This window comes from Oxyura jamaicensis, chromosome 3, assembly GCF_011077185.1.
Source record: "Oxyura jamaicensis isolate SHBP4307 breed ruddy duck chromosome 3, BPBGC_Ojam_1.0, whole genome shotgun sequence".
Lineage (NCBI taxonomy): Eukaryota > Metazoa > Chordata > Aves > Anseriformes > Anatidae > Oxyura > Oxyura jamaicensis.
This window is the reverse complement of record NC_048895.1, coordinates 79,646,344-79,718,432: the sequence shown is the minus strand read 5'-3', so window position 1 is coordinate 79,718,432 and position 72,089 is coordinate 79,646,344. Positions and strand designations below refer to the sequence as shown.

Here is a 72,089-nt window from a genome sequence, read left to right as displayed (position 1 = left end):
TTACAGTGTTTTTCTCAGTATTTCTCCTTTTTATTTTGAATTTTATTGAATTCAAACAAGGATGAATGTACAGACAAGTCCAAACCAAAAGGATGTTATTATTTTTTGTAGCTACTCTTTCTGAATGACTGGAGATTTTTGTCAAAATTTGTAGTTTCATTGTTCTGAAATGACAAATGAATGGGCTGATAAGGTGTAAAAGCTTAGGGAGGACACTTGTAGAAATCGCTCAACTCATTACACAGCTGTATTCCTTGCTATGTTTAGTATTGTTAGAGCAGAAAAAATGAAGGCAATAGGCTTGTAGTCTGTTTCTCTGCTGTTGACTGGTAGGTATGTGTTCTTTCTCTATAGGCAAGTTAGGAAGTTTCTTGGTCTTGCCTTTTCTTTCCTTCTCTGTCCTTTCTACTCCCTTGACCTTTTCCTCTGCTGATGCCAAGTAGATCTGACAATGATCTTGATAACATAAATTTTTATAAGATGTTCAATTTAACTTTAGAATCAAATCTTTTAACTTACATTTTAAATAAAAGATTTTCACTCTTACATTTTGGTTCTCTGGACAGCTGAAATTCATTGCTCCATAAAGCTGTACAATTGCGGCCACCATAAGGTGCTTCTTACTCCTCTCTTCATGCTACAGATTTTATGATTTTGCAATCCACTCTTTGTACTGCAGCAGTAGAAAACACCTTTTATTACCTTGATTTTGTGAAGACATCTTTACAATCAATCCTTTCTCAATCATTTTTTTTTTTTCTCCCCCCAAAAAGTTTCAGTGGTTTGTCTGTTTGATAGTCTTATCATTAGATTGCCTGGAGTCCCAGATGGTTTCATAGTTTAGTTCCCAGGTTCAGTTTTGTCCTACATGCTCATTCTGCTCCATGGAACATCCCCATCCCTTCTGTGCCTCTCCATTCAAAGAAAACCCAAGAAGGTAAACATAAAGTTTCCTGGAGTGGATGATCATAAGATAGGGACTGCTGGGTACATCGTGAGGTACTTTTACCTCCAAAGTAGCAACAGTCTTGTTGGGTCTAAAACAGATTTGCATTTTGTTGAAGGAGTTGAAATGTTCCCCCAAAAAGACCGGAGAAGAAATGGGGGAAGTAGCAGTGAGTTCCAGCATTGCAACAGATCAGTTGGGCTGCCTCAGGGGAGGTCTTTTTCATTCATCACAGGCAGATAATGATGTGAAGACACTATTCCTAGTATATTATAGTGTCTCTTTGTTAAAGCAATAATTTATAACATTTCTCCAATTACATCCACAATTCCTCATTACTGTTGTGAAGACTGACTTTCAGTGTCCTCCAACAGACTTTCTCCTTGTGAGCATATGCTTTTTATCCCTCTTCATTTTAGTTACATACAAGGAAAAAGGCCAAACATTTGCAGGTCTCTGTCTTTGTCAGACACATGTGCACAAGAGGACAGTAAGGCTATGTCCTCTGAAACAAGTAATGAAAAAGAAAAAAAAAATCTTCTGTTTTCTGGATAATTGATTTTCATGCATTTAAATGTACAGTCTGTAAAGGACTGATTTACCATGTTATAGAATATTAACCATTTTCCGTCAACCTTATCCTCCAGTTATGATTATATTTTGCATGTAGAATTGAGTATTCAGCTGGGTGCAAAGCTATGGAAGCAAATTTTCCTATTTCTAATTGCACTGTTTGGTTCAGTTGCTCTTGTAATAGCATTTTGATTCAGCTGAACATGCAGTTTATCCTGCATGTTTAACATAAACGCCCTGAAAATTTACCTCATATATATATATATGAGTATTTATTGAATTTTACAATGATCAGATTCTTGACTCTAAAATGTCAGCAGGGATGAAAGAAATAATTACATAATTTAGGTTTGCTAGCATCCTTGTAATTATTTTATTTCATAAGAAACCCAAGGCAACAAACAGTTCAAGGGAAAAGAGCATTGCAGTAATAGAGAACAAGAAGTCACTGATCAAAGTTTAGAACCACATTTCAAATGTGGTAGGAAATAAAACATTTTAGATCACTTTTTCCTATTCCTTTGAACGCTATAAAGTCAAAGACACCTGACACTCAGAAAAATTCAAAGGGCACTAATGCATGCAACTGTTTTCTGTATAGGGTCTAGGAGCAGCCATTTCTTATCATACACAGTTTTCACTTTGTACAAAACCCAATAATTCTAGCAGAAAAATAGTACTATTAAATAGTACTATTTCACTGTTATGACCCTCAGCTTCTGGATAAGCCTTGACAGTTACCGTAAAACTACCTGCAAGGAAGTATATTATTAACTCCTGGTGCATGTATGAATTTTCTTATAATTGCTGAGGGATGCTGCTTTCTGTGCTTGCCTCACAAAAAGGGCAAGGGGGAGTTGTAGCTACAGGCAACATCTGGGAACAATAGCATGCTGCTATGAGGGAGCCCCTGCTTCTGGCTCCCCACTCTCCTCATTGGGGTGATGCGGCTGCCACAGCGCCTTGGAGAGATGGGGCTTTACAGCTGCTTGCTGCAGACAGGGCGGCACGGGCATTCCTGTGAATCTGGCCAACACCCTTTTTATAGGGTGAAATCCTATCCTTGTGAAATCAATGGGATATTTGCCATTGACACTGACGGGGCCAGGGTTTACTCCCAGAAGTTCTTCATTGTAATCTGAGATGGGCAGGCAGGCATCACTGGGAATGTGGAAAAAAATCCCTCAACTTGCACCAGTTTGCTCCTGCTGGGCCCTGTTTTCCATTGTTTTGACTATGGGGTTTTATTTTTTACTGTGCCTGAAGCTTGGTAACTTGGAAATTAGGATTTACTCTTCATTCCCTCCAGGCACCAGCTGAAATTGCTGATGAAGCCTTTAACTCCGGCTGCTCTCCAATACTGACTGTAACCCCCACTTCCACTCATGTTTTTCCTTCCCCAGACTCGGCTCTTTGTTGGCAGGGTGATGCACAAACTAGCCAGGGGGTTTCCCCTGTCTTTCCTCAGCATGGTGCTCTGCTCCCCTTGGGCAAGGGGGAGGCTGCGTGGTCTGCAGGCTTTGCAGGAACCAGAATGGGGTTTTGAAGAGCGGAGCACGGCACATCTGTTGTTTCTCAGATTAGAATTGAGCCTCTAATAGTTGAATAGTTGTCTGACAATTTGAAAGTTGGATTTATAAATCTGCCCTTGTAAGAGGCTGAGTTATAAACGTGCCATGCAATTTATAGAGCCTGCCAGAGAATCTTAACGGCAAACTCTTGATTTATGCATCATCCTTTTAAACAGTGATTTTTAGTTTGTTTTTTATTAAAGTATTTCAGTACGTGGTAAGTCAGGGAAAAAAAAATCCATATCCTAAACGGGATTAGCAAATCTTAAATCAGATCTGTAAGTCCTACAACAGATTTACAAATCATACCAATAAATCCAAAATAAAACCTCATTTTTTTTTCTTTTTATTTTATTTTTTTTTTCTTTTTCTCCTTTGGCTTTCAAATCCTGATTTTGCAGCTGGTTGGTAAGGAAGTGATTTATAAAGCAAGAATTTAAAGCTCAACTGTCAGCATGATCAACTCTGAGAGATTTGGCTCTCACATCTTATCTGAGTGCTTTGATTTACAAGCTGTAGTCAGGCTTTCTCTATCGCGGATTTTCTCCTGAAACTTGGATTTGTTTATTATGAGATCTACAAAAGGTTAAACTCTCTGTATGCCACAGTTCGACTGGCCTGGCAGTGTTATGGAAAAGGTGATACCTAATCAGACTGCAGCTGGCAAAAGTGCCCTGCATAACATTTGGTTGTCAGAGAAAACAAACAGCAGCTGAGCAATAAATTCTTGAAATGTTAATAAGCTGAGATCCCTGGCTCTTTCTTCTTGCCTGTGTCTGTAAGGCACAATGCACACCTTCAAAAACTACAGGAATGAAGGTGTAGGTCCTCATGTTGCAGTGTGCTTGTTTAAGTTCCACTGGAGGTAAGATTAAACATAGGTTACAGGTCTTACTGCATGTGGATGGACTTAAGCACATGCTTAAGCTTGTAGTTGAGTACATTGCTGAACATGACCGTATTTGATATCTGTTTCTTTTTCAGATTTAAGGTCAGTTTTTCTTTCTAGCTTATGTCAATAGCTGGCTTTGAAATTTATGAAAATAAAAATGTCAGGCAATTAAAACTACATAATTACTGAATGCATTCTGGAAACTGAAATCAATGTAATATGCTATCTCCTTTCCAGGGAAAAAAAGAAAAACAAAACACAAAAAACACCAACAATTGAAAGCAGCTTCAATGACAAGAGGATATTTAATTTAGAGAATATTTATGTGAATTTGTTTCTGCTTGACAGATTAGCTACCACTAATCAGATAAGTAATTTAAAAATCACTTTCTATACTCCAGTGTTCACTTTAAGTACCCATTTTTTTTTTCTTTATTGATAATCCAGCTTTTCTTTATCTCATGTAACATGTTTTCCTTCTACCTACTCTTCACCTCCCCTTTATTGATTTAATACCAAGAATATTTTCACATTAGAGAATCTGGCAAATAGCGGTCTGCATCTCCACTGCTGTTAGGATTTGCTTGCTGACATGTGCATGCAAACCTTGTAGTTTAGTAAATGGGTGTTTCACTCAAATTCTCTGAGAGGTCAATTTTGTTATCATTTGAGCTCTTTGAAAACCTCTGGGCATCTGAAGCCAGCAGACACAGTAGCAGCAGAGTTATAACTTAAAGTCTAGACCCATGTTAATACTCTTGTCATTTAATTAAGTTGATCGGTATTTGCCTAAACTCAAAAGCAAAATCTTGGTTGTACCCTAGAGGTTCAAAATACAATGGTTTAAGATCATATATTAGGCGGTGGAAAATAAGTGAGTCCATAAAAAAATTGGAAGCTAGTTTAATACTATAAAAGGAGATTATTTTAAATTTCTGTATTATCTTCCTAATATGGCCATTTTGCCTAGTTTTGAAGCGGTTATTGCCTCTTGTTAGAATTTAATTAGGACGAGCTATTTTACATACAAATATGTTTGTATCAAGAAAGCATGTACCTGCCAAATGATCCTAACTGCAGCTGTCAGAAAGGTGTTTAACTAGGGCTGAATGTTGCTGGGTTATTGCTTGTTTAGTCTAGCATTCTCTTCAAGGCACAAAGCAGGCAAGGGGACAGCCAGCCAGTGCTGCTCTGTACTCTGACCTAGTTACTCCTAGAGCTGTTTTAGGACTTTCATATGTTCAAGACATAGCTGACATGTTAAAGCAGGGCCTGTGAAAAAAAACAGCAAGTCCTATGTTATTTTCTGGTGAATTTGCCAAAACTTCTTACAAAGTGGGCAGGATGGGTCTGGTGCAGCCGATCACACTACTTTTAGTTTGATAAATGTTGTGATTTGTCAGACAGCCACCTGGATTCGAGGAGATGAGAACCGACGTGCTGGTGCCTACTGATTACACAGTGATTATCTAAATCCTTGCTTGTTGTTGGAAGCTGTTTACCGAGCACAGCAGCCCATCAAGTAGAGACTTCCCAATCTGAACAAATAAATTGAGTAATCCTAATAGCAAACAAAGTGTTACAGAAATAATGAAAAACTCCAAGGGGGGTGGGGACGGGAGTGTGAAAGAAAACTTTGTTAGTACATATCATCCTCACTACTGCTTGTTGTTAAATTTTCAGGGGCCAGGCACAATTGTAACTTCATGGCAGGGCAGCAGGTTATACTGATAACAGGATATTACATAAAGATAAACATAATTACAATCATGGGTCTGTTTTATTTTTTATTTTTTTAAACACTATTTATGATAGTAGCACATTTTTAATAATGCATGGGGTTGTTCCAGAATAAATAAGTATCTATTACTGCTCAGGAAAACTCTTTTATTTTACTCATGCTTGGTTTTACCCAGGCATATCAAAACTACCTCAAGGAGAACTACATGATTGGAAGAGCCATTTGATCTTTGATGAAAAGGAAAACAAGATTTCAAAAATATGCATTGTGGCTTCTGTGGTTCTAACAAATCAAAAGAAATTTCATATAGAAAATGACATAAATATATTTACTATTCTACTTTGGAGTAATGGACACTGAAATCTACTCAAACAAAGCTTATACATCTACAAAATTGAGACGTAGAATATATATATAAATATTATTATTGCAATTGGCATACATGCATACATCAAGGACTTTTTATGTTTTAGTTTTTATTTTATTTTCAACTACAGATCATTTTTTTTTCTTGAAAATCCTCTTGGGTAAACCAGTTATTGCAGACATTAAAGACTTTGTAGGAGCAAGGGTGTAGTAAAGAAACTGAAGTGAAAGGTCTCTTCTACATTGTCCTTCATTTTGCTGGAGGAGGACTAGAGCATCATAGGGACCTTATGTGAAGTGCCATCCTATGGCATCCAGGAATAACATTTTAGGCCATATTAAAGAGCTCAGGGGATGGATATTTCATAGCCTGAATTTAAAGTGTTACTTGAATGGCCCAGAGCCTGATTTCCCAGTTGTATGTTGGGATTGATCCTGATTTGTTCTGAAGTAAATGGGTACAGATTGAAGACCATGATATAAATAATAGGGCTCATCAAAATGTGTTTCTACTTTTCTTGAAAAATTCTGTTTTCCTTTCAAAACATGTTAATACTTATTTAAGGTTACTTCAATGTGATTCACAATGTCTCAGTTTATCTAACTAAATCAAGAGGTTTCAACCTGGGAGAAATTGATGTTAAAAAGTGTAGTTTTGCATTTATTTATTTTTACTATTTATGTATTTTTACTATAGTTTATGCTAGCGCTATAGTAGATTTCTCATCAGCTGAAGCTCAAATAATTCATACCTTGTTCTTCTCAATGTCCTCAATGCTGCCTGTACTGAAGCACGGTTCACTTCATGGACAAATTGCAAAAAAAAATTGCACAAAAATTGCAAAAAATTGCACAAAAATTGCAAAAAAATTGCAAAATGCAAAAAATTTCATGGCACAAAATGGAAACTATTAGTGGAAAGCAGTTCAGAGGAAGCCTTGGGAAAATGGGGGTGTTTGGCTTTTTAAAATACAGTTCTAATGAAGTGCTGTGACAGCTTACAAGGATCAGATTGAAGCTTTTTGCAGGGAAAACATCTCAGCAGTCCTAGAAGCAAGTGTTTTACTTCAGTTCAACATTTAGCCTTTAACTAAACATTTTTGTTTTCTGATTTGCTTTTATGTGATTGATATCTTTGTTTGTTTGTTTATTTTTAATTTTTATTTTCCCCTCCAAAGACATCAAAATTGGAAATAAGAAAAATTGGAAATAACTCTTATTCCCACAAGTACCACCATTTTTGATGGAGAAAAATAAAAGTTTTGGTCTGTTCTTTCCACCAGCCTAATACACAATTTTGCAGCTGTGTTAATGCACAAGCATATACAGATATGAAGAGCCCTAGTTCACTGATATGCTCAAGGAGGCTCCAAGCATTAAAGACAAGCTGTTGCATTTTACTCTGCTATAAAACACTGACAAACATTTCTCAGCACAATAAAAAGAGAGATGAGTAAATGTGGTTTGTATTTAACATTTGAGGTTTCCAGCTTGTTCTGGACAGGAAATAGAGAACAATAAGCTGTTGCTGTCTGTTCTCACTGTTTCCCAAACCTACCTCCACACTCTCACGGAGAAAGAAGTGAAGGAAAAAAGAAAGCTCATCCTTTTGAGTAACTAGAAGACGAAAAGGCTTCATAGTGAGACAAGAGAATAGTAACCTTCTATAACATCTTCTCTGTGTAAGGAGAACAAAGACTGTTTTCCTGGCCTTTTGCCTTGTCTCCCCCCTTTTCTCCCTGGGTGGTGGAAATCATCCAGCTCACAACAGTCCCTGGTTGTGGGGAGAAACCACTCTGACTTCTTTCTGTGTTAAGTCTCTTGGGATTTAGTCTCAGATTCGATAGGGATTTTCTGTTCCTCAGAAAAAATGCATGGTATTGGAGTGAGTTTGCAAATGTGCTGGCTTACAGAGTTTGAAATGATTGTTAACCTTTCATGGGAAGTCCTGAAGGAGAAATGAAGGTAACTTTACAAACCCATACAGATCTTAACAGCTCCTTCCATGAGTCCTCATATCAGAGCAGATTTAAAGAACAGAGAGACTCCTGATGGGATAAACTTTTTAAAAAAATGTTTTTGAATTCCAGGTCAGGCTTTGCTTTTTAACAATGAAAGAGATGTAGGAGCAGGTATTGACTTCACAATGATGCAGATTAGGTTTGTGTACTCATGCAGACACAAATGAGAATTCAAAGCCAGGCACCATCTCACAGAGGGAAGAAATGGAAAATTAAACCTCTCATTATTGCATTGGAAATTATAGGATTATATCTATCACCCATAGCATATGATAAATGTTAGAGCCAGCTTTGCTGAGTGGATTTGCAGGACTCTTTCGAAAACTAGAAATTTAGAAGTACTAGTTAAAGAAAGAAATAATAATTGCAAGTTGTTCTTTATCTTTGTGATTATATAACTAAATTATTCTCCTGCTAAAAAGGCTTTATCTCTTCACATTCATCTACTATTTAAGTTAGATTTCACAGTAGACTAAAAGAGCAACTTAATGAAGACCATATCTTTAAACATCCACATCCATTTGATCAGTAGACCAAATCACTGCTTCCCTTAGGTGTATGTGATCTGACCCTCTTCTCACTGGCTTCACTTGCAGGAGGGATTTATAGTGTTTAATTTTCTATTCTTAATACTCATCTGTGCTGTCAGCTTATTTAATAAACATTTAATATTAATCTAATTCAACAAGATGATGTTTAATATGCTGAAAGTTTTTTTTCTACTGCTATCATAAATTTGCATGAAAAAAACAGATGAATTGGAAAAAAAAAAAGTGGCATTTAGAATTTAGTAGTGATCTGTCAAACACTTTTTTGACATCTTGATGCAACAGAAAAAAGAAACTTAAATATTTTTTTCACTGACACTTAAAAATATCTTGGAGTTAATGTATGTATCTGAGGAAGAGAAGAATTTGACCTAAATGGTTACTTTTACCATTTTGGTTTATTATCCATTACAAATGTGAGTGCTTCCAAATATGATGGTCTATGGAGTACAGCCACATCCAGGCGAGGCGGGTGCATTCAGGTTTCTCAGGCATTCATGATCAGTGAATGGAATGAATTGTTAAACCGTGCTAAATAAGAACAAAAGCCCTAGTGAAGTATTCCCTTACTTAGAAGCAGCTTTCTCTTTCAATCTCCTTATTCAGTTACATCATGAGATAATATGCAGGAGACAGTGAGCCAGAATTGCTTTAATCGAATAAAGAAACTGAAAAGGACTTCTATCCCTTCTATCCTATTTTATTGAGACTAATATTGTTATTGTCTGCAGTGTCCATATCAGACAATCTGGATTGATTTAATCATTTCAGGCAAGGTTACAGAGAGTATACTCGGTACGCGTCCATCAGTATATCTTTATGAAGATCAGTGCCCTCATACTGATTTACATCAGTCCAGGGCTTACCAAGTAACTTCAGACCCCAGGAGTTTCAGGTAGTTTCTGGATGACCTCTGACTGTTTCACTATTCAAGAAGCACGAAAGGGAGAATCATTACTTTAAAAGATGTGCTATATACTATTTCCCATGTGAAAGCTGGCTGCATTTTACCAGGTGAGAGGTGGCAAGAGACTGTCATTGCCCTTGCCCTCTGTGATGGTGGTGGCGACTATGCAGCCAGCACAAGACTGGACCTGTTTCTGTGCTCAGGGAACAGAGAGGGCTGCCAAGTGCTGATGACTGCCAAGGGTAAATGATTACTAGGAATGCAATGAGGTAAGGAAAAGCTTCTTGGTTTTCCCCCTCCTCTAGTACACCCATATGTGGTCAACCACGAGCTGGACTGAATACAATGTTTGAATCAAGCCAGATGCAATAAGCCTTAAATCAGCCGATGACAAGGTGAGAGGGAAAGAAGAACATGGTTACTCAGGTTTGGCAGCATTGGCTTGATAGCTCCACTAAAAGTACTGCATTTTTTAAAAACATGAATGGACTGATTTGTCATTGCTGTAATTAGGCCTTTGGTGATCATAATTAGAGGTTCGTCAGCTAACACAGAATGGCGTTTGAAAACATGTTCTTAGGGTCTGAATGCCAAAATGTGAGGTCTTGATTTGTGTTTCTGTGTTAACAGGCTCTGTGAGGGGATTTACGTCCACAAAATGTTTTCTTGGTAAGCCACATGCTTAGTCACAGAGCTAATGAGGGTGACACAAACAACAATATTTCACTCTTGCTGCTTAGTCTACCTTTCTTCAAAAGATTTCTGTTGTCAAAGCAGGGGAGAAATGATACCACATGCTTATTGAGCCTCTGTGGCATATCAACAACAAAGATGAGATTGAATCTGAATGTTATCTGAACAGAACATCATCAGAAGAGATGGCCATGGGCCTTCACAATTGTCCATCTAAGTGTCTGTCTGACAGTTGTAAATGGCAAATATATTCCCTGAAACACACACCAGTTCTGGGACAATTTGTGAAGGGGAACAGGTCATGAATGATTAACTATCACTAATAGTAGCCTGTAATTATTATCTTGTTAGGCCATGCTCCTTTAAAGAGACCCCCTGGGAGAAGCAACTAAGTCAAGGGCACATCTTTCACAGATCTCCCCCTATAGAGCTCTCTGTGGGATTACCCTTGTGTTTAGCCTTGCTGTTGAAATAATCAATTACGTTCATCTTCTAATTAATGAACTAGTATCCGTTTCATAGAACATGCTCATGCCATAATTATCGCAATTGTGTTACCAGTGGAGCACTCAGGGAATGAACGTGTGTGGAGTGCTACTGAGGTTGAATTGCAGTCTGTGGGGAGGCAAGGGTAATGTTTCCTGTGCTATTGAGTGGACTTTTTTTTTTTTTTGATGAGAAGATACAAAAGAATCTGATCAAAATGCCAATAGTGAGAAAACTTTTTTTTTTTTTTTTTTTTTTTTCTTGATTTGACTGTGTTTTAATCATACACATCCATATTAACCATAACCATCTCTTTTATAATCAGAATTTACTTGGGTTTTAATTCAAACATTTATTGTATCTCAAATCCATTCTATGAGGTAGGAAAAGTCTCTAACTCAGTGAAAGTATAGAAAGAAAAACCCCTTCATTTTACTTCTTACTATTTGTTATAATACACTGTTAAACACTTTTTTTTTTTTTTTTTTTTGGTGTATAAGGTTTCAGAATTCCATGGTATCTTGAAAATCTTTAATAAAAAGTATATTAAGTGTCTGAATAGAGGCTTAATGGGGAAAGAACTAGATGGGCAGTTTGCTCACTTGGAAAGTGATACTTCCATTCAAAACGAGTTTGCCTTATAATATTTCATACCTTATATCAATTAAATTCTATATTGAAAATAGGAGGAAAAAATATATATGCAAGATCCTCTTAAAGCCAAGAAGAAATGCCACAGTGAATTACTGGGGTAGTTCTTTAACTAATATAAGTTGGCCTGAATCCACAGAATTAAGAAAGAACCTAGCTCTTTAAGTTCAGACTTCCAGTGAATCTAAGTGTGACTTATAAATACATACATGTGCATATAAAATTTCTTGTACGTTATTCAAGGATTAGTTATAAAAATGGCTTTTCTACAATCCTTCTGGAATCTGAGAATATTATACATATTTATGTCAGTGAATTGGGACATACAGCAATGGAAGGTAGTTGGGAAGATCATATAAAGTGCTCTTTGTATGCAAAAACAATTGACTAGACTCTGAGTACACTTCTATCAAAACTGAAACACACACACACACATACACACACACACAAAAAGCAATGGATTAGTTTGGATTTGTTTTTGTTTTGTTTTGTGACTTTTTCCCCATTCAGTTTCCTTGTTGTCTTTTGAGCACATTAGACATGGTTTAAAATTTGCATTTCATTTGTATATACATCTGGCATTTATCTGCACAGAACCTACACTTCATATGGATCATCTCATGGAGGGGTGCTGTTTTACACCTAATAAAATAATCTTCTATTATGTAGATGTAACAGAAAATGTCTGATTTATATAATTAAAGTTTTAGACAAAACAAGAAAAAATTTCCATTAATAATTTATACATATGATAATCAAAGCAAGTTATCATATTCACTACCCCAGAACAGAGACAGGATGTAATAATTTTCTAGAAATTAAAGTAACTATTCTCACTTTGGCTTCCTCATGCATTTGTGTGCCATGTTTCAGCCTGAAGCAACTTTTAATGGTTGTGTTATAAAACTCTCAAAGTGGCTGTAATGAAGACACTGACAAAACGAGCAATATTGGTGTTGCCCAGTGACACTGAAAGTTACATTCAGGAAGTTATATAGATCATTACACAGTGAATTTATATCAGGTGCCCAATTATGGGATTAAAGAGAAAATACTATGCGAGCAGCTTATTCCAGAGTTTTCTTCTCCAATGTTTCTTTTATCTGTCAGTAAAATGTCTCAATTTTCTTGTAGTGACAGTGTGAATATTGAATAAATGGACCTCTGTCCTGATCTGGATGGAAATTTCCCAGTGGAAATTCAGTACGGTCAGCTGTACCAATGCTTTAACCTGGTATGTAGCTGTGGATGTGTGTTTGCTTCAACAGTAGCACACAAACAGACGGCAGTTTAGGAAGCTGTGCTGGACTGTGCTATCCCTCTTCCCCCCAGAAATATCAGGAAAAACATTTCTCATGAAGAGGCATGTGAGCACTCTATATGGAGTTGTGATAAATTACAGGTGCATAGTAAATTCAATTTATGATAGTTACCTTTGACCTCCTCCTATATGCTTTACTTATTAATCGCATCTCTACTGGGATTGCTTCTGTTGAACAGCTTCCAAGTTTTACAATATTTTAAAACCAGTCTGCTAGATGTCTGCACGAATATGTTATGCATACTGAAGGAGGGAAGAAAGGTGAGTCTGAGACCTCATCAAGGAGAAATGTTTCACTGATTGGGAAAACTGAAAGAGAATGGAAGAAGAGGAGGAAAGTTATAGCTTGGAGCACTGCTAGATTAATATCAGCACATTTCATTTGCACTTCCTCTTATTGACTATATTATGTTGGTGCTCTGCCCTTTCCCAACAAATATCTAATCATGATTAGGTACAATGACTAAATCTGTTCTCCTTTTTTATCCTATTCTGGTTTTATATCTTGGGTGACAAGTCAGTGATTCAGCCTCTGTGCTGACCTCGCCCATGTCCCCATACTGACATGTTCAACCTCACCATATCAGTTGTGAAAAGGGGTCTACATAAACTCACTCAGAATGTCAGCACTGGTAAATTGTACTCCTTCCTTTCATGAGCCAGTGAAGATAAAAATACTATCCCAACACCATCCATTAAATGCATTCTCTATTTATAGAGAATATATTAGAATGATACTACGGATATTGAATTTATCTTCATGAGATGGGGATGGTCTCATCAGTCATGAGTGTCACAACTAAGCAAAGACACAAGTGAATAATGAAGCCACCCTTATCGAGTACAGATGAATTCAATTTCCTCCGCACTATAATGTCATATTTGATTCAGTGAACTATAACATCTACGTTTTATTTTTTAAGTTGCCCATGGGTTCTATCTTTTTCTCATTCTCTCTTTCTAAAGCCATTTCTGTGATGCATTTTTCTTTTTTTTTTTTTTTTTTCATCCTTTTTTCCTTTGTTTGACATAACGACTAAGTTGAATCACAAATGGTACACACAGAATGAGAACACTTACCACATCAGATGCCTAAATTCCCTGTTCCTACTAACTTTGCTGGAGGACATACCCCTGGGAATTATTTTGATTATACTTCGTGTACAGAAGTGTAGGCCATGGATAAAAGTGCTTGTTCTGGGATGTCTGTAAAGCTTTATTCTACTCTGAATTTTGAAAAAGCATGTATGTATATGAATCTGTCCATTCCAATGGACAGAGCAGCACAAAGGAACTAGATTGTAGGAGTGGCTTTGATGTTAAGCAGGCATAACTGCTTAACACAGTGAACACAGACTAAAAAGAATAAACCAAACACATACAATACTAAGTAGTAGGGCACATGCTGAACAGTCCAGGTAAAAACAAATCAGAAAGCAAAAACTGGCATGGCCTCCCTCTTACCAGGAAACTTTTTAGTATGAGTAGAGCTAATTGGAAAGAGTGTTTCTCCCACCTCCATGTGTTCTCTGCCTCTCTCCATGGAAAATGCCTTTGGGTGCTGTCTTCCAGCCTGCTTAGGAATATTTTCTTCCTTGTGATACAAAGAATAAACACAAATGTGTTGTGTGAGCAGTGCAGCTGCTGCATTGACTCTGAGCACAGTGCTATTTTGTACCTAGACTCTATATTCCATATTGCTTTATACAGAAAAGGGCACATTAGCTCAATTTCAAGCTAATTATAGCAGTAGAAGATTCTGTGGGAATGCCTCACCAGGTTTTACCAATAAACTCCTTAGAGAAACAAGGAAACGTATTCACATTATATTTACCTAATAGATGAGATTCAGTCTATTAGATGAGATATGAAGTAAATTAAATTCCATGGCAGGTGAACACCCTGAGGGTACTGTAGTTTATAACACTATATTAATATTCTGTAAGACCACTGCATGAGCTTAGTACAGCTAACTTCAAAATTAGCTTTACAGGCCACCTGCAGAAATTTTTTTTCTGGTTGCTTTCATAGTCAGTGCTGCAATCATAGATAATTTAACATAAATATTAAGTAAATAATTGGTTCAGAATATTTCAAGGTCAGGAACATAAATCTCATACCCATTTCATGAATACAAACCATAAAAATGCAAGGTGGTGCTTAACTTGGCAATTTGAGTTTCCAATGAGCCATATTCCCTTCCACTTTTGAAAAATAAGAGAAGGCCTAAACAAATTCTGCAGAAGACAGTGACAGAATGTGCAGAAGAATTACTGCAGAGAGAAGATATGATTCAGAGCTCTACATAATACATGCTCAGGCTGATAAAATGATTGCAATGAGCACTACTAACGTTTTAGAGTACATTCATATAGATTTAGTGATATGGATATAGACTGAGTTATTATTATTATTATTTTCCTGAAAGCATGATTTCTGAAGCTGAGCTCTGGCTGAGATAATAAGACAATGGTAGTGGGTGTGCCACTTTATGACAGTCGTGCTTACAGAATGCTTTCTAATTAACCTTCAGAAGCTTAAAACTTGCAGGTAAGCAAGAAGTAATCATCACAATAACTAGGTGATTTCTTAGTCAGAAAAACACATTTACATTTTGGAGGAGGTAAACTCATTTTATAATGCAGTTCTCTCTCTAGTACCAGAGCTTGGGCAGGAAATCACAAGGATCTACTCTCAGATGTCAGACTTTTGGCTGCTCCCAAAAAGTCTTGGTAGCTCGTAGCAGTGTTACCTGGGAAAGGGTCAGCAAGGCAGTAAGTCTATTGTGTGCATTTTCCCAGGATCAACAGACCTTTCCATTATTTATTTATTTATTTATTTATTTTCAGATACTGCTTGCAATGTTTTCTGTCTGTAATGCGTCTGTGTAGATTCTTGCTTGATGCCCTTTTTCCTAACTTGTCCTTAAAGGTAATGAATGCTTGAAAGCTTCTATTTTAATCAGAGCTTCAGAAAGTTAGTTGGTTTAATTAACCTTCCACTGTTTCCAAATCCTTCTCAAATCATTTGCTCTCTGATATTATTGTCAAATTGCAAGAGGTGGCTGAGGAAGAAGAGCTGCAGGTGTTCCTCACAGACCAGGAGATGTCTGTTAATGCAAAATTGATCTGAAGATGTATTTTTATCAGCACTTGTCACAGAAAAATTGCAAACAGAGAGTCCACTTTTGGAGTGTCTCAGTCAGCTTTTACCTGTTGCACCTGTAGCAGCATAGCAATTCCTTTAGGTCTTGTAAGATTTTAATGTGTTCTTTGTATTTCAGATCATTAAATATTGAATCTCAACAAGGTAAGTTTCCTTTAAGGCATTCTATTAGGAGATGTCTATAGAGGATACCTGCTGGGTATTCCCCTACTGCTGTAGGGTAATCTTCTGGAGATATAAAATTGGGATAGCAGGATCTCCCTCTGGGCTTTCTTTTCAAAGGCAAGTATGCAGAGGCATTGGCTGTGGTGGGGAAGGCCATGCTTTGTATATGCTAAGGCTGGTAGCAAAATCCACCAGAGAGTTAAAAAGGCACCTGAATATTTAGTAGCTTAAGCAACTGCAGGGAATGTTGCTTAGGGTAATTGAAATGGATTAAAAAGGGGTATAAATCCCCTGGGATCCTGACAAGAAACCTGAGAGTTTTCAGTCAGAAAAGGTTTCGCTGTCTTTTCTCATATGTGTAATAGGTGTTCTTTTTCCTGTATGTCCACAAGTAAGGAAGTGTCAGCGTGAACTTTTAATTATTAAGTGATGTATTGATTTGAGCATGATTTCTCTCTCAAAATCGAGGTATACCTGTGTAAGGGCAGAGCTAAGAAAGATCCACTTAAGAAAGTGTGAGCAATAATCAAACTTGAAGCAGGAAGATGAGGGATAGAATGTGGAGGCAAAAGGATATAAAAATAATGCAGGGATTATCTCACTAATTCTTGCACAACCGATCATTTTCTCCTCAAATTTATTGAGCTACTAAGATGTGTCTTGATTGACTTTTCCTGTGTCTGCCAACATTCCTGATTTTGCACTTTGATACTATGTGGGCTCACACCTACTATTAAACTTTCATCATTAAATAATTTCAATAGGGAAAAGTCTGCTCCACTGAAGTGTATAGAAGTCTATAGCTAAAGTCTAAGGCAGACATATGAGGTAATATAAAGTGCAACTTTTTATATTCGCAGTTCTTACTGCACCCTAGAGATAGTGGGAGACAATGGAGACAAAGTGTAATGAATGACAGAAAATGCATGTAAAAGCATTGTATGGTGAATAAAACCTTTAGTCATAAGACCAATAATAGGAGAAGAAAGAAATTAAGAAATATAAGCAAGAGAGACAAAATATCTAGCAGAACAAATGGATACAATCATTTTCAAACGTCAGCTTGAATCAACTAAGGTAAACATTTGGAGTCTCAATGCATGCCTGGACTAGACAAGTTTTGCCACTGAGTACTGTAAAATGGAATGGAGTCATAAACTGCTGGAGAACAGAACAGGAATATGTGTCTGACCATTTATAATCTTTTAATCAAACATGGAGCCCATAGCTGGAGTCTGGTAGCTTTGGAGACTACTTTGTCTGTACATTCATAGACCATTCATAATGCAGTGAGCCATAAAATGTTCTCTCACTTTCTTGCTTCAGCGGTTTCAACACCTTCCTCTGGGACAAATTTCTCTAATAACAAGAGGTAATTCAATTTTGCTCTTGCTCAGTCCTAAGCAAACAGTTCTGGCTGTTGTGACTTACCGCATTTGTGGAAGCTGTGCAGGGAAGATAGCGTAACAGTTAGAAGCTACTGGGTGCTCTGTTAGACTGTAAATTGACTAGTGCTTGAAATCTTATGGATATAGTCATTTTGAAAACCTGAATGTATTTTTTGTTTCATGGCATGGAGGAAACCAGTCCCTGACACAATGTGCTTTTGTTTCTAAATGTGCTGTAAGCATGCCTGGGACCAAAGGAGCCCTGGCTTTTGCCGTGGGAGATGGAGGTGATTGTCTTCCATGGGGCTGTGTGGTGTCAATATTTGCAGGGGTGGCAGGGTGTTTTTGATTCTGGCAATGGGGGGAGAGATGGAGGTGCCTCCTCCTGCTGTGCGTGGTGGGGTGGATGCAAGGAAAAGGTATCTAAAGGAGCATCACCACTTCCCTGCCACTGCACTGCTTTTGAGATTAATGGTAAACATGTGCTTTGCTTATAAGAGATCTATTCAGCAGGTAAGTTGAAGAAAAATCTTTATTAAAACAGTTGCATTTCTACCACGGTAATAAGGTATTGGCCAGTAACAATGCAATTTGGGGGAAAATTTGGCTTTCTGAGTATTCAGCACACTGTTCTAGATTGTTTTTATACATACTTTTACAAGTTGGGAATTATTTTAATTTGTAAAACTGTCTTATCTGTGAAGTATACCTTGACATGTTTTCCTTATCCATTTCTTTAAGATCTTGTCATGTAACTGTTTCAGAGAGAAAGTGTACTTTTCTTTGCTTTTAGTCACGATGAACACTTACAGACTTGTATTACTGCAGAGAAAAGACGTGATTATGTCAGAGCATGAAAGCACATTTAGAAATCAAATAAAATTTTATTCTATTGTATAAGAAAAAAAGATTGATTTATGTGCTCTAGTTTAAAAAACAAAACAGACAAACAGAAAACACAAAACCCCCTCAATGGACAGATTTTCTTTGCAGAATTTTTGGGCCCTCCTTTGAGGACCATCTGGTCATTTTAGAAATAGAATGCCAGGCAAAGTCAGTGGTCAGGCTTGTCTTGTCAGACCAGGTGCTTTCTTCCTGTAGTTATTTTTCTGGCTAACCTACAAGTTTGAGTCTCAGCCAAAGGCCACATGGTGCCAAAACTGTGGTCCTATATTGCACTGACAGGGGGTTTCCCTCCATGTGAGAGTGAAAAAAGCATCCTTACTGCTCCTGAGGAATTCCTGGTTGATGAGGTTCTGAATGCTTCTCTCTTTTAATTTTATTTAGTGTTTCATTTATTTGTTTATTTCTTCCAAAGCAGCTTTTTTCACCTGACATGTTCCTATGTTTTCCCTTTTTCTGCTCTAGATGGCAATGTAACACTTTTTCATCCACTGGGAGCCTCATGTTTCTGTAAAATTTGTATTAACCTGGTAAGCTAGCAATAGATTTATCTTATGTGTGTACAGTACTAGTTTTAATGTCTTCCCTGCCACTCAGCTGTGACTCTTACTCCATCACACACATCTACCTTCCTTCTTTGTCTTCCTTCTGTCCCTATCTCACAGGCTCCATCTCTTGTTCTTGCCACTTTTATTCCACTAGCTTAATGTTTTACCAGCACCAGATTAGGCCAGCTGTGTATGCAACAGCCTTTACTTCTGTCTTTTTCATCCATTTTGTGACACTTGCCCAAATCTTATCTTTCACACCCTTGTGTGTTTCCACCTGTTCCTTCATGCCCAAATTAATGATTTTATACTCATCCCCTTTCTGGGTTTCTTTTTCTTTTTCTGGAGCAAGAATTTAATTTTTATTGAAAGCTCAGTCATGGTACACTGATAATGGAAAAAATCATTAGTAAACTCTTCTATTTTGCCTGTGAAGCAGAATGTTCTGTACTGCCAACCTACACTACTGAAATTAAGAATAGTCTAATAGCATATATTTTCAATATATTTTCAGTTACTTAAATTAAACTTCACTGCATCAGACTCACATTCACCTATTCTTCTGCTTTGTCTCTAAGAGTGGCCAATGATGGATGCTAAGGGAAAGAATATTAGTAAAAATTACTTATAAATTCCCTTCAGGTGGCCCTCGACATTTTAAAGACTTCTTGAACCTAAGGTTTTTTAAATATTGTTGTTCCTACTTGATAGAGATTTCTTTTAGGAGTTGTGGAGTTTGTTTTAAAATTTAATAATGTAATAGATAAGCAGATCTTACTTTTCAGATGATTTAAATTTGATTCCTGATAATTAAATATGGTATCCCTAGCTACTGGGTTATGAGAAATTGTGATTTATTTTTTTTTCTTTTGAGAAGAGATAAAGTGAACCGTATACCATATAACAGAATTGTGCAATGATGCTTTTTGTTTAGTTCATTTTTCCTTTCCTATTAGTCCCCAGTGTTCCATTTACTTTTTTAATCTGCTGCTGAGCATGAAGATGATGTTTTCTGGGGCAATGACTGCAAGATCTTTTAAAGGGGTAATAGCTAATTTAGAACACATTATTGTGTCTACATGTTGTAGTTGTTTCCCTTTCCTGTTCTTTTATTTATATTTATTGACAGTACATTTCATTTGGCTTGTCATTACCTGTTCACGTAGTAACATGATATCTCCTCACAATCAGTTTGCAACTGAAGTGTTGTGAGTAATTTTCAATGATCAGGAAACTTACCTCATTTAAGCTCTAACGTGGAAGAGCTTCATTGATAACCTTCCTGAAATTTGAAAGGTAAACATTTATTCTTGCTGTTAATTTTATATCCTATAACTTATTCTTTAACTAGTAATTAAGCCTTAAGAGCCTTGAGAGAACCTTCTTTTTTATTCAACAGCAGCTTTGTTTAAGAGTTTAAGGTGGTGAACCTTGTAAATAATAAAAAATAAAATAATATAAAACACACACACACCCTCAAAAACAACAACAACAAACAAAGAAACTCACTATCCTTTGGATTACACTTATATATATATATTATTATTTTTGACTCTTTTAGAGAACTCCATTTTGTTTGTGGGACATGATTTCCATAGAAGCCATGCTGGATACCCTGTTAGCTTTGCCCATGTATCAGCAGATTTGACTATACTATAATTTCAATTAATTACATCTAAATTTAGGTGCTTTGTGTCCTATTAGTTCTTTCACTCATGACAAACTTTCAGTACAGAAAATGGGGAAAATGACTGTGGAAGTCATGAACAGTGATTGGAGAACTATTTGAAAATGTGAAGGTGGACTTTGACTTGAATGAGTGCCACTACAAAAACAGTAGCATCTTCTTATGAAGGAGAATAGCAAGAAGATATATTTTTGAAAAATTAACTTAAATACAGGGAAGAATATTCAAATAGGTAGTTCTAATGACACAGAAAAAAAAAACAGCAATGACAAAGAACAGTAGCAAGTGTATCAAAGCTATCTTTGTTAAGTGGTGAGGTCACTGTTGATCTTAAACATGTTCATATACCAAATCCGTGAATCAGATTGGATTTTAAAGGATAACTGTAACAGACCACAGTGGGAATGTAGGGACAAATTCAAAAAGACCAAGTCTGAGATGGGAGTCACCTGGCAAAAGACATCAAGAGTAATAAGAAATCATTCCAAATATATGTAATTGGTAAGAGAAATACCAAAGAAATATGTTTCTTTCTCTCCTGTGCAGTAAAACTCCTATGAGAAGTGAGTGAGAAAGTAGAATGAGATGTGATGTCCTTTTTATATCAATCTTTGTGGAAAAGGCCTCTTTGAGGGAACTTATAGCATAATTAACGCCAAGTGTAAAAGGAGGTGAGATTCAAGACTAAAATGGAAAGAAAAGATTAGACAGTTTTAGAAATGTTAGGTGTATTCAGATGGGATGGAGGTGAGAAACATCATCCTGGCATTTTAAAGAGTTTGAAAATGCTAGTAGTTATGCTTGAGATATGGAGGATAAGCATAGCACTGGTTATCTCAGCAAGGAAGCAATGAAAAACTATAAAAGGGCTTATATAGGATTTATTTTTATAAAAGGAGAAAATAGGACTTTATTTAAATTTCAGTAAAATTCTGGAACAGCTTATGAAACAAGCTGTGCTACATTCACCTTAAAGATAAAAAGGAGATATTTAACAACCAAATGGGCTTAGCAGTTAAAAATAAATAAATAAATCGAAGAAATCCCATGTCTTTGTATGATAAGATAACAAACTGCATGGGTAGGAGAGAAGCAGGAAACACCTCTCTCCTTTAGATAAACCTGGTCTTCATGAAAACTCAAAAGGGAGGAGGTGAAATTGGTTGATAGAAAAATTCAGAGAGTAACTTTCTGTGGTTATTGTCAAAATAGAAACATAGGCCTAGCTAGGTTTGATGGGGTCTTTCAGGTCAGGTTTTATTCAAGCTTTTACTAATATTTTCAACTTGGTGTTGACATGAAGCTGGGAGGCAGTGCAAATCCTCTGGAGGACAAAGTTGGAATTCAAAATGATTTCAATTAAATGTTTTCTAATTAAAAAAAATGAAAATCAATAGGAATATTCAGTTAGTTGGTGATAATCACCTACACAAATATGGGATTGGGAGTAACTGATTAAGCCACAGTCCTTCAGGAAAGTGTCTGTGAATATAGTGATAACAACCTGAACATGAGTCAACAATGTCTTGCTGTTACACAAGGACAAATAGTAGGATGTATAAGCAAAAGGAAGTTTGGAAATCATGTGACAATCTTTTTGCTCTGCTCAGCCTTGGTAAGAACATACTAGGGAATTATGGCTGGCCTAGAATATCTCATTTCATGATAAAAGTAAATGATAGGAGAGGCTCTCCCAAAGAAACAAATTGAAACAGAGGTTGAGAGGGGTAAGAAAGCTTTCTGCAAAAATGAGATGACTGAAAAAGGATAGGGTGGGATTATGGGCTCCTGCAAAAGAGCAAGGGATCATGACCACACATTCATGGTGTGGGCAATAGGCATGAGCTCCAGCAAGAAAGCTTAAGGTTAGATATAAAAGTTCCAGACAGTAAGGAGATTCAATCACTCAAAAAATGTTCTTTACTAATGCTATAGAAGCTATGTCATTAGAGGTTTTCACACCACATCTGTCAAAGATAATGTAAGAGCTTACACCTCACCTAGCTTTGAGACAGGGGATGTGCTGGATGACCTCGTAAGAACGCTTCCAGCTCTGTTCACTGTTGCATCTCATGCATCTCTTTCCCCTAGCTCATCTGTTTTCATCACTTATGAGACGCTTGTCATCCACTTCAAGGCCTTATACTTCCTGTCCCAAATTTTCATTTCTCTAATTTACCATGGAAAGCTAAAGAAGCCAATGCCATACTTTGTCCAACCCCACTGTTCTTTTACATTTCCAGATCATTCACTAGGGTATTGAATGACATTGGTACCAGTGATTTTGAGGCTCTTCTGCTGACAAATTCCCTACCTTTTGAGAATGAACTGTTTGTTATGACCTATTGTTTCCTGTCTTCTAAACCATTATTTAATTCCTGGAGTTTTTCCTCTTGTCTTGTGTCACCTTAATTGTGCCAGCTCTTCAGAACTCTTTCTGAAGGATCTTATATAAAGAAAGCGGGTTTTATTTTTGAATACATGCAGCCTCATACTTACTGCAACACTTTACTCATTGCTTCATTTAAATCTCTGTTTCATGAAATTATAAAAATGATGTTGTTTCTGTCCCAGTATGTTACAGTTATTCATGTGCCCACCTGTTCACCTGTTCTAGTTTCTATTATATTTTATGCTAATTAACAGTTTTTTTTTTTTTTTTTTCTGGTATGTTAATCAGACTCATTAGTCTGTAATTCCCAGAATGTCCTCTGTAGCCCCTTAAAAAGCTTGGTTTGATATTTGTCTTTTCTAATTCTGCTGGAAAATAATAGAGCTTGCAGCAAGCAGAAGGACAAGCAGTAGTAGCATAACTACTGCTGGTAGTTATTCATTGGTTTCACAATGAGTTTCTTTAGAACTCTGTGAGTAACTTCCTCTCTAAAAAGTCTGCTTATCTAATAAAAGTTGATTCTAAATGGTACAGTGCAAATCTAAATATCTACATGTTTTGGAGAGAAGGGAGTTACTTCTGTCCATAGTAACGTATGCAAAGGAGACTTAACATGTTGTACAATTAGATGTACTTTCATTTACTGAACAGCAACCATGCAGTGTAAATACCAGAAGCAAAATTTCTGCATCTTGGGTGTTCTCTAAAAGAAAAAGTAAAGTTAAAAAAATATTCGCAAAACAAATACAGAACTGAGGATTGATCCTGTGACTCTGCCTCTAAGGAATAATATACTTCCTAAATGCTACACAGCAACTGAAAAGACCACTGTCCTACAACTACTGGCCTAAGTACAGTTGAGAGTGCGGTGGATTTAACATCAAAATGCTAATGTGGAATTTTGATACTTCACTGATTACTGTTGGAGTCTCTGGTATCTGATGATTTATTTTGAATTGCAGGAACTGTCCCACTGATTTGATTGCTCTAGCAATGCAAAACAAGCATAAACTCAGCTTAACTGCCCAGCTAAACTAGCTTTCTGACTGCTTTACATCAAGGGAGTGAAAAAGCAGACAGACCTTCCTGGTTTATATGCTTTACCTATGTAGGCTGGCTAATCAAAAGAAGGACAAGAATTTTAAGATTAGAGCAACTCTGTTTTTTTTAATTCATTATTTTTTCCTGGACAAAATGGAGTGATGTTTCAGTGCTCTGGTGTACTAGTAGATAATTGAGGATGAACTATTTGTAAATGGTGACATCAACTCCCTTCAGAAGTGAACTCTTGAGTGTCTTGTGTCAAGGTGTGTAAAGGCTCATCCTGTGCAGTTTATTCTAATCTAGTTCTGTCCTCTGCTCCTCTGCTTCCCCCCCAATTCATTTGTGCATTGGTATATACTGTACCACCCATCAAAGTAATTTTTGAGCTGATTTACGTTGATACATTAATAAAGATAAATATTTCAAGTGTTACAGAGGTTCCTCAACTTCTTTTGAACTATATTTTTAATATCTAGGAAAGTTAATGTTTCAAATCATCCCTGATCTCAGTGCCCCAGGGCTTGCATTGGATCCCCAATATTAATGAATGTAATCTGAGGAAAACATTTGTCAGAGAGAGCTGGGAAAGGGAACATTAAAAAGTATTACATAGACTAGAGTAAAGTGGCTAGCCTTCTGATTATAAATCTAAAATATTAAAATAATGAATCCACAGAACCCCTATTAGACATCAAAGTCTGTGTCTTATTGGGGTATGCTTTTAATTTATATGCCATCTTTCAGTCCAAAAGCAAACCTGATAAATTGAACAGTGAATTCCTAACCTGATTGAAAAAACCTGACTCTGGATCGTTGTTGTCGGTAGAAATAAGGCTTTGTGCAAGCTGAACTTTGCTCAAGTAGATGCCAGTGGTATAATTTAATAGCATGTTTTCAAACCTTAAAACTTTTAAATACGGAGTTAGACTTTAAAGCAGCAACTCAGTAGCCTTTGTCCTCTTTGCTTTTTTATCTTATTTCAGTTTTGTTTCAGAAAACTGCAGTAGAGGCAAATGTAAGAAGGGGGAATTTAAGTGCTTTTGGTTGGTAAGAGTAGTCCCTGTTAAAGCTAATAAACATGATGTCTTTTCTTACTCCCTTTTCCCATATGAGTGAGGAATACATTGAAAAGAATATGCGGGCAGCTCATAGTTTATATATGACCTAAAACCAAATCTCAGTTTAGGAATGTTGAAGTACTCTTCATCACATAACCATCCCTTTTCAGAAGTGAAGATTTTGTTATACTCCACCTAGAAACACATTAAGATTCCAGAGCTGATGGATAACTATAGTGGATGAAGCATCTTAAACCTCAGTAGTGAAACAAAGAATGAGAGGAAGAGCATGATTATGAAGCTAAAATGGGATTTGGGAGACCTGCTTTCAATTCCCTCATCCACCACAGGTTGCCTCTCTGACCTGGAGCAAATTTGTCTCTCAGGCTTATATTTACAAATGTGTTTAGACATATAACTGCTGCTGTTTAAGCAAAAACATTGCCAGTGAAATTAACAGTAAGTTATTGATTGGTGCATTTGGTTCCTAGGCTTCCACTTTTGCTCTGCCAAATGGGGATGATATTGCTCCATTAGCTTTGAACTTCTGGGAGCATAAATGGCTTATGGAGCTCTTGGGATGCTGGTAGTCCCTCTGTAGGAAGCACCAGTATATCTCATATGATTATGCCCCTGTAAGAATTAACATTGAACCCCTTTCTGATACTGTGTTCAATTCAGATCAAGCCATCTCAAAAAGCCTGTAACAAAACCAAAGAAGGGCAATGGAAATGATCGAAGATACGTAATAGTTTCTGTGCATGGAGAGGTTGAATAGACTGACATTCTTCAGCCTGAATGAGAGATGACTGAATGGGGATGTGATAGCAATCAATGCAGTTGTGAATAGGGAACAATTACTGACAGTTTCTCACCACATAAGTGCTGGAGACCATCATCTCAAATTATTGGCAGTAGACTTAAATCTAACAGAGGAATTACATTTTTTTTTTTTTTTTTTTTTTTTTTTTTTTTTTTTACCCAACATACAATTAAACTGCAGGACTCTTTTCCAAGGGGACCGAGGATGTTAGATGGGTTTAAAATATATAGCAGAAAAATTTCTGGATGAAAAATCCATTCTGGATTATGGAACACAAAGAAATGACCTTGAGTTCAGGAAATCAAGGCTCAGACTGCAAGAGGCTGTGGGAAACTGCTGCCTCCTGTTTATCCTTATATATTTTATACATTTGCTACTGGCCATATCAGAGAACATTCTTAGACAGACAGATATTTTGCCTCACCTGACACAGCATTTCTTATTTTTTCTTTCTAAAGGGAAACACATAGAGAAAAATACAAACAATTCTGTGCAAAATATCATATTTCATTGATTTAATGTCAGATGGTAGGTGTGGCCTTTGCTAAAAAAGTTGAGGGGAAAATTAAATGTTTTTGCATTCATGTTTTATCCTCTTTTCCCCTGAATGAGAGAGAAGGGATTCCCTTTGAAGAGCTTGTTCTCCATTAATGGGTGGATTTGTCCTGACTGTACCTTTGGACTTCAGTATTAGTGAATGTCAAACACAAGGACAACTATCCTAGCAGTGGACCAAGGAATTGGCTGTGACAGCCTTCTGCCACATGCTGTCTTTGCTCTGGATGAGGAGAATACTATTCCTTTCACAAGACAGTTTTCATCCTTTCCCTACTGTTGTGCAGTTACTTCTGGTTAATGAGAGAAAGCAGAACATGTTCATCTGTGTTTCTCTGTTGTGGTTCTCTGTTGTGGGCCTGAGAGGTCAGAAAAGTATCCCTATTTTTCCTACACAAGCTAGCTGGCATCACAGCCACAGCAGAATAAAGGGTGAAGTTGCTCCTTTTAAACAGTAGAAAAAATGTGGATGGTTCAGTCTAGCCTTGGATGTTTTGAGTGTTTTGCTCCTGAGCCAAACTGCAGACTTCTGGGAAAAGGTTGGTCACAGTTTGAATGTGAATCTCCCCATGGCAATGAGCAACACCACCTATTAGAAATCAGTTGTCCTTAAAAATCTCCTTAAAAGAGAGGAAGGTGTCTTCTGATTTTCTCCCAGAAATCTTCCCTGAAGATACCCTATTTGTCATAAGGCATTCTTCTAGGTGAACCAAAAGGCAAGCAGCTCTCTCTGTGAGTTTTATTAACATTGTTACCATGTGGTAATAGGGCATACCCAGCAGCAAAACAGAGCATTTTCCTCCCAGCAGGACTGGAATACAGCTTCCAGGCTTGCAGTAGCCCCAGCAGCCCTGAGAGTGAGGAACCGAGATGAGACAGTTTATTTGCAAAACAGAAAGCTGTATCACCAGCAATGAACTGAAGAACAAACAGAAGACTTTACACAAATGTGACACTTGCTCTTTTCAAATTACAGCAGTTGTATTTTTACTACAGATGAAAAACAAACAAGCTGCTCTGTCTTGTCTCTCCCAGCTTGCTTAGAGACTCAGCTCAGCTTGGCTGCATGTAGATCAATTTGTTTCAAGAGATCAACATTTCCTTTTTAACCTTTCGAACTGTAAATCCCCATAGAATCCTGATGTTTTCATCAATTATATATTTTCATTTTGTACTAGTAATCGATAGCACTTCAGAACACTAATGTCATACAATATCTTTGTCTTGGGCTAGTAAGTGAATAATAACTAAATAATGCATTTCAAACAAGAAAGCAAATGAATATTCTCCCTCCAGCACACAAAGAGACATGCAAAAAGAAATCACTGAACAATAGGACATTGATTTTTATGGCTCCAAACTTTCCAGCTGCAGGCAGAAAAGACCAGAATAGAACTATAGTGCATTATCTTACTCCTGAAGTTGCACTTGGGCATGAAACTTCCAAACACCTCTTCAGCATTGCTCCTGGATAAAGGGTTAGTGCAGACCAATGCTGAAAAATCACAGTTATGTGAATATTTGGAGAGCAGAAAAGTGCTTGCAATTTCAGCATTTTTGGCAGGGCCTTTTCAAATACTGTGTGTTGTCAGATGACAAAGGTTTCAAACAATTCATGTTTGGAAAACAAGGCTACATCTGTACTAGCAGAGCTGGAGAGGATTGGGGAATAGCCTCAGAGTCTGGTTTGCAATCATACATGCTGTTACATTGTTAGCACAGGTTTTGTCAGAATTTTGGCTGATGCTAAGTAACACTCTCCCAAGCAGTGCTGGAGTGTACGTAGATTGGGAGTTAACACTCTCAGCAAACAGCTTGAACATGAAATCCCTATTTTGGGTAAGAGAATTTGGCTGTGCAGATTGAAACCATGCTGTGTCAGCTGGCCTTGGGGCCAAAGAGCAGTCTATCTCTCATTTCATTTGCTAATGTAGATGTAGTCAATGGGTGTTAGATGTATTTGATAATCTTGCTACCAGCAGCAGAAAGAGCATCTTGTGGCTAAAGCATTCAGCTGGGACTGGAGAGAGTCAATTCCTACATACTGCCCAGATTTTCAGTGTAACTTGAGGTCACTTGGTTCCTGTGCTTTTTTTTTTGACTTATAAAATGGGGATAACAGAACTTTCTTACTTCAAGCACTGTGGAGATAACATTCAAAAAGATGTCATAGAGGGATTGTACCCTGTTTAATACAGCAAATATCTCTTCCTAGAAGTGGGTACAAAACTGCAAAGTTTGTCTGACTGAGAGGTTTCTCTTTCTCTCTTTCTTTGTTTCTCTCTTTCTCTCTCTCTCCTTCTCTCTCTCTTTCTCTCTTTCTCTCTTTCTCTCTTTCTCTCTCTCTCTCTCTCTCCCCCTCCCTCCCTTCCTTTGTCTTTCTTTCTGTCTGTCTGTCTTTCTCTCTCTCTCTTGCTTGTATTCTTTCTTGCTTGTATTCTCTCTAGCTTACTTTCTCAGCTCCCTTGCTTTTTTTTTTTTTTCCTTCCTTGATTTCTCACTGGTTTTCTATTTTTTCTTGCTTGCTTTCTTGTTTTATTACTTGCTTTCTTCCCCACTCCCCCCCCCCCCCTTTTTTTCTTGTGTGCTCTTCTCTCTCCCTCTCTTTCTTGCTTTCTTGTTTTATTGCTTGCTTTCTCACCCTCTCTTTTTCCCGTGTTCTTTTACTCTCCCTCCCTCTCTTTCTTGCTTTCTTGTTTTCTCTCCCCCTCCCATCACCCTCAACCCCTCCCTGCTGTTTATTTCTCCAATCCAAACTGTTTAGCTCGAGCACTGAGGCCTCTGGAGACCTGGAATGTGGCTAGGTTATTTTTGTCTTCTGTGAATTCAGCCCACCAGTGTACCAGAAAGGACTGAACCTCTGCTTTCAGTTTGTCAGAATATGTTTTGTGCCTGAAATGTTTGGAAGAAGACAGACATATGGCATGTTCAAAATAAATTTTGTGTCACTGGAAAATTTGGAGCCAGCTGTCATTGACTAGGTGATAGAGTCTTGCACCATAATAATGATAATGAAAATCACAGTAGAAAGTAGTGAATAACTTAATTAAATATACAGAAAAGAAGATATATTTTCCACCCTGATTCAGGATAGTGCTTACACTTTACTGTTAAGAACACTTAAACACCTTTCCCAAATAAAGACTGATATCATCTAATTTTACAGTAATAAAAGATGCTAGACACCTATTATGTTCGTAATGAGATCCAAAACAAAACAAGTATTCATTTGGATGAGTTTCTCTGCCTACACCGATATTCTGCCCAGTACATAGTACTGCTGCTGAAGCTTCCCCTCCCCTGGATATAACATATTGCTTTTCATCAGTCCTGGGGTTCCTTGTCTCCTGCTTCTCTTAAGTGGTAAGCTCTTCTCAAGTAAGATAAGCAAAAAGGTTTCTCTTCAGCAGAACATTCCCAAATATGTGCTAGTGTGTTGATGTATGCACTGATAAAATTCTTCTGACAAGCAATATAAACTTGCAGGTGCCACCTTAATTTAAGCATGAATTTGCTGCATTTCTCTAAGAGGTGATAATACATTTGAAGAAGGGGCCTCTATGTTATTCTAGATGAAATTCTGCATCATGATATACTGCATATGCTAGTACGATGACTGAGTTGTTGGGAATATATGTGGTGAGTATGAAGAGATTATTACACAATAATGTTTTCACTTACTTCAATGCCCTGTAATGTTCTCCTGATGCCAGCCAAATTATGGTCTCCTGTAACAGTAGAATGAGCAAAGAGCCCTCATTTGGGATGTACTCAAATATACCTCTGGGATCCTTTGGCTTAATTTCTTGTCATGGGAGAAGAGGTCTCCATGTCTTGCTTTACATTAATAGTTTCTCTGCTGACTTTGTAGCTTTTTTTTTTTTTTTTTAGTTTCACATCATTTTACATTTTACTAAGTGACCTAATTCTGAGAATGTAAGGGAAGAAATGGCTCACTGTCTAACACAATTTTCTAAAATCTGTCTTCTTTTCCATCCAGAAGGACAACTAGTCACCAACAAATGTCTGAAGCTCTAGGAATGAAGAATTCTTTCTCTGATTCCATGTGTAAAGATTGCCAAGATCTAGACAAGTCCTTTTTTTTTTTTTTTTTTTTTTTTTTTCTTATGGTCAAACAGCTAAAACATGGAGTAGCATGTTTAATTTGACTAGAAATCCGTTCTTTTCCAGCTCCATGTATTTATCTCTAGTCTCTGTCAGTGTAAAAGACATCATTCTGTATCAAGTCTTTCTCAAGACTGCCCTTTAGATGGAGACAGTCCTTGTCTGCCTTTTTTTTTTTTTTTTTTTTTTTTTTTCTGCAAAAGATTTATCTGTTCATCCTGTTACCTCAGACCCCCACACTAACACAGGTGGGAATTGAAGATGTTTTCAGACTTTCCAGACAAACTTTCTACACAAAACCTATCAAGATTTCTGTGCAGATGGGGGTAGGAGGGGGACCTGTTGAAATGGATATGCTTCTTTTAATCTTGACTACAATACAATCAGATTTTTCTACTGATCTTTGATCTGAAGTACAAAATGTCCCTTAAGCCACGGGAATTCAATGTATCTATTGAATTTTCTGTCTATCTAGCAACAGTAGAGTCAATTTTTAGAAATATATATTCACTTACTCTATCATTTTAATTATATTATTCTAGTATCTGACATACATCTTTGGTTTTCAGAAGTTTGGAGAAACTTCTGTCTTCACAGGTATATGCACAGTGGAGTTACGTTTTAAGTCAAGAGTTAAATTTTATCCTCAACACTTAGATGCTTTCAATACATCCTACTGATGTTACTGAAAGTCCAACTTCAGCAGGGGTTTGATCAGGCCCTAATGAAAGTTGGCATCAGCTACAAAAACCAACAAAGGACCATTTCTACAGAGAAATTAAATCAAAATATCCCCCTTCAAGAATTAGAAACGGTACTGTAGAAAGACTTTCAAGAAAACAGCTAAAATTATGTAGTTGAATATCTAACATCTCACGCAATAGGAGTTTGTAAAATTCCAGATTAACTCTAATTTATTCTCTGCACAATAGAATCATAGAATCATTTAGGTTGGAAAAGACCTCTCAGGTCATCAAGTCCAACTGTGAATAGAATTTAGAAAAGGTGAAACAGGTAATTCCAAGTGAATAGCACATTTCTTGTGGATATAACGTTAGTGTTGCCAGTAATGAAAATTTCATGTGTTACAAGGCCAGAATAAGTAGAATCTTTTGAAATTTCATCTTTCCCATTTAATACCTAAACTACCAGAAAACTAAAAAGTAACTTAATTCTCCAAATTGTTCCAGGGCTCAGGTTACTTCATCATGCACAGGCATTTGCACCCAACTCATCTTCTGTAGTAAATCAATTACTTGTGTTTATGGAGATATTCAGATGTGGGTTTAAGAATATTTAGCCCTGTGAGCGTCATGGATAAGACTGAAAAAACATGAGCTTTCTGAACTCTGCATAGACTTCCAGCACCATCCCAACTGGACTTCTCTGATCACCCCTATGACACACTTTGGCACACATAGCATATACATCACACTCCCAAACCACTTTTCTGCCAAATCATAATGCAACCTTTCTGTCATTTCAGATATTTTGATATAAAGTAGTAATCACCAAAACAATGACATACTAGTGCCATGTGAGCACTACCCAGTGTTCATAGGAGGGTTCTGTGTAGACGAAGGCAAAGTTTTACCTGCTAAAAATGCAGTCAATCTGCTCCAGAAGCAATTGGGTGTGGAAAGCATGGGTGATAGCAAATAGGCTACACTTCACTTAGGGGTCAGAGGTCTTTCCCTGGTCTGGACTTCAGGCTTTCTGGATGGTGATCAATGAGCATAACTGTGTGATTGCGCAAGTTTTTATTCATTTATTTATTTATTGTAAAAAATAAGGCAGTTTATTTATTTATTTATTTATTTTTAGAGCTTGCATAAGCATATGTTTCCTTAGTAAATTAATAGATGGTGGGTGTGACTGTTGAGTAGGAAGCATTTTTTTTTCTTCTTGATGTTTTTCAAATTCTTTTTTTCTGTAAACAGGAGCTGATTTTTCTTATACTATTTATGAGCTGAAAATAACAATGAAGTCATTGTTTAAGAGGTGAAAAGGTAAAATAACAACAGTACAAACACTATATAACATTATAGATGCAGAAATGCCTGTTTTGAGAAGCAAGTTGTCTCCTGTTGGTGTTTGATTTATTATTCACATTCATTTGGGAAATGAGCCCTCAGGAGGTTGAAATATAATTATCCATTTATTTATTCTTAGTTGGGAAAAAAGAAAAAAAAAAAAAAACAACACAAGACAAAATACTCCCACATGAAACACTGCAATGTGTTACAAAACCATCTGAAAAAAAGTTTTCTCCTTCCTTTCAAATGAGCTACATTACTGAGTGATTCTGCAAAGGTCACTGCATTAGGGGTACATGGAATTTTTTAGGAAGAAAATATGGGTAAATAGCTGATCTGATATTTCAATGTGTTCTGTGAACTTAAGGGACAAAAATTTAATCTGTCCATGTTTTGGTTCCTGCCTGTAGTTGATATTTTTCAATGGAGGAGGGTTAGTTGGAGAAGCAGAGTTTGTACTGGGAGGAGAGGACAGCAAAAAATGGTAGACTGTTATAATGTCTTAGCTGTAATTGCTTGAGATCAGTTATGTCAGCAATAATGTGAAATATTTTGTATCCTGTTATTGCTTCTGGAAGAAAAAATATCTATTCTTCAAAGAGGTGAGAGCACCATCTGTGGCAGTAATGTGGGAATGAAACATGTGAGAAGACATCATGTTTCCATCTGTTTTCAGAGAGCCTTAAATGATGTCCAAACCCACCAAATATCTTCTGCTGTGTGAATTTGTAAAGTGCGGTTTACAATGTTTTATGGCTTCTGCGTCTGAACTTATGCATGCAAGTTCAGAATGAGACTGTCTGTCAAGTACAGCTGCCTTTGAATACAGACGTGTCTGTTCTGGAGGGCACACGCTGCATCAGATGTCTGCTATTGCCTTTGACTTTCATGTTGGCCATGTACAAGACCCTGTATATTTTGAAGCAGAGAGTGGCTAAACTGTCAAGAACTTCCATCTGTAAATGTTGGTTTAAGGGTTATCATCTTTTTTTTTTTTTTTTTTTTTTTTTTTTTAATCAGTAGTTGTTTTGTGGCATATATACATATATTTTTTTTCCAATGAGTTAGATTGTCTCCAACTTTTCTAACTGTGTAAGTTAGCGCTGACCTTTGCAGTTATTTTTTATTCTTGTTTTGCTGCCCCTCTTGCCGTGATGTTGTCTTTCAGGGAAGCTCAGGAGGGTGTAGCTTTTATTAATAGGGGACTTGGTTAGCTGAAGAGACCAGAGACTATCATTTTAAAGAGAGAGACCATTTATCCCTGACATTCGACAGTCAGGAAATTGTCCTTCCTCTTGGTTTTGTGGTGGCAAAGAATTACTTGATAAATAAATGGAAGTGAAACAGTGGAGGATTTAATTAATTAATTATTTGATTTTGGAAATGCACTCTGAACTTTAACAGACCAGAAGGACTAATGGCTCTGGTGGAGTCTGCCATTATTGGCAGCCTGACTGAAAGTCTGCCAAATCCAACAGGATTCTGGAGCAGGTTGCTATACAGATAATTTCTAGAGTGCATCATCTTTTAAAAGCCCATTATTTTCTTGGTAGTCTTTGCTGATAAATCATGCTGTAGCTGGGCAATTCTTTAAACTAGTGCCTGTGAGCCAGTGAGTGAAGAGTCTCCTTGGAGACACCCGTTTATCATCTTGGAGAGCACCCCCTCTGCCCAGGTGCCAGAGGCAGACGGGCTGAGTTCCAGTACAGTAGTTCTGCGCCAGCAGGAGACATCTCTCATGAAAGCAAATCCTCAGGAGAGAGATGGAGAGGTGGTTTTGAATCCTAAATCACCCGTGAATCCTTGTGAGACCCCAGTGAGAAGGCTTGCTGTGTCCTCCTCTGCACCACTGAGGCAGCCTCACAGGAGCAAGCAGTTTGGTTTCGGCAGCACATTTTGATCAGAAATCAGAACAGGGCTTCTCTGATTTGCTGAACTGTGGCTGTGACATCAAATTTAATTTCAATTTTATTTATTTTTTAATATTTAAAATAATTTAATTTGAATACATAAAAAATACATATATCAGATTCACTTCAAAACTGCGCCATCAGTAAGCAGTTTGGACTGGAAGGCACATATGTTTTATCTAGGAAATCCAAATAAGTATTTTTTAAAAATAGCTTAAAATGAATGAGAAGAAGAATGAGTGCTAATGTTATTGTCTTATACAAGTAAAAGAGAAAAAGAAAGGAGGACTGAAACACTGTATGGTGCTTATACCATTTTCTTTTCCTTTTCAGGGAAAAAAAAAAAAAATGAGAAAAAAAATTGTAAAGGAACATAAAGAAACAAAGAAAGGGTTACATGAAATAACCTTCCAAACTAATGGAAATGGATCCCTTGTGATTTTAAATGTATCCCAGTTCTGTGCTAATGCATGCAAAGGATGAAGGAAACAAGTTACAAATGGCTAGAGTGTCAAATTCTCAAATCAAGACAGACTAATTCATCCTAAATGATAATTTATACCAACTAAGCTGTCTGAGGCTTTGGGGTTGAGTGTTTGGCATGTGTTTCTCTATAGCTTGCACACTGGACCACAACATAGCATGTAGATGATTCATGGGCTAGAGACTTTCTGCACATAGCGGTCAGCCTGCAGCTCACATGTGGGGTCCAAGGGGGATTGGCTTGGCTGCAGAACAATTTTTCACATTCCTTTGCACCTTATGTCTCAGGCTTCTTTTCAGTGGTTTCAGACTCCAACTCCTCAATAACTGAGCAAGATATTAATGGGATAAATTGCTCACTGTCTGTAAGCAAATTACATGAGATGTGACCTGTGAAAACAGTTGTGTCTCTTACATGCTGGTAATGATGACAATAACAATATTAGTAGGGAGAATGCATTGCTATTAAGCAATCACTCCTTTATTTACTTTCAAAGCCGTGATTTGCCAGTACTGTATCCCTTTCTTTTCTCCTCCCCAACAGAAAAACAACAACAAAAAGGATGGAAGCAATGTTGCATGTCTTCTGTGCTATCAGGGGTATAAGGAAACACTAGGGAAGTTTTTTTTTATTATTATTATATTTTTAAAAATATATAATTTAAAATAATTTAATTAGTTCATGCACCTTTGCAGAAAGACTTTGGTAACAGCTCTGATTACTGATTTAAAGATCAGATGGAAAATTAACAGTATCCCCTTATACCAGTAAAAGCAGAGGCTGAACTTTTACAAGTTTGCTGCTATTAAAGTCTGTAGCATTTGAAATATCTAATAAAGCTTTAGATGATAATTCTCCCTCCACCCTTGCTCTCTCTCTCTCCTTTTTTTATTTATTTTTTAATCCATTTTTGGTTTCCCTGACTGTTTGACCTTCTTGAATGATCCTATAATTTACTGGGGGGTCAGAAAGTCACAGGGGCCTACATAAAGCAAGACAAATGAAGATAGGGTTTCTTAGCAAATTCAACACATTTCTAAAGGCTACTTCATCCTGTGCATAGCACACCAGTCCTGTTTAGAAGGGCAGATGGAAGTTTGCTTTATACATATTAAAGGTGCTTTTTATACTCTTATGGGGAAAAACTTGTTTGCAAGCTTTGCATTCCAAGTTCTGTAACCAAATGCCAAGACTTTTCAGATCTGCCAAGTTCAAAATCTAAGATTTCAGGCCCACTTGCCAGCTCACATTTTACATTTGGCAGTAGAACTCTCTCCAGCCCTGCCAGTAGCTGGCCCCCAAGATGCCTCCATATGAGGTTTGGGATTTAATTTAAATTTTTGTTTTTCAAACACTATTGTTCCATAAACATGAAAGTCCAAAATTTCTGAATAAACCCAGACTGGGCAGAATCCTTTTTTATTACTGAAAGGTCTCCAAGACAGCGCCGCTTTGAGAAAACTTTGAAGTGGTATCTGACTTAGCCAAGGGAGCTTATTTGTTACCTGCCATGATATTTCTTTGTGAATACACAGTTGTCAGGGGAATCCTGTTTCTTTACTTAGATAGTGCAGGATCTCTTTTTATTTCTCTCCTTACTGTGCATGCCTAATTCCCTTTATTGTTAATGAGAGTTTAATGTGTTCTTTGAATTGGAGAAAAGAATTTCTATGCAACTGATAAAACAGAGCTTAAAGAGGCAGGGTGACAACACCTGGGGGGTGTGGTTGAATTGTCTGGCTGTGAATTTAATACTTTCCTGCCACTGGAGTGAAACTGAAATATATATATATATATATATATATATATATATACATAAATATATTATATATATATAAAATGAAAACAGTTCTTGAAAGAGGGATCATAGAAATGGAGTGGCACAGTGGAAAAGAACTGTGAGTTGTAACTATCTTTGTGTGTGATGCATGGAGTGATTAAAATAAAATAAAAATAATATTAAAATAAACACAATAAAACCAGTAGAAACAGGACAATGGGAAACAGTGATTTGCATAAATTATTCTTTCAGAACTCATCCCTTTTCTGTGTTGTGTTCTCATTTTAATGATGACCTTCTAAACCAAATCTGGATAGCTTAAATCAAATGAATGCTTTTCCTTGTTGTGTCACCCCCTCATAGTCTTTTCATTCAAACTTTCAGGAAATTTTGTGGCAACAAATCACCATGACATACTTATTCTTGCAATCCCCCTTGTCCACCCTTAGAGAAGAACCATGACTTAGCATATGAAGTGGATTACCTTTCACCCCAATTAATGTTTTTATAATGAGTACCAAAGGAAGCAATAATGTTTTGCCACTTATTATCAAGTGTCGCTGGGGCAATCTCTGAAACTCAAGACTTAGGTCAATGGCAGCACTGACATGATGGCAATCATGCTGCTGAGGTTTAAGCCCTACTACAACAATGAATAAATGGGTCAATTTAATTTCTAGAACTATCAGTCTGAAGCTGTAAGGAGCAGAATGAATGAGATATGAATGTCCAGGGGTTTTGCAAATTTGGCAGAGGTTAAACTTGATATTTTTTAGCTTATTCAAATGTTACTTAAAAGAAAAACAATGAAGGAATAAGGTAAGAGATAGCAATCATGTTTAATCTGGAAGCTGAAACTGGAACTACATCATTTTAAGTACACTGAAAACTATATATTTTTCATATTATTATATGATAAGTTATGTGAGATTGTGTAATGAATTATATTTTGCAGCTTTTAAGTAGGTTGATTGAATTGCTGTCCACAAATACATAATTTTCTAGATGGCAAAATCCAAGTTTTAAGAAAGGATATCATCTGAGATGTTATTGAACAGACTAAGCCATACCCCTTCTATTATCTTTTAAAATTGTGTAATATGCTTAAACATACTTTAAAAATACCAGGCAAAGGAGCATAGACAGCACAAAGTCACCTGACAAAAATAACATTTCTAAGATGTTCCTTGGACTTCTTAAGTTGGGAGAATTAGGCTGCTCATGGAAAGCTATGGGATAACAAGAAAAATAAATGCCTTGCATAGGAGTTCAATACAAGGCCACCCTGACTTAAAATAAACCTTGTCCATTTGAGGCATAGTGACTGATAGCAGTGGACGGCCTGTATGGTGCAATCTCTGTGAAGTATTCCTGTCTTGCAGTCCATTATTTTATAAAAATCAGACAAGAAGTCCAAGCTCCTCCATTCTATGATTCTATGAATCTATGATTCTATGATTTTATGATTGTTTTATTTTTCTGGGTTTTTCTTTTTTTCTATCATGTCAAGTTGTTTATGCCAACAGCCTGTTTCAACCTAACTAAGGATAACAAAATTTTTCCTACAAGACCTAAAGAAAGACAAAGAGATGACGGACAAATGAGTATGTATGTATATATTTTATGACTTCCATTATCTCAGGTATTAATGTAATTTAATCCTGTTCACTCATTTTTCAACTGCTTCTTTACACTGGGGAAGTAATTTACTCCTGCTCCTCCTTTGGAAAAGCATCATTAACCTCTTTTGCTCATGATGATTGAGCAAATATCAGTTGAATGTCCTCCCACAGGGAAAAGCAGAGGGTCATTAATGGAAAGGAAGCTGTTTTTGGGAGACGAACCCTTCCCTCCAGACCCTGTGTTATGGGTGACTGTCACTCAGGCTGTGTTGTGATTGCCATCTTGGAAGTGCCTGCCTGGCTTCCTGGATCCTGAGGAGCATTGCAGCAGCATGACTGCCCTCTGTTATGGATGGGAACAGGGTCACAACAAAAAGCCTTGCATGCAGCACGCACAGAAATTCCCCAATACTATGTCACAGCCAAGGCCACGGGCCATTATGTGTCCTATCCTACCGGGTAAGATCAGATTTTAGCCTCTGGGTTTCAGTTTACTTCCCCATAAAAAGTAACAGTTGTTTTCCCTTTCAGGATTTCCATGTACTTTTAATTATTAAATCTTACAATTATTTTTTGTATTTATATCGTTAGAGAGAAAGATTATATAAATGTAAAATACCATGTTACAAAATGTTTAATCTTGAAGAGTTTCTTTCAAGGCTGACAGCTGTCAAATTTCAATATCCATTAAAAATTACATTTTTGTTTAGGCTAATGCATTGCCATAACAAAAAAAAATCACAACCAAAGCACTGTCTTTCCTCATGGCTGCATGCCAAGATGAGACACACCAGCTTTTCTCTCTGTCTCTATGTGTGTATGTCTATTTTTTATTGCAGGTAGGCTTTGGAGTACACCGAGTGTTGGTCATTTTTTTTTGCCCGGACAGCTGGAAGTTCACACATATCAAGCTTTGCAGCTGACTGCATCAGTGGGCAGTGGCAGACAAGATCACATGGATGCATGTTCTTGGAAGCAAAACCAGAAGAAACGAAGTCAGGCTGGTATGTATTAGGAAACACTAGTTTTGACATCGTCACTTTAATGCCTTATGGTCCATGGACACACACTGCATCTGAAGCACTGTGGGCAAGTTCCTGATCCTTTCTGCTCGGCATAATGAGCAACTCTGGCTCTCAGAGCTCAGTACTCCTTCTGTTTTACAGGTCCCTGAAATTTATCCAGTTTCACTGCTTCGTGCCTGTGTTCCTATCAGAAAAGATGCTGAAACAGCTGTGGGATGAAATATCTATTTATTTATTCATTACAAATGTTTCTTTGACCTGGCAAAATGTGGTGAGCTGGGAAAGCCTTTTTGTCACTCATGTTACCTCTTTTCCTCCAGAGGAGTCACAGAGGATTTAAAGGTCATTTGAAAAGCAGCCTTTTGCTCTTTGACAGCCCTTTCTATATTAGCCTGCAGTTTTACTTTACAAAGTCATCATTATTAACTGTGTTCATGGCTACTGCTGTTTTCCTGGGATTGCAAAGGAACTTGAGATACTAATTGCAATGAGCTAATTTGGCAATACCATGCAAAACTTCCTTAAGGCATTAGTTAAGAATATACTTTCCTTTACACAAAGAGTATTTGAAAGAGGGAACAGACTGCAAAGGCAGCAGAAGGTATGCTTTTGTACTCCTATACTTAAGAGTAGATGGTATAATTAGCTTACAATGGCAGTTGAATATATTTCTCAGAACAAGAAAAGAACATACGGAATTAAACAGTAGCTTTAGCTTAATGATAATCAGTGATAATGATGATAATAATAATAGTACTTAGATCTTTAATGTAGAGATTTGCATCTTGAAAGTGCTATGCAAAACATTGACTTAATTACTGTCACCTCTTCAGGGAAGGTAGGTATTATTGCCCTGGCTTAATAGATAGGGAAATTGAGATATAAGGAAATGAAATGACTTGCCAAAGGCTCTGCAAGAGGCTGTAGAGGGATTCAAACTTTCCAGGTCCCTTTACCATTTGCTTCGCTATACCAGGCTAATTATGCACACTTTAGGGCTGCTTTGTGCTTTTGGAAGTTGAGCCCAAGTCCTTTGAAATTAAAACTGTGTGTGTAGTGTTTTAAAGGTTTTATTTTTCAATCAGTATGTGATTGGAAAAAATACTTTAATGATTTTTCTGTCTAAGTCAACCTGAAAAACTCACAGGCAAAAAGTTCAGTATTATTATTTAAAGTATTTATTTCTTCACCTTAGTATACAAACCAACTTCTAAAAGAAAAGCCAAAATTCTGTATAGAGTAAGTCAGGAAACAAGAGATTTTCCCTAAATTAATTTTGTTATTAATTCGGGGAGGCAGAGGCTGGAGGATTTTTATGGAATTATTTACTAATTTCCAAGTTTATTAATGCTTTCTCTGACCCGCAAACTGCATGGATTTTTTAATTTTAATTTTAATTTTTTGAATTTATATCTAGTAGGTATATCCTTCCTTGTCCTTATTAAAATCAATGTGAATCTTTCTGCCTCAATCGTTTCTCCTTATAGAAGGACTGGGGATCAACCCTGTGATTTGATTACTTGCAGTGTTATGTTGAGTCAAATGGTGCAGTGATAACATAAACAGTTTTCTGACCACAACCACAATTTAAGTTGGTGATGAGATATTGCAAGATGAATTGTGTTCCGTAAGGATAAGAGAAAACCTCGGCTTTTAGTTATAATTATTTTCCTGTGTGAAAGACATTAAAACTAGACTACAGGAATTGGTTTTGCTTTGACTGCTTATAGTATGTTTTTAGCATAGATCTTATGGGCACTGCAGTTCTGGTTAATTAAGTCTGAGCCATAGTTCACTTCTTAGATAAGAAATGTAGTTCTGTATCTGTAAAACATAAGGCAGTAATAGATGTCAGTGTCTGTGTTTGCAGGATTTAGAAGGAGCTTGTGATAATTGTTTTCTCTTCATCCTGCATTCTGTCACCTTCACTTACCAGCGGATCAGTGCACACAAGCTTACAGGCGTTTAAAAGCTGGATGTGCTGAGCTCCTCTCTGTGAACAGAGGGAGATGTGCCTCTATATTGGGAGCCTTTCTGTACACAGCTGGTGTCTCATTTATGTGTTTTGAGTACCTACAGGGTAAGGGGGCATTTGCTGGTACTCCGAATGGACATGACATCCGGAGGTAACAACTTCATGTAGCGTTATTGATTTTTGCATTGTACCAGCTCTGATTTCTGGGTATGTGAATCCCTTGCTGAGCCTCTGATGATAGTCTGACCTAAAGCTTCAGAAGATTTTAGCAGATGAACTTCAGGAGTGCTCACCCTGTTTCCAAAACAACATGGTCAAGTTCATTCAGCTAATCAAAACATCAGACATTTTTATCCAGCAGGATTTAACTGGGGTTTTTGTTAAAAGCTTTTGCTTCATTTTCACTTTTTTTTTTTTTTTTTTTTTTTTTTTTCATATTGTCATGACTGAACATAGCAGAGGTGAGTAATATTGAAAAAAACAGTGGAGAAATTTTCTGAAAAATTTCCTTTGCATTTGTTTTCTGCAGGCATTTTACATTAAAACCCAAATACTCTTGTAGCAGTCACAGTTTTCCAGTCAGGGTGAGCATGAAGAAACTATTTATATAAAGCAGAAATAGGCAAAGAATGGCTAGTTACACAGCTCGAGTTTAGATTTTTTTCCCCCAACAAATTTCTTTAAGTGGATGATACGGGCAAAAACTGTTCCCAGGTTTATTTAGCAAGTCATTTCAAGTCAGTTATATGTTCAAGAGAATCACAGTATAAAAATAAGCTAATAAATATGTGCATTCTTTCACATAATTGATAAGATTTATTCACTGTTGTAATTATTAAAATGATCTGGCTTTTTCAGAGCGTAAGAATGAAATACTAAATTTGGTTTATCCTGACAGTCCATACTAGAATATCAGAGATGAATTGTTGCCTCCTTGTAGTTTAACTGACTCCATTCTTTGAATGGTACTACATAAGAGTAGAGACATATTGGAGTGGAATATGAAATAAGCACCTGAAAATGAGATTCTACTGTAATGTATGTTGATCACACAAGGTGGCAGAATGAGCTTAGGGCTCTCTGAGAAGTAAGAAGCAGTGAAGCATCATCATTTTCAGTCAATGGCATATCCTTCCTTGCCCTACGAATATGCCAAGATGCTTCTGCACATATAGAGGGATAGAGGGGATTTTTTTTTTTTTAAACAGCATTTTTGATAATTATCCAAGTTCTTCAATTTCCTTTGGAGATTTAATGGAGACTGTTAAAAGCTTGTGGCTAACTTTGGAAATTAATAATCATACAATACTGAATCTGCTCACATCTTCAGTTTTATTGAAAACAGTTTACTTTCTATCAATACATTGATTCTCTAAGTGGGGCTGAACTCTTCAGATGAAGGACAGCTACAAGAACAGGCACGTAGGGAACATTTCGCTTTTCCTTATTGATTTATAGCTAAATTTACTTCTATTGTGAGAGAATGAAACTCTGTTGACTTTGCTGGTGTTGTTATTTACTTATAGCAGGCCTGAGCATGGCAGGTAGATAGATATATGTGACTGAACTGAAGGCAACCCAAAAAGGAGAAATTGAAGTCCAAGGCAAATAGAAAGGATTTTTCTGCAGCAATTTCAATGCTACTGCTTTGGCCAATGACCTGAAGAACAGTAGTGACACTTCTTGCACCTGTACATTTACCAGATGCTCTCCTTGACTCACCTCAGAGACTGTCCTTGTAATAGACAGTTCCAGGGGCAGGGCTGAGCTGTGTCCCCAGGAGCCTTTGGTTGCAGGTTGCAAAGGAGCTCCTATGCATGCCTGCTCATTTCACCCTTTTGGAGCTACATGACAGCCATGCAGTGTACCAAAAAAATGTGGAATTTCAGCTACGGTGTGGGAATTTTTCCAGTCATATGCTCAATGTGAATTGCACCAGTAATGCATAAAAGAAATCTGTGTGTTCAGCTCAATTAATGGTTCCTTGAAGAGAGAGAGTTATACCACCATACGAAGCATTTTAAAAGTAGCTGATAATATATCCTCCATCTGAATTTATTTCTAGTTGTAACTGAATTAAGTGGCCAACCAGGTTAGTCTTATAAGTAAGACTTAAGGACTGGGATCTATTCATTGCTCCTTATGCAATATATTTCTAGAAGCTCATTAGAAGCTATTAGAGCTTATTTACCCTTGCAACCTTTTCAGCAGATGTTCAGCTGTTTGTTTTTCCTCATTGCCTTAAGATATTTGGCTAAGCATTAAAACAAGACTGGAACAGGTCAGGAAAGTATTTATTTCCCAGAAAAAATAAACTAGGAAGTAAAACAGATGACAATTAATATTGAAAATGTCATCTGTAATCTATTAATGAGAACTGGAAAAGAAAAATTAAGTGAAAATTTGAAATTTAGAGCTATAGCAAACACCAGAAATGCAATCTGTCTCTTTGCACAGACAAGAGGTTACAAAATGATAAAGAAGAAAAAAAGGACCAAGAGTAAAAGAAAAAAAAAAAAGAGTTCTGAAAATTTTCTTTATGCACCAGCTGCATTTGTCTTTGGCCCTTCTGTCACTTATGTGACCAGTCTGTGAGACTCCGCAAGACTTCCTGAATGGTCTATGGTCATACATGCCTAGGAGGCTTTTTTAGTCCACACCTGAGCCTTGGGCTTCAAGCCCTGAATGCTCCCTGACTCTGTTATTGTGTCCAGATTAATCCAACAGTCACACCTTGTCTTTCAGCTGCTAGCTGCTGCCTCTCAGCTCAGCCACAGCACTTGTGTGACATCTCCTTTGCCATCGCACTGCAAAGCCAGGGGGTTATTTTTATTGCCAGTGGTTTTAACTTACCTGCTCGAATGTACGCTGCACAGGCTTGAGTCACTCGCGCATACTTCTCAGCCTAGATCAGGCAACTGAGTGGAGACAGCTTCTCAAAATGCCTCTCTGCTGTGACTGCCTGTGAGTCCTCCCTCTTCTTTTCAGTACAAAGTCAAGCACTAACAGCCTAAACCACTGCAGGAGATGCTTTGAGTTAAACTGCTAGCCTTACACTGAAACAGGCAAAAAATCCTCACTTATACCTGCTCCTTACCACCTCTGAATCATTAATTACTGCCTCTCAGTCTGATTTTCCTCACAGCAGGCTGCTGCTGCTCATGCTGCATACATAGCAAAGACTGGGCTCCCTGGGAGATGCCTCCTGGGGGCTGCAAGGCAGTGCAGCCAGGGTTGAAGAGTAACATTGGGGATGGCTGGTGAGCTGGGTCACAAATCTGGGCTCAAACTGGACTTAAAGGACATTTTGGGTACTCTCTGTCATGCTGTACCAAAACCCATGTGAATCATTTAATTCACATAGTCCAGGCAGATCTGCAGTGCAGTGTGAGAGATACAACTGGGACAAGACTTGGGCATACCAAACTTGCACAAGTACTAGGCAGCAGCCATTATACATTAACTAATTATTTCGTGTTCAAGGAGGCATTAGGGACTGTCTGAGAGAGTACCTTGGCAGCGTGACAGCATGAGCAGAACTGCAGAGCTCTTCAAAGAGTGGGTGACTTGAGGCAGCTCCTTTTGTCACTTTCCAGAGTCATTGTACAAACTGATGTCCAGGTTTTGGTTAAATAAGTAACAGCTGACTGGGTTTCAGTCAAAATCTGTCTCAGAGATTTTGGCCAGTGTCCCTGAAAAGCAGAAAGCAAGCAGAGGCATAGCAGTGGTGAGAGAGCTAGCACCAGAAGTGGTGTGGTGAGTCAAAATATTAATGGCTGTAACATGGATGCTCAAATAGAAGCCGTGCTGCTGGATGAAGGTGTGACTCACACTTGCACAACACAAGTGAGAGTAGAGCACACTGCCTCTAAGACCTGGAGGTCCTCATATTCATAGAGTGCTGAAGTAAGCTGTGGCTGGCTATCGAAGCTCCGGACCTTTTGCCACATGCTGTACATAGAAACCTGCTGTGGCTGGTCAGATTGCTGCAGCCTGGTGGGGAAACAGAGGGTGAATATTTGGGCTCTCACACATGTTGCCTCTATGTGCACATATGCCCCAACAGATACATGTATGTGCTACTGAAGCGTGGTTACATGCAGTGGACAGAATAAGAGCACATGGGCTTTATGTGGTCACTGCAGATGCTCTTGTTTCAGAGTGCTGCTGCTGGAAAGCTTGTAGGGCAACTGCATATGGATGACCCTGGTGTCTGGAAAAATGTGTTGTGAAACTGCTGTATTGTGCTGGAGGTGATTCTTGAGCCACAGAAGGTCCCTGACAGCCTTTGTAAAGTGATATGAAGCAAAATACCTGTGAGAGCAAGGAAATCAGTCTGTGCTGATTAATGCCAGCCTTGCTGGTATTGATGGTTTAGCTGCCTGTACAAAACAAATGTGGCTAATCAGTTCATCTTGAAATAACTTGTACTACTGAATAAAGGAAGTTGTTGCCTAATCAATTTCATACTAATTGCTCCATGCCACAAATTCAGGGCCTGATCCAATATGAATTGACACCAAGGAAAGATACTCCAGTCACTGTGATAGTCTTTGGATCAAGGCTTCATTTGAAAGGGAACAAACTCAGCATGCTAAATTAGCATTCATCTGAGCCTTTGCTATCTGTTTCTTGAGAAACATACAGGCTTGATTTTATTTTGTGCATAGCCACATGAGTCACAGCATTCACACATTGAACTGCAGGCCAGCAAAGCCAACCCGAGCACATCAGTTTCAGCAGGAGCTGGGGCTCTGTTGGCTGCTGTCTGCCACAGACCACCTTGGTTGGGTGTCTGACACAGGGTGTTAACTATGGTGTTGCCTCATGGAGCCATTTACCTCCCAACAAACATTTAGTGCTTATGAGGCATTTGTCAAAAAGCCACACTGGGGCTATATCTGTGGCTTTAGCTATTTAAACATCTTTAAAAAGCTGTCCCTCGAGATGATTTAACTCAGCAGTATTGAGGCTGTGAAGGCGCACATCATCAAAGGGACCAAAGTGTCAATCCATCTCTTTTCATGCCTAAGGACATAATAGTATCATGCCCCTCCCCAAGAGAGGGTACTGTAGAGAAATTTCCAAGCTCTCAGCACCCAAACTAGCTAGCTCTGGAAGCAGATGGAGTATAATTATAGCAGTGTCGAGCTGCACCTGAACTAATTAGCTCTGCTGAGAAACAGGGATTGAATTTAATAATGCATGTTCTTCCATACCAAAAAGGCTAGACTGCCTTTGAGACCCATGTGAGTGTCTCTGCATGGTGCTGTGCTGAACTCTGTGGCTGTACTCTGAAAGTCAGCTTGGAGCTTTTTTCACCATAATCCACTGCACAATGCAGCTATCACCTTGTCCCAGCATTCAGGTACCATTGGCATAATTACTCCTCAGCTGTCACTTACCTTCTGACTATTAGTTTAGCATGTTAAGTTCTGCATATGCTCAAGATTTTGTTGTCCAAACTCACCTAAATGTCAAGATCCACCTCAAGGACTGCCGTAACCTATTTCTGAAGCCTTGAAAGATTCAAAATGAAACCCTCTTTGCTATGGGTCTGAAGTTACTGGCATGGTCAAAACATGCTTAAAGTTCTTGGTAGCTGCGAGAACGGTAGTAGGTACAGGTTCAGATCCTTGCTCTGGAGCAACGATACCCATCAGACATGGATGTGAGCTCTAGTCTTAGATAGATTTCCTAATAGCTATGATTAAATCCAGTCTCTCTGGCCTCAGTTGTCTGCATATCAAATTATTTCTACAACGGGGAGCAGCTCTCATGTTGGTGGGTGAGAGGTTTTTCCCACTGCACAAGGAGTAGGGAGCTGGGATGCTGACGTGGGACTGGTTTGAGCTCAGGCTCCAGCTGTGGGTCAGGCAGAAGAAGCAGTTTGACCCCATATCCCATGCCATCAGGGATAACTCCAAGGCTCTCACTTCTCCTGGCCTGCCACTGTTACTCTTCAAAAATGAATCTGCTGCATCATGCAAATGAGTGATTTTATTTAGGTGCTTAATGGCTCTGAGAGGGTCTGGGCCTCCCTGGACACTTTCTGTAAAGCCTAGTTGCTCTCTAGGAAGTGCAAAAGGAAATTGCACCCTTGAATTACTTAATGTCTTTTGAAAATTTTAGGCATGATTCATAATATTTGATGATTTTTTTAATACGTAGCTCCTTTAGACAACTTCAGTGAATCTGTGTGCTGTAGACAACAAATTACAGCTACTGGATCAAGCATGCACACACCTCCAGAACAAAGACTTTTTCTATTTATTTAGATAGTTAGTTTTATTTCTTCTATTTTATAAAACACACAGGCTTCGATATTTTGAGCTAAGGGAGATTTTCAGTAGGTAGAACTGGTGCATCTTACTGGACCCATTGCTGCAGAGACAGGTATTTCTCTCACCAGAAACTCAAAATAGCTTTGATTTTATTGCAGAATCATTCTTTTTCCTGCCATTCTGCTGAGAGGATCTGAAATAAAATTTCTTAACTAGAAAGAGATCTGATTTACAAGGTTTGTAATAGTTGTGTAGAATTCAATTGCCTGTGGAGGAAACATGGGAATCATTATTTCCCCTCCTCTTCCTGCATTTGCTCTGCAATATATTTGGTTCAAATAATCTATTTCTGAAAATATCTCTGTGGTATGTGGGGGAGTGGAGGCATTATAAGCAATATTGCCTTTGTAATAAGGGGAAAGGGAGAGCTGTGAAGAGAGGAAGGAGAATTCCCAAGTCTGAGAGCTCCCCTCACACTTCTCCTGGCATGGCTTGGTGACAGACTATATCTCTTACAGGGCAGAAAAATGGAACTGCAACCTCTCCCTAAATAATTAAAAGAATAGTTAACTTTTAGGTTTAGAACTTACAGTATATTATAAAACAATTACATTTCCTTTGCATGAAAAGGCAAATTACCATTTAGCTTCCTTTGTCATCTGTATGTGTGAGTTTGGAGCAATTAGCATGAATATAGTGCAGGTGCAGTATCTCAGGAAATTGCAAGAAGCTGTGCTGTGGTTTTGTACCGTAGAGGGATGTCTGAGCCACTCTTGGAAGAGTCAAAAACTGGAGAGATTTGAGCATCTGAAATGTGATTTTTTAATCATAACAAAGACCAATAGATGACTATATAATAGGGATAAAATGAATGCTCTATTTTCTCACAGATTGTACTGCTACTTATTTAATTTAACATGAGACTGCAAACTATCAAATTTTAGATTGTGAATTACCATTTTTTTTGGACAGTTTATCTTTCTAACTGTAAATATTTTTTTTTTGTTTGTTTGTGTGTGTGTTTTTGTTTGTTTGTTTTTTGTTTTTTTTTTTTTTTTTTGGTAACAGCACTGATATTGTGGTAGCATTGATATCTCAAGACACCTACTCCAGAGATACGAATTTTTAAATGTTCTTTAAGACAAAATACTTGGGAATTCCTAGGCCTGAAATTTTGTTTAGTATCATTTTGTTGTATCTAACTCTTAATGCAAAACCAATCCTTGTACCTCACTCTGAGATTAATTTCATTTTTTTTAAGTGCAAATTCCTCATAAATTCAGGTGCGCATGATAAGATAAATGCTGCCTAAAGCCAGACCTCACAGTGGGCATAAGTGGTGATTTAATTTTTTTCTTTTCGTTTTTGGTAGGGTGATACCAATCCATATCTGCTGAGGATTTGACCCTTAGAGCTATCTGACCTGATAGTCATTTTTATTGATGCTTCATTTACAAGAGCAGAACAGAATGACCATGAATGACCATGGTAATTATTCATATATGGTTTGATGCCCTTTTATTTTGCCACAGAGGCTTAAAGAAGACACTGTAATAATGGCCCACAGGCCCCCCCATTTTATCTGTGTGAAATCACTAGCTAGAAGAATGGTACTGGTATGGAACATTTCCTTCCTTGGAGCAAAAAGGAGCAAATTCATCCTAGGGACTACAACACTAAACAGTACATGCAAACGTTTGTGCATGCAAAAAAATCTGATAGCTACTATGGAATTTGTGATAACCACACAAATGAAATGACACACAGGCATGTCCAGTTTGGCTTTAGGGAAGTGGCATAGGAGGAGGAAATGCAAGTATCAGATCTGAAAAACAGCCTGTGGCAAAATAGTTTTCAGGTTGTCGGCATGGTGAGTCATCTGCTCGGTGTTTCTATAAATATGATAACAGCAGCTACTACCCCTTACTTTTAGCTGCACCGACACACACACACACTTCAGTTGAGTGGAAGAAGGTAAAAGGGCTTACTCTGAAATAGAAATAGCAGTAGGAGGATATCACAAGAAGCAAACTCCCGGAACAGGCAAGACTTGTGACAGGATAAAGATTATTTGTTCTGTAGCTAGCATCCCTAAAGACTCAGTTGCTTGCTGGGGTGTTATATGAGAAAAAGATACATATTACTTTGGTGTTTTACTGTGTACTGCATGGATTTTTTTTTGGAGTGTAAGTTTTTAATCTTGACAAACAGGATGGTTTCAGCACTCATCTAAAATTGTAATGCTAATAATTAGAAATATAATTTTTGACATATTATCTTGGTCTGAGAAAAAACCTTTTTCTGCGTTTGTTATGAGGTAAGAAAATCTGTGGGCTCTGTGGCACTAGAGAACCGTCAGTTCTGTCTCTATGTTCTCTGCATGGGTCTGTAGCTAATGTTGCAACACCTGTCCTATATTTCAAGTGTAGCAGGAGGCCTTTTGAGCAAACTATCATTTAGAGAAGAGCTAGAGATTGCGCAGTCCCCTGTGGCTCTGGGAAAATTTAATGGAGTTGGAGACTAATCCCCCTACCAATGCTCTGTGGAGCACAGGGAGCAAATTTCCTTACCTCAGAGGAAGAAGTCAAAAGCTCTCCAAGGGAGACCTCAGCCTATTTTTCTCTTTCCCTCCCTCTGGGGTAAAGTTTTCTAAGGGAATGACTGAGGATTGACCCTATGGAAATTAGAATTTGAGAAGACCCATTATAAAATTGATTTTATTTCCTTGTCATTGGAAAGTTGTTCCCTGTAGCATGTTCTCTAATGATTTATCTGGGAGTTTCAAATGTTGTAAGTACCAGTGGTTCTGTATTTCCCTGACCTGTCTCACTGATGGATGGCACAGAGATGGGGATCACAAGATAGAGCAGAGAGGAAAAGAGAGATAGCCAAATAACATAAAGATGAAATTTATTTTTTTATGGTTTGAGTAAACTGTTAGGAGGAATCAGGAATGAGACCAGCAGCATTTACAGTACATCTGCTGGGTGATATACTCGTTTAGATCTAGGCTACATTTAAACAGTGAGATTTGCCTCTGACACAAACCAACCACTTTTAAAATTATCTCCATTTAAATCACTTGAAATTTATTTTCCACGCTTTTCTTGTAGTATGTTTGCACAATATCTGGGAGAAAATCTTCTTATTTCTCTTTTTCTCCCTTATTCTCTTATTAACACCTCCCTCCATGGAGCACCCACCCACGCACACTTCTTGAGAAGCAGATGTGACAAGAAGTGCTGAAGCACTATGAGAGAAGATGTTCTTGAAGAATCTCTGATCTGTTGAGCAATATATTGTGAGATTTACAACTCCAAAGGATTTAATATAAATAAACAAAACCTTTCAACATCTTGCAGCTCCTGGGAAAAACAAGTCCAAAACATTCCAAAATTCACTTACCACTTCTTATTGTCAGTGCTACCAGTGAATCTTGCTGTCCACCTGCCTCTTCTATTCTGTCTTAAGCAGCCAAAGCAATATCCTGTCTCTTCTGCTACTCATCCATCCAACATAGGTGTGCAAGAGTAATGTAATGATAGTAACCTGCTATCTTTTTTTGACTTCTATATGTGAGATTTGGTATTTGATATTTTTTTCTATTTGGTATTGGTTCTGAAATTTTTTATGCTGATAGCAAATGCAGTTGTAAATTCAGTCTGTATTTCTCTTTTTATGGGGTACCTCTTTTGTTTCATTGCTTGTGCTTTGTTTGTTCAAATTAAATATTTATTGCTTTTTAAAGAAGAATGAACTTTCAGTAAAAGATGATAAAGGATTTATCTGGTGATAAAACATGTAAATCTTTCCAGAAACTTCAGGAGGATTTCAATATTAATGCGGATCAAATATGGAAATATATACAACTTGAGAATAGTTTCTTGGAAACAGGGAGAACTGTGGAGTCAGAGTAGAAGTAATCCTTATTAGGATGAGTTTCTTATATTGATAAGAATGAAATACTGTATCTCAATTTTATTTTGTCTTGCTTAAATCTCTTAATTCTTTTGTGAATGGGTAGGAAAGAACGACAAGTTGGTTCTTTAAAATACACTGCTGGATAAATCATTAGAGAAGAAGCTATAGGGAACAAGTTAGTAGTGACGAGGAAATAAAATCTGTTGTGTAATAAGTTTTTTTGATTTATAATTTCCACAGGGTCAATTATCAGTCCCTTCTGTAGGAAAAAAAAAAGATATTTATAGAAAATTAATATTTTACTATTTTAAATACTTTAATAAGCATGGACATCTCTCCTCCTCTTGTGCCCTCAGGATAACTCTTTTTCTCTCCTAGTACAAATTTTGGTAAAATGAGAGCCTGGTACTTAGTATTCCTAATTTAATACAGCATACTAACTCAAATGAATGTTTAAGGTACTTAATTTTTTAATCTCCTTTTTACTCTTTCCTAAATATCACTGAAAACAATGTCCTTACTCAACATCAAAACAATAGAAATGAGAAGTTTGGAGGAAATTGACAAGAGAAAATCAATAGGTGACATGCAGGTTCTTTTTTAGCATGTTCAGCAACACTCTCAGGTATCCTTTTTAATCTTTAGATTTATTTATTTTTTGTTGTTGTTAATGAAATTTCATAGTTCATGTTGTGACAATTAAGGATGAGTGTGTAGCACACAGATTTTGGGGTTCATGCTTCACACCTAAGTTTGTATGCTCCACTTTGGCATTATCTGATCTTCATTTTTACCACAGTCACATCCCACTTACATAAGACTAACCTTTGCTCATGCTCAGTGATCAATTAAACAAAGCTAGATGTGATTGGAAAGATTTGTTGTTGAAAAAATTTACAAGATCAAGGTCTTAATAAAACAGGATAGGATGTTCGGATGATCCTCAAGGACTTAAGTCATTTGCTACGTGAAGTCCTGGGTACCCTCACAGAGAAATGCTCTGACTTCCAGAAGGGTCACTCCACACAGCCTCTGCTTTTCAGGGCTGTCTCTTCTTTCCAGACAGCTAAAAGTCCTCAAAGATTCACATTTAGGAGAGCGGAATAGGTGGTGTGCAGCCCAGAGAGTCCAGATTATTTTTCTAACACTTTCTTCTAATACCCTCTTTTCAGTCTTAACATTATCATTTCGATAGAGATTTCAAATTTGCCCAGTATGATGATTTTTAAAGTCTGCATATGACACTCATTCGTGCTGTGCTCTAAGATAATTTCAGAAAATGCCCTGCCCTCATTTATTATTTGGCTTGCAGGTTTCTTTCACTTGCTGTGTTCTGGGACATGCTCTCAGCTAACTAGTGAAAACCTCTGCAGGATGTTTTGCTCATTAGAGAGGCATTTTGATGTTAAAGAAATAGTTTCCTTTTTATTTTAAAATGTCTTATTGGATAAATAGTATACACATTTTCCTGAGATGTGTTTTGAGAGCAGCTGCTTGGAAAATGAAGAACAGAGCCTTCAGATCTCTGAAATTAATGGGAAAGTTCAGTGAAATTTGGATTAGACTCTGATGATAAAGCAGTCTGAAACAGAAACATCATTAAAAGATATGGGTAATGGAAGTGTGAGTTTATTTGTCTGAAAAACAGCTTGTGAGGTAATAAATAATGAATTATTTTTAAGAAGTACATCTGTCTCTAAAGGGAAAAATGTCTTGCTGAATGCATCATACATCTGTACTGATGAAATTATTAAAATAAGTACCTTTGAGATAAGAGGATGAACTATAAAGAAGACCAAATGAACAGAGGGCTAGGGGGCTTTTATGCTAATTAATTGATGGACATACAGCGAAGAGACAAATTGATAATATATGCTAAACACACAAAATCTAGAAGACCATCTGATACATTCTGTCAGAGACAAAACAGGTCTGTTTAATTAAAGGCTGTAATATTGCATGTATGCTTGCAGGCAGAGATAAGGTAAGCTAATCTAGCTTTTTCCTGAGGTGCACTCTGTCTTTTTAGTGCTTAAATTTCAACCTTAAGTTTCTCCCAATGCTGCTGTTTGTACGGGATTGTTCCTTGTTTTCTGGCATATAACTGGTTCCCTGAGAGAGAGATACACCTCCAAATAATGACTGCTTGTCAGGAGGATATTTTTTTCCTGCCTGCCTTTAATGCAGACCCTTATTTTACAGACAGGTTTCTCAAGACTCATGCTGTCTTATTTTTAATGGCTAAAAAATAAAAGGGAGGAAAATACTGACACACAGCCGTTCCAGACGAGAATGGAACAAGAGCTTATTTGAATAACCACCCTATGCATCTGTCACGCTGAGCTGGAGACATGCCTCAGCAACCTCCAGCAGGCTCAAAATCAAGGCCTCGGATGAGGAACGGGACAAAGGAGCGCCTGCAGCCCGCGCGTGCTTTGGATCCACTCGCTGAAATGCGGCTGCTCAGGAGAGAGCTGAGTGCAGCCTTGCAGAGGAATTTAATTCACTGCATTACACAGAAACATATGGCTGGAAGCCTACAGGAAAATAGCAGAGGAGGAATTTTGCAGTGATAACATAAACCTTATTCTGCATGAAGTAAAATCAATATTAATTCTTAGAGCAACTTTCCAGGTTCTGGAAACCATACATTGTTTAATTTCACCAAGCTTGGGATCTTTGCCTTCATTCAACCCGGTACACAGTTGTTCTTTAAAAAGAAGCTGCATTTTTATAGAATCGTAGAATTATAGAATCACAGAATGTCTTAGGTTGGAAGGGACCTTAAAGATCATCTAGTTCCAATCCTCCCAGCAATAGGCAGGGATGTCACTGGCTAGATCAGGCTGGTCAAGGCCCCATCAAGCCTGGCTTTGAACACCTTCAGGGATGGGGCATCAAAAATTTCTCTTGTCAACCTCTTCCAGTGCCTCACTACTCTTAGAGTGAATAATTTCCTCTAAATGTTTAGTCTAAATCTATCCTCTTTTAGTTTAAGATCATTCCCCCTTGTCCTATCATTATCTACCTGAGTAAAGACTTCTTTTTCATCTTTTTATAGGACCCCCCTCATTGAAAGGCCTCCATGAGGTCTCCCTGGAGCCTTCTCTTCTCCAGACTGAACATCCCCAGCTCTCTCAACCTGTATTCATAGGTGAGGTGCTCCAGTCCTCTGATCATCTTTGTAGCCCTCCCGTGGACTTGTTCTAACAGCTCTACATCCTTGTTGTGCTGGTGGATCCAAACTGGATGCAGTACTCCAAGTTGGGCCTCACAAGGGTAGAACGGAGGGGCACAATCACCTCCCTCTACTTGCTGGCCACTCCTCTGTTGATGTAGCCCAGGAACAGCTGGTCTTCTGGGCTTCAAGCACACACTGCTGGCTCATGTCAAGCCTTTCATCCACCAGAAGCCCAAAGTCCTTCTCCGCAGGGCTGCTCTCAGTTAGTTCTTCTCCCAGTCTGACCTCATGTCTGGGATTTCCCTGACCCAGGTGCAGCACCTTGGACTTGGATGTGTTGAATCTTATTAGGTTCATGTGGGCCCACTTCTCCAGCCTGTCCTGGTCCCTTTGAATGGCATCTCTTCCTTCTGTTGTATCAGCCACACCACTTAGTTTCCTGTCATCTGCCAACTTGCTAAGGGTGCACTCAATGCCATCGATTTTCCAAAGGTTGTCATGTTTGAAGACTGTAGTGTCTGAATTTTGCTCCTAATCATTGCCTGTATAAAACTTTGCAGTGAGAGATATCCACACAATGGAAATTCAACGGCCATAAATGTGAAGCAAACCTGGCATGATGTGTGTCTCCCTTATAAAGCTTTCACAATTTGTTTTCAGTTCAGTAGGCCACAGGAGGCCCAAAAGAGGCATACTACAAGATTTGAAGTGGTAAGCCTGTAATGACTGCTGTTCTGGCAGATATGAGTAGTGAAAAAATGTACAAGTACCACCATAATTAATTTCTTACTCTTATTTTAAATGCCCAAATCTCAAAAAGCACCCATGTTGTATCAGTTGTTAACAAAGCCAATGAGGGAACCCCCGGGTGGGTCCCATGCAGGAGCTCATTTTCAGTAGTAGGCCTCTGAGCTGCATGCAGCAATGGGTGGTCATTACCAGCAAATCTGAATTGGCCCAACTGTCTTTGTGCTGGAACTATAGGTACTTTCCCAAAGAGATTAGAACCGATTAGCAACAAATTATTGAGCATAAAGTGAGTTTCTTGGCTTTTAGCCATTGAAAACATAGAGTGAATGGATATCTACAGGAAAAGAAGAATGAGTATCCATGGATGAGTAAAACACATGTATGCATTAGTTGTCCAGCTCAGAGTAAAAGTGATCATTACCAGTTAAATATAACACCTCTGGTCTGTTACAGTAAGAAAATTGTTGTGTAGAAACAGGAACTCATTAAATGTTACTCTGTTCTTCTGTGGCGTCTGTTATGAAATGGAACACTTGTTTTGTTTCACTTATGTTAGTATAAGGTTGTGAGACTTCTTTTAACTAGGAGAAGGAAGAAGTCTGCTCAACCCTTTAGCCAGTTTGTTTTTGTTATTCTAAGTAGTCTGTTGGTAGGTACAATGTTCCCACAGCTAACAGGAATATTATCACATTGATTGTCTTTAACTATAAGGCATGCTGCAATAGTAGGCATTGAGAGATTTATATATAAGATAGATTTGATGAAAACTGTTTGCCTTTAGTGGGCTGAAATGCTTATTTTTGTACATAAGACCTAATATTTCTTACTAGCAATCATCATCTTGGCTACACATGAAAATTAATTTGCCAGCTGTCTTATGATAGACATCTGAAAAAAATATGCATAAAAATATAAATGATATCCTTCCTGCATTTGCTTACCAGGAGATACTTTTGCTAGGAAAATAAAAATAAAAAAGAGACCAGTTATTTTTTTTTTCTCCTGTGATGAATGGAAAGGTGAACATTTATATCCTATTTCTATGTCTGTATGTCTACAGAGCTTGCAAGCTGATAGATTTAAAAAAAAAAGGGAAGAAGGTTATTGAAAATATGATTTAATTTGATTTGTTCAAGAATTTTGCTTTTCATTTTGTCTGTAGAAGGAAAATATTTTTATAGAAATCTCACTGAATAATTCAAATTTCTGTAAAAAACAAGATCTAAAAAGATTTTTTTTATTATTATTTTTTTTTTTTATATTTTTTAATGGACTGAAGTATCCAGGGTACATTCCTCTATGGCCTGGACTTATTTACAATTTTTTTATTATCTTCCGTTTTACCATTCTATATTTTCTTTACTTCCCATATGCATCCATTTTCTCTCACATATATTTACTCATCTCTGTTTCTTCTCTGTATGCAATTTTCCATTACTGCCTCCTTTTCCACTTTCCAGATCTTTTTTTCTCTCATGTTTTTTTTTTTTCTTCTTTTTTGAAGATTTTTTTTTTTTTTTTTGGGGGTGGGGGGGGAGGGGTTGAAGCTGCTCAGAAATGTGTGTCAGTAGTATTAACTTGCATCTTAAAAACCCAGCCTCCCCATATCTACTTCTTAAAAGTAGTGGGCTAATGAGGAAAAGATGCATGACTTTAGCTTTTTATTTATTTCCAGGCTTGCTGTGAATCGTCCATGTGATACTTCTGGGTATGCTGGCTGTACTGGAATATTCACAATGGACAGCTTCAGTAGTGGTATGATGTTTCCAAACATACACATACATTGCAGGTGTGTAGTCCTGATTTTACAGGGGTTTCTTGAAGAGTTATAAAGAGCATCCATGTTGTGGCAATGCACCAGCATTCAGACATCACTGAGGTATTCAGACATCAATGGTTAGCCCTTGTTTGCCTTTAAGTGAATCCATTTCAGGCAATTTGCCATCCTGTTTTCAACAATATTAAATATACAGCTCTGCACTGATCTTTTAGTGTAGGAGAATGTCTGCACTGAGCAAGGTTTTTCATTGAAGATTTTTTTCACCCTTCAGCCTTGTGTGGCTCTTTAACGATCTACTATACACTGCCTCTTTCTCTAATCTTCTGAGAGAGTCAGTAGGCACAAACTGTACTGAGAAAATTATACTATACCACACTCTGAAACTGTGAGTTTGATTCCAACATGTCTGGTGGGACTGCTGCTAAAAGTCAGCATCTAAAGAAGCATCTCATTTGAATTCTGGGTGTACACGTGAGTTAATACGAATGTGCTTGGAGACTGAAGGCTGATGTATCAAAGACACCGTTCAACACCACCGCAGGAGTGTTCCTAATAGTGCGACCATTTTTTCCTTTCACTTCTGTCAAATTTATCAATGTCTGATGTCATTCTTTCTGAAAGAGAGAGCCTATTAATATGTATAAAGTAAAAAAAGTTCATCCCTATGCATTAACATTTACTCATGGCAATTATGTCTGCGCTTATTAAATTCGTACGCTCCCCCCTTCTTTTTTCTTTCTATTCAAGCCCCTACAGAAAATGACACCAGATCTATGAATTTTTATGAATCTCTGTGTACGTGTGAGTGTGCATACCCTCGTACATATATTTATATGTGTATGTGTATATATATACATATATATATACACACACACCTCTCTCTCTCTACTTCTCTCCCTTTGGTACTAATATATTTTCCAGTACTAATGACTGAATAATTTTACCTACTTTTTGTATCTTACTGTTAGAACATTTTCTAAGAAAACTAATGACAGCTTACCTGGAGCTAGGCTGAGCTATTAGGCAGGCACATAACTGCATTGCTCCAGGAAGTACATACACAAGGAAGGAATTGGACCTGAGAATGGCATAGTTTGTCTTGCCTCTCCCTCCTCATTTGTGCAAGGAAGAGGTAATTTATACTCCTCCATTTTCATGTGCTGCTTTCTGATGCAGCTTAATTTTCCTGTGCGGTGGGCCAGAGTGTAAAAGAAGGAGATGAACAGCTCCCACCTCTTGCCATCTCCTTAATCCCTGCAGTCCTCCTCTCCCATCCTGCTGGGCAGCCGCTGGGGACACCTGTGTGGCAGGCTGTGCTGGAGGAGGGACAATCCTATAAATACTATCTGTGAATGGAGAAAGCCATGAGGCTAAATGCTGTGTGTCTTCTTTCACAAAAAGTTTGCCTGTCTGTGTTTGTCTAATTTCACCCCGAGAGAGCCAGAGAGTCCCTGACTACAGCTGCTTGGTCCTGGAATGGAGGTCTACAGACAGAGCAGTGGGTGATAGGCATGTGTGCATGATCTTGTGCCCCTGGGATATGTGCTATCTTTATCCTCATCTGCAAAAAATAGAGGATTTTGTGCCACAAGCTGGGATTTGCACTGATTTTTGATGAAAACCATCACTTGTGTTAGGGAACTGTTTTCTGCTTGGGGCTCCTGGCTGGAGATGAGACAATCGCAAAGTGTAAAGTGAGATTTTGCTGGCTGATATGGAAGAGAGCACTTGGATGAGCCTTCTCAGGAAGGGGCTGTGACTCTATTTCAAACCTTTGGTTTGACAAAGCCTGCATCCACTCATATTCAGCAGGACCAGAGAGATTCTGAGGAGCCAGAGCAAGCAAAATGAGAAGGTGCTGGTGAAAAGATAGAGAAGATATCTTTTTTTTTTTTTTTTTTTTTTTTTTTTTTTTTAAAATGTTGGAATATTCTCCACATTCCTCCTTCTGTAGAGTTGTTTATAATACAATTAAATCCCATCCCCTTTCAGATCTGCACTGGGACCAGAAACCTTAAATTAAAAAAAAAAAAAAAGAAAGAAAAAAAAAAGAAATGAAAATAAATAAAAATAAATGTAAAAGTAAAAATATGCCAATAATTTTAAACTGCAAACTTTAGTTTTAGGGCTGCAACTGTCTTCTGCCCTTTGATTGGACAGAGTAGAATAAGAAAGACCAGAGAAAGTGGGAGTATTTCAGGGAGTAATTTCAACGTTATTGGCTCAGCTGGATCAAAAGATATCTGTTATTGCAGTAATCACTGTTGTACCCAAAGGCTAAGATCAGAATTGGAAGGATGCTGCTTTGATGTTTTCCTAAAATAAATACAAACATTTCTCACTCTTTTAAGCTGAGTCAACAAAAGAGCAGCTAACTGCTTTGTTAGCCAAAAGGCCCCCAGCACTACTTTGGTTGCTTTTTCTTCTGCCATGGCTTAAATAATCATTTAAACATTATCTTCCTTTGTTCTCTTAGTGCATTCTTATAAGGCAGAGCAGAGCAGGAAAGTGAGACCCATGTCTCTAAACATAACGCTTTGGTACCCGTTGACTTGTGTTTATTCCCCTCTTCGTTACACCCTTGGATTTACAGTTTTTGGCAGTGAAATATGCAGCAGTCCTGCCTGGCAGGAAGCTAGTCAGTGTGGACTGCTGTGTCCCTAGACATCACCCCATCAGCCTCAGGACAGCCACGCTTCTCTGAGGTCTGCATGCTGGTGACCACTCAGCTACCTCGCCATGTCCCCATGTCCTGTTGGCTTTCAGGGATTCATCAAGTGAGATGTTTCAGTCCAGAGGTCAACTGTCATCAGTAATAGCTGTATTTACCATGGTCAAAATACACGTGTTTTCTCTAAAGAAGCACTGTCTATGTGTTTCCGTTCACGTGACTAACCACAATGCAATTAACTTCTACTGTGCTGCAGATCTGTGCAGTCATACAGCTGTTGAAGCCCCTCCAAACTGGATGATTTACACATCCTGTGTTCCACTAGTCTGTCCCATTCAGAAGAAATGCATAACCTAACCATTTTCTTACTGGCATTAAAAGGTACAATTAGTTAATAAAAGGACGAGTTAATATTCTCCACACGTATGTTCCAAACTTCAGAATAATATGTTTTCTCGTGGCTGGTATCTCATCATTTTGTGGTTTAGCTAAAAAGGAAACTGGCAGGACAACCACGGAGTACACCACGGGATCTCTCCACAGATCCGGGGCAGTTATTATCTCTGCTGCAGAGAAGTATTTTCTCTGCTGGAAGAGTCTTCTAAATAAATGAAAAAGTTACTAGGGAGTAAAAGTTTTCTTTCTGTGGTTTAGAAAACTTTCTTGTCTTATTTCAAAGACTTAAGTGGCATAGGGAAATCCCCTAGCAGCCATAGGCTCTGGGAATTCAATTGTCTCCATCTGTTCTCTATTCCCTAAGCAACATAGCATGAAACCTACTATCATTTATTTCTCTAAGCAGCCTCCTGTGGAAAGAGGGAGCCTTGATTAGTGTATATGCATATGGTTGCATGTCCACATTTGGAAACCCAGCCACTGACAGAAATGTCAGCTTGATGCTCACTGCCATTCACAAGCTCTCTGCACTGTATGTGAAAAGGTAACACTTACACTGTGTAGGGCAAGACATGTGGGAAACAAGGATTGACATATCCTTACCAGGTACCAAACCAATTCATTTGCTTTACAGTTCTGAAAAACAGTCTCTCTCATAATAAAGGATTGACCTGGGTTCAGCAAATTTGTGGCTCTTGTGTATCGTCAGATGATCCAGAATTTTTAACCAACAGATGCATTCTGCTTAGCAATACCTTCATTTCCTGAACTATTTCAGTGCTGTTCATAAAGCAATAGTACATATTTTTATATTTCTTAATCTTAGCTCTGAGCTGTTATTTTCTCACTGAAATTGCCCTAATTGTTCTTTTTTTTTTTTTTTTTTTTTTTTTCTCTTTCCCTCAGGTGTTTTTCTCATTGGAATATTCTTTGTTATTCAGAAATGCCATTTGGAAATGAGTTTCTCTGATCTTTCTTCTTACTGGTGAGTAACTAGAAGTGAGATTCTTCAGTTTTCTGTATGTTTTCTGTGTGAAGCTGCCATGAACTTAAAGTAGGCTTTCATCCCAGGCTGTTTTGTCTATGCCTACATGCTAATGTTTCATTTCACTTCATGAGCTATAATTTTTGCTACAGCAGAGATCCTTCTGTGAGACTGAATTTCAAGAGAGTTGGCCTTGCTTAAGTCATTGTAGGGTCATTTTGTAGCTGGCTGAAACCATTTGGTACAACTATGGGTTAATTTTAAGATTTGATACTTGTTTAGGAAAAGATTTGCAAGATATGTCTGTATCCTACGTTCCTTATTCACTAGACTACTCTTTTTCATTCACCTTTGAAATGCCTGTAATATGGTCCATGTGTGCAGATTATTTTTTACGGATCAAGTCAATTGGCAAATTATGCTGCCTGGCTAGGGAATTCAGTTCCTTTAAGTGTAGGGCTGCATCTTTTGTTCCAGTGCAGAAAAGGGGAAATTTATAACAGACGTCAGTAGATTTGAGATACTGCAGGACAGTTACTTTTAATCAATGATGCCTTAATAACGAAGAGTTTCTAAAAGAGCACTGTACCAGAACTTCAGAATCAACGTCTGGACACTGGCTAGCCTCATGTTTCGTTAATTAACTTTTTTTTTTTTTTTTTTTTTTTTTTTTTTTAGGGACATGATGGAACAATGAAAAGTGAACTTCAAGATTTTTGGGATATGAGCATAAGAGTTTGAAGTTGTTTTGTACAAAGGCTTTTGAAGGAACCAGTGTGTGATTTTTTTTAATTAGTAAATATTATTATTTATTCTAACTTTGATCAAGAACAGTATTTCCAAATGGGGCAAATTGATTATTGCTTTAATCTCAACATTTGTAAATCAATATATCTATATATAATTGCCTAATATAATATTTTCTTATAGCAGTTTTGATTTTAAAAGTTCAAAACAAACATTGCAGTATTCTAAGCAAAGAAAAATAGGTAAGATTGTTTTCAGATAAATCCTGGTTAGGCATGATTATTTTCAGCTAAAATTTAACTAAAATGCCACCAATGCTTATAATACATCACCTGTGTCTATGAGTTTGTTAGCAGAAGTATGGCTGGGGAGCATACAGAGAATTTTCTGTACAAGGGGTTTTGAAACAAATGAATGTGGAAATTTCTGTTTCTTCTTTCCATCTGTTACTTCTCTTTGCTTTTTAGTGACAATCTAGCAACCTTTTGCAGAGTGAAAAGCAACACATGCATGATGATCATCATCAGAATTGTAGTGTTTTTGATCCCTAAGGGTTGAAGAGGAGCCCACTGTGTTAAACACTATACAAATGTAGCATCTGTGTAAAGTGTACCTCTAGAAGGAGCATCCTGACATGCTGCAGTCAAGGTAGGATAGGGACATCTGAAATGATATAATAATTCTGCTGTCATCAGCTAATGCCATTTTCTGACAGAATTATGTTACTGTCACAATCACCATGAGAAGATTCACCATGACCTGTTATGGTTCTTCAGTCAGTAACAAAAATATTTTCTTATGATGTTAACCTGTTTCTTGATTGTCTGGCCTCTTTCCCTCAAAATTTGCACCAAATTTTTGAAAGAATATGGCAATATAAAAATAATTTTGAAGGATTGTTCTAGTAATAGCTTGAAATTTATTTTAATGGTTCTTTTCATTTGCTGAATATTATTTCAGGTTAAATCTCATTCTAGGCACACACAATTCTGTTGTTAATGCCACTGCTGTGTTAAAGCAACTTCTCATAACAAGTTATTATTTTATGAAGGTAGCTTCATAAGAGAAGATTTATTTTTTTTTTGGTTTTCAGTTGGTTAAATTATATCAGTTTCTGCATTTGATAGTTAGTAGATGGAAGTCTTTTATTCGTCTACAGTTCTGGATAACTGCATTATTTATGAAAGTAAGCATTTCTCCTTATAATATGGCAGGAAATAATCCGCATTATCCCCAGCTTCTTGCAGAAATCAAAACATGATTCATTTCCTTTTCACAGGTTTTGATGGTGTAAGAAAATAAGAAAGCTGCTCATTCAAAATGCACCCTCTGAGGCCAGAGACAAATGAGTTTGTTCCAGAAGCTGCTCTTCCTCTCAGAGAGGCTGATGCTCAGGGGCTGATGCTAAAGGAAGGTGCTTGAGTCCTAGGGCCTAGGATGTTGAATGTGGCTTTTTTTTTTTTTTTTTTTTTTTTTTTTCATGGTGGAACAACAACACAGAAGGAGGATATATTTATAAGTAAGAGTACTTGCCTTATTCTCATGTCACTGATCAGTGACATGCATTTATGTATACTATTTAAAGCTGTGTTAAATGCATAAATGTGTGTAGTCTGTGACACTCAGCTCAACAGATATTAAAAGATCCCAGCCTGTGGTAATCATTTAACTTGCTCTTCAAGACATTTGCAACTGCTTCACATTTTCAATTCCTTTTTAGTATGTGAGATGAAAGCAGGATTGTGGTGACAGCTCAGAGAGCTACCCCTTCCCTTTCCTCCTGCTATTTTTGAAGAAGGACTGGTTATTTTTGTTATTATCTTATACCAATCCTGAGTTGAAAACATTTGTAGTTATTTAAGCGCTTAAGGAAGATCTGCTTCTTACCTTAGGGTAAGACAGTAAATTCTTCCATGTGTTGACTGCATCAGTTATCCCTACAAGCTTTTCACATGCCTGAGGGGTATTTAGTCAGACAGATTCTCTTCGTTCAAGAGAAATCTCCAGTGAAGGTCAGCCAGACCAGCAACACTTATTCAAGAACAGGGTGATGGTTGTGCATGTGTGAATGGGAGGTCAGTGACATGGTGCTGAGGAAAGAAAGTGAGAAAGTATCTTTCCTTTTCAGCTCCTGCATGAGAGCAGCCCTAGCTTCAGAACAGAAGAGCTGGGATTTGCTTGCTCTGTCATCTGTACTACAAACAGCAGCAAAAATGAGGTCCTTCCCAAAACATGACTTGAAGTTTTCCTTCTCCAGACCTTTTAAAGCATTATCTTTGCAAATTTGTAAGGAAATGGTAGACTAGTTTATGCAATGGAGGATGCATTTAGTGGGTTCATTCAAACACTGTGACACAGAACAATAGTTTGCTATTCAGCAGTTCTCTACAGACTGTGTGGAGCCCTCAGTGTTGCATCCAAATTTCACTCCTTTCAAAAGATTTGTCTTCTCTTCCCTGAACAAGGCATCACATTCAGCTGGAGGGTGGGCATCAGCAGTCCTCTACCAACTGTACAGTACTGATATGTACAGTCATGTGGTGGGGGGCAGGCTTCAGAAGTGGAGATGTGAGCTTGATTTCTGGGGGATGAAATTTGACTTGGGGAAAAAAATGTGCAAATCAAACAAGTCATATTTAACATATGACACCTGACTTTCTCTTTGGCCTCCAAGTCCTACAAAGCTCTCATTAACCACAGAGCTCAATATTCAAATGTCAGTCCTTCCCTTACAACTAATTCACTTTAACAGGGATATATAAATATGAGTTGTCTCACTGGGATCAAAAGAGATATCTACCTGCATGCAGAGTCATGCATACACATTTGCAGGATCAGGCCCTCAAGGCACACAGAGGATTTTATTGGCCTACATGTCGCTAAGTCACAATCTGATGTGAATTAAGGAAAGTGAAGAGAAGCATATGGTTACATGGCAAGAGTGCTGCAGAATGGTTTAAAGTGTTAAAGGTTTAAATCACACAAAAGCTATAAAAATCAACTTTGCTTATGGAGCAGTACAGAGACCTATTGTGCTTCGTATCGATCAATCCATTGAACACCTGATTCAAAATGTTCAATTGAAAGCTTGGTAAAAGTTCTAAATTGAACAATCTAAATAACCTATGAACCTGGCAGTCATAAATCAATGCCAATGTTACACATAGTTAACCCTAACCAGTTAGCAATAACCAGTTAGCAAGTTGTCCCAATTATTAGCTGTGTAACCTGGTTAGGAGTTTACCCTTTCAGAGTTATATTAATACAGAAGACCTTTCTGTGCTGAAAGTTCCTCAGTGAACTGAATACTAAGCTGAGTAAAGCCTCTATTCCCTGCTTCAGTGCCAGGTAAACCTTGCTTGAATATCAGCGTGGAAAAGAGACAGTTGAAATTAAGAACCAGGGATGAAAAAAGACACTGTCAACTTCAGGGGACTTAAAAAGTGCTGCTACAAAAGATGTAGGATCCACTTTTCAAAGGTGCTTTATTCTGCTTGGAGGATTATTCACATATATATGGTCTGTTACAAAAAAATATTTTTTTTCTGATGCCAGTGTTGTTTTGTTATGTTTGTACATATGCTCTCTGGAGATCTGGAGACTCAGAAGGACAGTAGTTTGCTGTCCTATCTTGTCTTATACATGTCTAGCTACATTTACCTTTCTTTACCTCCCAAGAACAGAAAACTTTTTTTTTTTTTTTTTTTTTTTTTTTAAGGGATGCTCACAGGAATTCCATTTTCAGTTAAACCATTTTGCTTGGCATTAATTACATTACATGACTCTAGTTCTTTGCTAAATGAATCCTCCATTATCTTTTATATTATTTTATCCTTTCAGCTCAGGCTGAAAGGGCTGTAATTGCCTAGGTTGCACATAAACTTTAAAAAACATATTGGAGAGGTGTTGGCGCTTTTTTTTTTTTTTTTTTTTTTTTTTTTCTTCCTGTCTGTTGGAATTTTTCCAGTGTTCTTATACTTAGCAAAAAGTAGTATTCATGGTTTTGTAATTTCTACAGCCAACTTTTTAACAGTTTTTTGTTGCAAATTATCCAGATATGTGGACTTGATTTGCTATTTAACAGTCTCCTGATTTACTTCTAGAATATACAACAGTGCATTGTCTTCTCCAAGTCAACATTTAGGCTAACCCCGTTTAATTTCTTCTCTTTCTCCTTCTCCTTCTCCACTATCTCTTTTTTATTTTTATATTTTTCCCAAACTCTGGTAAAATGTTTTTAAACACTTTGCAGTTGTTTTCCACGTTTCCTGTTTAACTACTTTTTCCCAATGGATTTAGCTTATAATTGTTTTCAGCTTTGCAAAATTGGCTCCTCCAATCCATCAAGAATACCTATAGCTGGTCTGGACTTAATTGTGATTATATATAACAAACAGAGACAAATCATGATCACTTTTATCTAAGCTGCTACTGATTTTTTTTTTGTCTACTTCTATGATATTTTCTATAGGATAAAATAATACACCGTAGCATTCCAGAAGTGTTGGAAGCAGCACTTTTTAAGGAATTCATCATTTATGGCATATTCCAAGGATATGTTAATTTAGTGGCATGACAACTCCAAGCCATGCTATTTAGACTGAAGTGCTGATGCTGCATGGCTTCTTTTTCTTCTTATTTTATGAATGCTTTCTTAATGAGATAGTTTTCTTGTTTGTTCGGTAAATACTTACAGAAAGAAACAATAACTAAAAAACAAAACCAACCAACCAACCAACCAACCAAACCACCACCACAAACACATACCTTTTTGTACCTCTTTTGTAATACAATAGTCTACATGTTTCCTAGTTATCTAGTACTTCTTTTACCTAATTTTAATGGCATAACAGAATTTTCCAAGTACAGAGCTGGCTTCCTACAGAATCCTTCCCAAATAAGAGGGTTTGATTAGAAGAGGAATATGTTCAACAGCTCCTCTCCAACTGACATTTTAAGAGGGACAGGGTGCTTGTCTCAGCTTTTTATACTTGATGCCTTCCTCAATAGATTGCCAGATGGTAGAGTGGATCAGACTGTCAGGCTTCAGTACATCATGTACCCCAGAAACAGGAAACTGCCTCTTGAGTGGGAGTTACTGTTAATTTTAGTGGATCTGGGATCTGGCTCTGTATTGTAGTTGTGAAGGGACAAAGTTAGAAATGACAGACAACTCCATGCCCTGAGTTAGAGAAGATGATCTCATTTTGAGCATGTTCTTTATGTTTGTTTCCTGCTAGGAATTTTTAGAGCACTTTGCAGCTACCTCATTTATGATTCTGCTCATTGTTGGTGTGTTGATGACAGACACAATACACTTGTGTATTTTTTAATTTGAAACCCTATTTTTCTGTACAGCTATGATTCCATCTTTCAAATTAGATCAATGTTCAACAAAATTAGTTATTTTATATTGTCAAAAATGTATTACATTTCTCATTGAAATCCTCTGCTTTTCATAAAATAACCTTTTTTACTTAGGACTGTCACTATAATTAATAACAATAAAATATATATTTTTTTTCTGTGGCCTATAAATGTTCAAACAAATGCATCTCTTAGAATACAGAGATTTGTGAAATTACTTTTTTGATGTAACATGTAAAATCACTAGTGCCAAATGTTTCATGAATACATGTCAGTCTTTGCCACATTTCATTTTTGTTGCTTGCAAAAAGCTGAATATAAACTGTTCTGATCCTCCCTCCCAAAAAAAGGTTTTTATTTATCTGTCTTAAGCAAACTCTCTCTTTGATTTTCTTTTGTATCATCTCTTCTCTCAAAAGACTGGTGTGCTTAGCAATGCAAACTTGATTAACTAATGAGGTGCTAATGTGGTGCATTAAAAAATTCTCATTTCAAAAACATTAGCAAAATGAGAACTGGGTAGACTGCTTATGCTTCTCATAGTGGAAATGTTGTAGCGTTAGTAGAAATGGAGTGATGGACAGGTGATAGAAAGATTAGGCTGGGAGAGTTCAAGCTTGTTTTGTGTGAGACAGTCACATATAACTTCTAGACAATTCATCCGGAAAAGCTTTGATGACCCTCTCCATGCTCAGTGATGCTGTCCTCCAAAGGGATCGTGAGAGTTTAACACACAGTGGATTCCTGATACCAAAGGACTTCAATAGGTTTTAAAAGCTAAGACGATATACCTATTAAGTTCTTCACTCTGTGAGGCTCCCCCTCTGGGCTTAAGAGGTCTGTAGAAAGTCCTAGGTTGTAACTGCTTCATTAAGGAACTGTATTTATTCATTGTAAAATGGTACTTGTATAAACCAACATTTTAATGGTAGGACTTCCTTCAATGCTGCAACCCCCCACCATTTTAAGTAGAAATGACAGAGACTGCCAGTGGATCAGGGAAGTTCATGGTATCACTGTTTTCATGGGACAGCTCACTGAACACGGCCCTCTGCAGCTTTCAGAGTCTTGCGGGAGAGAAACTTATGGTTCAAATTTTAACAGAGAAGCTGAAATGAATTTCTGAGGATTATTGCCCACTCAAAATTTGCATAACCCTTTTCCTGTGAATGTCTGCCTACCTCCTGTACCAATGCAACCTGTGGAAGGCAGGAGGGTTGCAGAAGTGAAGCTCTAGGTTGAAGGTGGATCACACTAGAAATAACAAAAGTATACTGAGAGGAGGCTATAAACTCATTCTGCCTGCACTCATCCCCCTGTAGAATATGGTTCTTATGCTGGTCACATTCCAAACAAAAACATACTAATCCACAGAAAATATGGTAGTGTAGTTTAGGAAGAAATTAACCTGGTCTAGTTGCAGTCTGCTAAAACATGGTCATTGTTCTCCTTGTTTGGGTCAGTGCTGCTAAAGGTTTAACCAAACTACTTTCCAAAGCCTTCCTGCTGGTATGTCTCTAACGGCTTTTTAATTTATTTTTTCTTGGTAACCCATCCTGCTTCACTAGTCATTGGATTTAAAACAAGAAACAATAAAGTGAGCACTGTAAAATCAGAGAATAATGTGACTTACAAATAGGAACCATATTCCAGAAATAAGTAGATACTTATTTCTGTATAAGATTCTGAATAAGATGTATTATTTCTGTATAAGACTTGTATAAGATTCGGTTTTGCTAATGATTTTGCTATGGGAGTTAATTAACAAACAAGTCATGTCTGTGCTCCTTACTGGTGGCTGCAGTAATCTTCTTGCTTGGTCGAAACAGCTGAACATAAATAAGATTGTCACAAAGTGTATGGTGTGAAGGAGAATTTGGTATTTGGGAAAACAAATATAAAGCAAGCCCAGAAATATCCCTGTGAAGTTTTCCCTTTGCAAATGCTGTCACAGTTGGTAGAAAGGAATCGAGAGACTTATTTACAATTTAAATGTAAGCTTGGTCATAGAGGACATTTTTTTTGCAGGCAGATGTGGATCAAATGCATCCACTGGGTTACAGTGCTGAGACCACCCAGGCTTTTGCTAATGCTGGTGTTTACATAAAAAAAGTTTGAAGAAAGCTTCCCTCCAATTAGAAAGCCAATATCTAACTAGATGCTAACTTGTTATATACCCTGTAGTCTAAATGTTAATAGCTTTGACCTCCTTCAGTTTAATCTTAATCTCCTTGACAGAGCAAGTGAACTTTGGGTTATGCTTTACCGAATTGTTCCCTTTGTTTTCTTCCTCCCTTATGTTTCCAGCAGTGAGTATGTCACATGTTGCAGACCCAAATGAAAGCCTGTCTTCTATTTCAATCAGTCATATCACTAAGTATATGAGTAGAAAAACCCTTGTGATTGACAATGCTTCAACAAAAGCAGATTTGGTTTGTAGACGATAAGAGGCAAAGTCATACAAGCAGTGTTTACAAAGCAGTGAAGGAGAGAAAAAAAATTAATGATAAAAGAACTAATCTTATTGTTTTACTAGATGAGAGAATGGTTCTTTGTGTTTGCTCTAGCAGAAGCCCACAGATTGTCTCCTACCTCCCTTGTACACTTTTGGCAGCAAAATAATTTCCAGATTCTGTATCAAACACAGGCCTGTCGATTAAAAAAAAAAAAGAAAAAAGAAAAAAGAAAAAAATAAAGGCTCTGGAATGCTTGGAAAGCCTCAGAAAGCAAAGCAAAAGAGTGCCTGTACCTGATAGCATGAGCATTTGCTACCTACAGCACGTTATATAATTGAATATTATCTCCCTTATGAAGGGGGAATGAGGTATAAGAGCAATGTTTATAGATCCCTTCACAAAAGAAAGTGAGAAACAAAACTACTCAAAAACATGTTGAACTGGCTGGTGAGTTTTCTGTAGCATGGTGATTTCAGGAGACTTCTCCCTGCTAATGAAACACTACTTCCTGATTTCTTCACTTTTAGGGAGGCCAAAGGACCCCCACTTCTCAACCCACACTCCTGCTGCCAGAGCACTTGTATGGTAACATGGCCAGCACAGGGCCCAGGGGTGCCACTTCTATTTCACAGTGCCAGATTCTGCAGGGGGATGACAGGGACAGATTCATAGAATCATGGAGTAGTTTATGTTGGAAAAGACTTCTGGAAGTCACCTTATCTGATCCCTGCTCAAAGCAAAGTATACTTCAAGTCAAATGTAAGTTGCCAAAGACGCTCTCAATACTCGTTATTGGAAGGCATGGGATGTGTGTGTGCATACTGTGGCTTTTTCAGGACAGCACATCTATAGAGAAATCTGTTTTAATCTTGTCTGATGGACATTATTGTCTGTACAGGAGGCAGGAAGAGAATTAAAATCCAGGACTATCTCAATTGTCGAAGGACAACATAACCTTGCAATCCAGCTCCTCTACTGTTCATTAGTTTCATGGCTTAATTCCTATCTCTTGTTAGCAGGGCCAGGCAGCTTTGTCCCTTCAGCAGCTCAAGTCAAACTGCCTAACTACTGCTCACCAAAGGTTGCTGAATGAGTGTTGCCAATTTCTTTCCCTTCAAGATGAAGCCTGCCAGCTCTGTTATGTCCTTCAGCAAGCATCAACCTCTAGCTCTAAACTAATCAGTTGTTGTAGAGTTCATTGAGACACAACAGGTTGCAAATAGTGTAGGAGAAGTAATGGAAGGCAAGCCTAGGCTGTTTTAATGATTCTTCCCTAGATTCATCTATAGAGTACATTCAGCGTGTCTATCTGATCTAACTGCCCCATAGGCAATATGTGAAGCAGTCTAACACTGAGGGAATAACACACACCTCAGGTTTCATTGAAGCATTTCATTTCATTCCTTTCTGACCTTCTAAAAAACCAATGCCACTTTTAAAGAGTATTACATGAGTTAAAGACAGAAACTCTGTTGGGAGATAAAAATTGACTCACCAAGTGATGAGACAATTTTAATCTTACCCTGAACAATTGTGAATAATGGCAAATAATGTAGTTATCTAGTGAGAAAGAGCAAAAAAAAGGCATTCTGGCATGTATTTCAGAATCATGTTCAAATTATTTGGTGTTTAGCAAGTTACCAAGCATCAGTTAAGCCACAGGGAGTGCATCTATGTATGATTTTAGCTTACGGAAAATGTAAATATATTGGGTTTAGTGTAAGTTTCTTTCACTATGTGCTAAGATAAGCCATCATTTTTTATTTTTATTTTTTAATATATATATATTTGTTGCTGTTAATTTCTTGCATATGGATACATTTAACAACCCCACCACAGTTCAGATGACATAGTAATTTGTTAATTTGTGGTAATGTGATCAGGTGGCTGAGTTCTATCTCACATTTGTGCTTCTCACTCATGACTTACTCTTGCAAACTTCCATGAATTAATAAATAAGAGCCCTGGCAAACTAACCCTCAATGATTTTCCATGGAAACATCTGCATTGGAAAATAAAGCTGAGAGACATTTTGCATTGTCAATTGCTAACAGTTACAGTGCTCCTCTGGTACATTAGTTAGAGTAATTTAGGCTTTAGAACAAAAAAGAGTAACTGTAACACAGGCATACACAATGAATATCAGGGAA

At 37.6% G+C, this 72,089-nt stretch overlaps 1 long non-coding RNA gene across 1 annotated transcript; it reads left to right on the top strand.

The window, feature by feature from the left end:
* The first annotated feature begins 46,658 nt into the window (after positions 1-46,658).
* On the top strand, positions 46,659-62,230 carry LOC118163407. Its single transcript, XR_004749031.1, has 3 exons — positions 46,659-46,769; positions 61,291-61,369; positions 62,048-62,230. It is a non-coding gene; the product is annotated as an uncharacterized LOC118163407 (long non-coding RNA).
* Positions 62,231-72,089: the final 9,859 nt, after the last annotated feature.